This window comes from Drosophila serrata, unplaced genomic scaffold (assembly GCF_035046125.1).
Source record: "Drosophila serrata isolate PLE 108 unplaced genomic scaffold, ASM3504612v1 contig_382, whole genome shotgun sequence".
In the NCBI taxonomy this organism is placed as follows: Eukaryota; Metazoa; Arthropoda; class Insecta; order Diptera; family Drosophilidae; genus Drosophila; species Drosophila serrata.
The window spans coordinates 5,360,573-5,413,794 of NW_028257280.1; the positions used below are offsets into that span (position 1 = coordinate 5,360,573).

The window sequence follows — 53,222 nt, forward strand, 5'->3', positions numbered from 1 at the left end:
CAGTTGGCCAACTTTTAATTTGCTCACATTCTCATTTGCGAGAACAAAGTCACTTCACAACAAAAAGATGCCAATTTAATCTAGTCCCAGCTCCCATGCTGGCCACATGGGACACTTTGCTCGTAAAACCACTGGACAGGACTATAAGAAGGGAGGACAAGGACATGGCAGAGCAGCTTGTGCACAGGAAATGACTTCAGTGCCCGGACCCAGTATGTGTCTGTTTCCCTGTGTGTAAGATGTTGGCGCCAGCAGGTAACTTCCGGCATAGTCAAATTGAAAATGGCTTCGGCTGGCCACAATCCCCCCTCCCCCCAGCGTTCCCATTTCCCAACCATTTCCCCTGAGGGGATTCGGCCAGCTGCTCCACTTTTGCTGTGGCCAGAGTGTAAAGTTGTCTGCACTCGCAAAGTGTGACAAATTAAATTAAAGCCAAAAAGCCCCATTCGAGGTAGTAGCTGTAATTGCTTAATGCCCACTCCCAATTAAGGGGCAGAAAGAGTTTTCCTGCAGGAGAGGGAAAACAGAATGAAAACAAGAACAAGGAGTCCTTTAAGGTGGCTGCACTCCTTTAGAACACGTGAGTTCTTGAACTGCGACGTAGCACTTGACTTATGACATTAGAGCGCAGACACAAATCTTTATGAGTCGCGCTCTCCTGCCAGGACATAAGTAAGAAAAACTACAGTTTCCACTTAGTCCACACACACATACGCATGCCTGCTAGGACATGCTGCAAATGGCAGCTGCGAGTGGTCAGTGACAAAAACTCGAGTAATATTACACTGGGAATAGCTTGGAAAACTAAAAGAAAGAATTTTCGGGGTCCTTTAGAGCTTATCTTATAGATTTGTTCTATATTTTTTGGTTATATTTAAGGATTTTTATATTATTTTATTAAGAATATAATATATATCTCCCTTAATTTCTCCTTGTGTAAAGCTAAGGCCAGTCAAGCAGCCAGACTGACGCATTGTTGTGGCTATAAGTCAGCGGACTAGAGCAACAAAAAAAAGCTGTGCAGTGAGTTGAAAATCTTAAAGATAAATAAAGGACTTTCCAGAACCGGTAAAAGGATGTGGGAAAATCCCTGCCCGACCTTTGACCCCAAAAAAAAGAAAATAAAAGAAATGGCAGCAAACAAGCCAAAGATGAAGAAGAATCCACCGAGAAAATGATGAGCAGGACAGAGCGATTATGATGCTGCCGCAGCGTCCAGCAGAGCGCAACTGATGAAGCCCACTTAGAGGTGTCCCTGTTCCTCCACATTTTCCCCTCCATCCACTTTTCCTGCTCATTTTCTCTACCAACTCCCAGCTGCTCCTTTCTCCATGGACCGTGGTCAGCAAATGCCTGGCAACATTTGCCGTTGACAGAGTGCAGGAGGGACATGGAAGATGGAAACCGAAGAGTAGGAAAAAAAAAATGGAAACTGGGTGAGGGAACGTGTGTTGGACTACTTGGGGTCGTCTGGACAAACATTACCCATCGTCGGACACCACCGGACATGACCAAATGAAAATGTGTAAGGCTGGCCCCATGGCGGCATCCTCATCGTCGTCGTCGTCGTCGTCGCCTTCGCCGCACAATTATTACTTCAACTTTTCATTTTGGGTCTCTCCACTTTGCCTGAGGGGGTCTGAAGGTGCTGCAGGATCGCAGGCAGGATGGCAGGATGTCAGGATACTCCTGGCCATGGCTTGTAATTTCGCTTCCTGCGTCTCATTTTTCATATTTTTACCGCTTTGAGTGCCATTTTGGCAAACTGCAAGCTGGAAACGGCAACGGCAACGGCAACTGGCCAACAAGGTAAACAGACAATTTCTCAAGCGTCTAATGCCCTGACTTATTGTTGAACTTAAAAGGAAGGCCTGGTGTGAGTGAGTGTGAGGGATGTTCTGGTGCCAACAGACAAACCTCAAAGTGGACTTTGGAATGGGAAAAGTGGGGAGGAAGTAAGGAGAAAGGGTCAAGTAAAAGCTTTTTTCTTTAATGTTAAGGTACCTTGGCAATTATAAAGGTCTAAATAAAATACACTCATACAAATGTGTACCTAAAATGGGCTTATAAAAGGACACTTTTCACCTATTGATTTAAGTGTTTTATTCTTTACTTAATCCTTTTGGTAAAGCGATAGGTTTAAACTTACACAGCTAATCACAAATGAAAATAAATACATTAATTATATATATATAACATTTATTTCTTTTAATTAATTATATATTAATAAAATATTATGTTATATTAATTATGAATCTCTTGCAGTAATTTCTGAAATTGGGACATGATCATTTAAGCCCCATATCCAAGCATTCTATGCAATATACTTTATCTCCTTTAAGATATATTAAAAGAACCCTAAGAAAAGGTTAATTCAAATATGTGTTTTAAAGAAAATAAACTCATTCTTAGCAATAATATTAAATATTAAATAAATCAAGTTTATGATAATAAATGTTCCAGAAAACTCACCAAAAGGCCACGCCTCTTATACCAGATCTCTCTCATATATTGATGACATCTTGAGATATCTGTTTATGATGACCGCTTTGATTTTGATTCCACAAAGAAAGAGTTCAATAGCTGGCATAGCGATTGGAACTTTGAGTTCAATGTCAAATCGCTGACCTCTGCCAGGGGACGACATAAAGAAGAAAAAATTGGTGGCAACAGATTGCGCATACGACCTGTTGAAACAGTCGAAAGTCCGACCCCCGAGAGCAGAATAAAAACGCAGCATTATAAACAAAAACTGCCTACGAAAAACACAGAAAGAAAGCAAAAATAAAGGCAAAAAAAAAAAATATATAAAGACCCATAAAAAGCCTAGCAAAAGTACAGAATTTATGTGTATAAGTAAGCCACGAAGGTCATATTAAATTGCCATAAAGAGCTATCGATTTTATCTGCAACAATGAGCCGAAGGAAAATCGCTGCGCAGAAGAAAATGCTCCAGCATCCTAACGAGGACACTGACACCGCCAGGCCAAGTGGGAGAGAGACGCGTTGGGGGGAAAGCGAAGAAGAAAAAGAAATAAGAGGAAAATAAAGCAGCGGGCAGTCGAAAAATCCATAAAGAGGCGCGTCTGAAGAGGGAGGAAAAGTTTCTTTTTTTTCCCTCCCAGCCATACTTGTCTCCTACTATCCTACTATTTCACTATCTCCTCCTCCTCCTCCTCCTTGCAGGTTTTCCCTTTTTCGCACTGGCTAATTAGAAAAGTTTTCCCCTTCCCAAACTGAGAGCGAGAGCTGAGCGCTCATAGGTGCGAGTAGCCGAGTCGCCATTTTTTTAGCCCACGTGGCGTATGAGCGACGGAGACGGAGAGTGCTGGTGTCACACCTACTTACCTACCACACGTAGCCCAGGAGCTCGACCATTGGCTGGCATAAATCACAGTTACCCCCCCTCAGATCCCCCCTCAGATTTCCCATCCTAACCGGCAGAGCACCTAACGCACTCGGAGAGACACACCTTCCGTTCAGGAGAGCATCAGGACCTGGAGCTGGGACAGGAGCAGCAGCAGCGAGCAGGAGCGGGAGCTGGAGACGGTGCTGGGGTTGGGTTTTTAGTTAGCCCAGCGCACCTGCTCTCTCTCGACTGTGTGTCTCTCTCTCTCTCTACAGCTGTTTTCTCATTTGTATTTACCTAAGACAGCAGTGGAAATATAGTAAAAAAAAAAGGAAAAGCTGGGAAAAAACCGAGTACCTAACGAGCAAAAGCTGCGCACCTAAAACCTGCGCTACACAAAAACTCCAGACGAGCTGAGAGCACCTCACCAGCTCATACACACACACACACACACACATACAGAGATGCTCACGCACACAGGGAAAAGCAGAGGAAAAGCAGCTGGGGGTGGGGGGGAAAGGCGGCGGGAGAAAAGGTGAAAGCCGAGCCACGAGACGAGACGAGACGAAATGAGAGGAGACGACGTTGACGAGCACACGACGACTATGGAAAATGACGATGACGATGACGTTGATGGGAGGGAAATAAAGAAAATGAAATAGGCAACGGAAAATGTGGGAGGAGAATGCAAAGGAGAAAGGGGTGCGGAAAATAGGGAATAAATAGGAGCTATAAGGTAATAAAAGATGGCAATAGAAAGGGTCTATAAAAGCAGGAAAAATCTCTATTAAATAATTGTCTAAACATTTAGGAAAGAATATTAGCTTCATGTGTTTTATGTTTAAAATTTGTAGGGTTTTAGGGAAATATATATCGGGAAAATCTTGATTGGTATTAGCTCAGTATTAAAGTAAAGTATTCACAATTTTTGGTTTATTTTAAAGCCTCTTGATATTCTCTTTTCTTAAATTTTCTAGCTATTTAAAAAACGAATCCAGATTTGTGGAATAAATTTCAGAGAATCAGTTAAAAACTACCATCTAAAACTAAAAAAATATTTAATTTATTATTTTAAAGCAATATTATATGTATTTAATTTAAAGATGATCCAAAATACTTTCCTTTTCTTATTTTTAAACCATTTTTAATCTCAACTAACACATAAAATCCAATTTATGTAAAATTTAAGCAAAAAAACCTTCATAACAAGCTTGTAAAATTATAAAGAAATAATTTTACAGCTTTAATATGATATTTCTTTCCCTACAACTTGATTTGTCTTAGTTTTATAGCCTTTTTTAATGAATAAATCACTGAAAACCAACATTTTAGAGAGGAAAATCACTGCCTTAGCCGTCGGGAAAACCCATAGCTGGCCATAAAGACACCCCTCCTTCGATGTGCCCGTGGAAAACCCCCTCGAAGGTGCTTGGCTTTGGTTGGCTGCCAACATTTTCGTGCTCACCTTAAAAAGCGTAGGTAGGTCTCCACCATAAGCCAAAGTGAGAGCGAGCGAGACAGCAGGACAGGCAACAACCTGGCTGTGATTGTGTGTGTGTATGGAAGTATCTTAGTATGTGTGAGAGCGAAGCAAACGAACGAAAAACGCACGACGAATAACAACTGTTACTTGCGGTTGAGGTTGCAGCTGATACCGTTAGGGGGAGCAGGGGGTGGGGTTGCCAAAGGGGGTGAGTGAGCGAGGTAGGTGCCTCCCCCATTGAACAGGTGAAAGAGAGAGAGAGAGGTAGCAGCGCAGCTGGCACCTACAGCATGCCGCTCTCTCTTTCCCCCAAACACGACGACGACGACGGAGAACGAAGAACGAAGACGATGAGCCAACACCTAAAGCAGGTACATACAGACTTATATGTATATATATATATATATATATATAGAACATGTACCCACTGGGTGGGGGGCTCTGACGCAGGTAGATTGGTGGATGCGTAAGGTACATTATATATATCAGACTCAGACTAACGGAGCTTCCAAGCACGTGTCGAGAATGCCGCCTTGCTGCTTACTCAGGAGGTGTTTTACGGGGGGGCGGCACATGCGCATTTCAGTTATATTCTCGCGAGAGTAACGGTTCTTTTACTGTTAAGTCGAAGCTGTTGGTTAACAGCAGGGGAAATGCAGCTGGGGAAAAGTTAACAGAGCACTCTGGTATGGTCGAGAAAATTCATAAATAATGTTAATTTATTTTAGCCATTGCAGCTGCTGCTGCCGCTGCTGTCTTCGCCTAGCAAAGAGTGCTGACAGTTTTCCCAAGATATAGCCATAAAATACAACTCACAGGCACACACAGTTAAGGGTTCTCTATGCGAGTGTGTGTGTGTGGGTGTGTTGTGGAGAGACATTGACCCACAAAGGAAATTAACATAATTGTTGATTCTTGCGTTTTATTGTCGAGTGCGTTCTCTGGCCTTGTCCTCGGACTGAATCGATATTGTGGAAATTATACAAAGGACTGAAAATCTGAAACTGATGATGCAGGGAAAGAGCCGGGATCGGGGAAAACTCAAAGGGTCATCTGGAGCCCTGAAAAGTAGGCAATATACAAAATTAAGCTAGGAGAACTTACTTTAAGAAGGCCCGGTGACTGTTCACTTGTCTTGTCTTGTCTAAATATTTTAAATAACTTATCCTATAATAAAAACTATATTTTTCTTTACTTAAACTTAATAAATTTTAGTATATTCCTGTACGTTCAATAACCATATTTATTCCCTTTTAGGGCGTTCTAATTTTAGTTATAAGCTTAAAACTCAGTGAAATAATCATTTCCGATTGTATAAACCATATATATTCTTGATCAGCATCAACAGCCGAATCGATTTAGCTATGTCCGGGTAAAATTTAATTTTTTCAAAGTTTTTAAAAATTTTTTAAGGGTTTACATAGTTAGAATTGTTAAAAAATTGATTAAAATTTTAATTTAATTTAAATTTTAAACTGAGTATGCAGATTTATTAGTCTAATAAAAACTAACACAAAACATCTTTCCGGATTGGAATTAATGAATTTTTGGCTTAGTTATGAGCTAAAAAAAAACCGTCATAATACTACTTCAAGGGTTTACAAACATTGGCTTTTCGGGTTTTAAATTATTTAAAAACTTATTGAAATAAAATTCTAATATTATATATATCTAGCATCTTCAGGGTTCACCTTAATTGAATTTTAATTTCCATTGATTGCACTTTTCGACCTTTTGCTGTGTAAACAAAAAAAGTTGCGCATACGCCATGTTGGCCCCAGAAAACAAGCCAACAAAATTTGCATTGTTTTCCCTTTTCTTTTTGGAGGTGGAGAAACCAAATGAACAGTTTCCCGCTGTCGGGAAACTTTCCTTGCACTTTTCACACTTCTTTGGGAGCCAGCAACAGGACAGGATAGCAAGGACTTTCCTTGTTGCTCTTTTGGCTGCTACAAATAACCGGCATCAACTTTAATCACCTGCTTAATTAAATCAGTTTCGTCCCGGCGCAGGTTGCCAACTCCAGTTCCTCTTCTCTCCCTTCCTCAGAGTTGGTCATTGTTCTGTTGTCCTGAGTCCTGGCTGCCTGCATAAATTATGTGCTGTATAATCACCTACAAGCGTTCATTTTAAGCTCCTGGCAAGTGTCCTTTGGCCTTCATCCTCTCTGTTCTGTGTTTTCTGACCAGTTTTTATTATTTTATTTTTTTGTTCTGGTCGCTGATGTCCGATAAAGTTCTTAAATCATTTACGTTTTCCTTGCCTTTTCCTTTTGTTTTTCCCTCGATGTGGTTTTCATTTGCTTAATGTTTGCGAAGAGTTTTTATATTATCATGAGATTTAGATTTGGATTTATGTTTTTTAATTTCATTAAGAAGATTCTAAGATATTCAAGCCAAGTTGGAAAGCTTAACGAGATGTAAAAGGTTTAAATAAAGATGTGGAAGGAATATCAAAAAAGGTATTTACAAAAAGAGTATAAGAATTTCTTGGTTAAACATTCCCTATATATTTATTTTTTAACCAATTTCCCTTTTATTTTCTCCCATATAAATTATCCTTCAATTGTTTGTTCAATTCAGAACTGAACAACAAAAGCAATTAGCAGAGACACGAGGTTAATTGGTAAACCCCTCGAAAAAATGCTTTCCCCCTATTTCAGAGCTCCTTTTTCTCCTGGTTAATGTAATGGACCGCAATTTACGTCAACTTAATACTCATTTCTGAGCAGGAGTTTGTTGCCTGCTCCAAGGATGCTTCTCCAAAGGATATGTGTCTGAGAATGGGTGGTCCAAGGAGGTTGATTTGCTGCTCCATTTCTCGCACCACTCGCCCACGCCTAGGTAAGATTTATTGGGGGAGTGGGTCAGAACAGGACTCGACTCGCAGGACCTCAAGTGAGCAACGCAATTTGGTGAAAGTATCGAGTTTCGCCCGCAAAACACTTTCACCACATGTGTGTGCAGTCCTTTTTGATTTTTTCCCTGCTGCGGCTGCTGGACGTAGAAAAGTAAACAGAAGGTTAATGGATTTGACACACGGTACCAAGGAAGCCACGGCACTTGGGCGTGAAATGGATATGCTTTCAGGCAACGCACAAAAACACACACACACACATACACACACAAGGACGAGAACATGAGGGGGCGAGTGCCATGAAATTGGTTGGAAGACATTGTTTTGTTTATTCCCAGCACAAGTGAACTGTGCACGTAAAAATCCATAACAATTTCCACAGTCTTGGCTTTAAGTCATAAAGTTTATATAAGATTTAAATGCAAAGCAAGGCATTTATTCTGGATATGCTTAGGTATATTTATTTTCTATTAAATTGTAGCTTATATTTGTCCGCTTCTATTCTTCGGCTGCATTTTAGGTTACTTGAGAGAAATACAAATTTAAATTAAAGCGACATCCTTAAGGAGAGCAGCTTCTATACTCCATAAACCTTGATAAGTTTTAAATTTAAAATTTAAATTCTTCTAAGTATATACAAACTCACCTCTTTGTCTTGTATAATTTTAAAAGTGTACAAATTTTATAAGCTTAGATGCTTAAATTAAGGACTTTCCCCTGGCGTGCTTGGGGTCCTGCTACGTGGTGCTTTCAGTATCAGTTTTCCGGTGTCATCACAACTCATATCAAAGGCTTCTAGCACCGATCGTGTTTGCTTAGTAATCTCCTCCTGGCTCAACTCCGGCTTCCAATAGTCCAATCCAAAGGGTAATATAAGGATTATGGTGGCCATAGATATGGCAGTTTGCTTCCAGAGTGCCATCGGAACCAAATACAAGACCAAGGATATGGCAAAGACCACGATGGCTATGAGCTTGTGATGGCTGAACCTTGATGGGCGACGCCCTGCCACCACCTCTTGAAGGCGTTGCTCAAAGGCCTTCAGATCGTCATAAGGCAGAGATTCCATTGTAGAAAATTTTCCTAGATTTTTACAAATGCTAGAAGAAAATGTATAGATCTTATGTGAAATTTCCTAGATCTGAAATGGAGTAACTCTCAAGGCCTTCTCAAGGGAATACTTTTACAAAATTTGTTCTTTTAAGTAAAATCTAATGCTATATTTTAAATTTAACATGTATATAATGAGGCATATTTAATCTTTTTTACTTCTTCTGATAGCTCTTCTTAAACTTAAGCTTACTTGACTCTTTTAAGCAACTTAAATTTTGTATTTTCGCCGCCCTATTCCGATTCCCATTGCAGGTCGTGTTTATTTAAACTTTCGCTGCACGTCCGCTCAGCCAGAAGCTGCAGGCTCAAAGTTCCAATCAGTCGGCCGCTGTCTGGCTGACAATTGGCCAGGATCCACCGCAAGGACCTCTTGCTCCAAGCTCACTCCCCTCCCCCCCATTTGGCACGTGCTCGCCGAGGGGTTTTTGAAATAAGACGCAACAAAAACTGCAACTGTTTACGATGAATTTTCCGCAGTTCTTTTTTTCTTTTGCGCCAATTTCACTTTCCGCCCCCTCGACCAAAACGTTCGAATGGAGCAAATAAATGCAGCCAGGGAATAAATCATGTGTGAAGGTGTCCTTAGCCACCGCAGGCAATCTGCGCCACTGACAGTTTTAATGCCGAATGAAGTCCTGGCTGCTGCGTCCCCACCCCATCCACCTCTCGCACTTGTGGCATATGTGTGACGTTTCAATATCCTGTTGCGTGATTTTTATTTTCATCATATTTTGCTTTTTTTCGTATATGGAGATTTTCACCCCGATGCGTGTGTGTGTATTTTCCGGAGGCTGGGAAAAAGCGAGTATGCTACGTGAAAAGTCGCAAGTCACAAATCAAAATGCTCGGCATTGTGTGTGTTTCTGGCTCCACCCTTGCCTTGTTTTTGTTTTCGCATGTTTCCCTCCGTTTAGGCCTTTGAGCTGTCTACTTAGCTGGGTGTGAGTTTATGATAGGGAGAGGTTATACCTTCTATTAGGGGACAGAGAAAGTGCGAGGGGAGGGAGAAAGTCACGCCAGCAGCCAATAAATCAAAATCTGTATTGCCAGGGAAACCCACCCATAACTCGATTTTTATATCGCTTGGCTTTAGTTGTTGATTTTGTGATTTATGTCACGGTGCTAGCAGGATTTTTTCCGATTATCAATGGAGATATGTATTTAGTATGTATGTAGTCCATAGAGAAAGTTAATAGAGGGGGAAAGTCGCCTTAAAAGGATGTACTTAAAATTACAAGTTAATTCTTTAGATACTTGAACTTTGAATGAAAGGATAGAATCTATAACGTTTTCCTCAATGACTTAGGCGTTTAGAATTCAAAAATATTATTAATATTGTAATTCTAAATCTCGCTTTACCGAACTTAAGATTTACTTGTTTCAAGTCCGTTTTAAAAAGGTCTTTAATCCAATTTTCCCATACATATTCAACACCCAAAATCCTCCACACAACTTCCGCAATTTTCCAGCTACTCTTTGACCATTTTCCCTGGCATTTTCCTAGAATTTCCCTGGCAGTTCCCTCCCTCTCCCTTCCTTAGTTGAGCTGAATTGTAATATCCATTTACTGCGAAAAGCTGGCAAAGTTTTCCAATACCATTTGCCATAATTCTGCTTTGCACATTGACACCTAACCGAAAGGCGTTCAATAAGAGCCAAGAGACAGGAAGCCAAAGCAGGAGCCGAGAGGGTTGGGCACTAAAAAATTGTGAAAAGCACTCGAAATCTTGAACAAGACTTTTCCGACTTGGACATGGACACTTAACTGACAATGTCTGACCTTTTCGACGAAAAGTAAAAGCTGAATTTAAGCAAAAATCATACAAAGACATAACAAGATTTTTTCTGATGTACATATGTATGTATTTATGTAAGAGAGAAAGAAGGGATGCCATGAAAAATGCTTACGTGATGTTTAAGTTTTGTGTGAAGGTCGCTGGTAGGTTAGAGAAAAAGGAGTTGGATAGGAAAAGTCAGAGAACGCATTGTTGCATCTTATGCTGCGGGAAAAGCGACTGTGGAAAATCGAGCCAAAGGAAAAGGGGTCTTGAAGACGGCGCCTTCACACACACACTCAGACTTCGGGGAAGAGTTTGCCGTCAAACTTAAAACTGTCAAAAAGTTGCTTCCATCCATCCCTCTTATGTATTTTAACTCGCAATCTCTCTCTTTTTTGGCCACTCTACCCATCTCTCTCTTGGCCACTCTACCCATCTCTGTCTCTACGTGAGTCTTCCACATTTTGGCTGGCTGTCAACAGCTGCTCCTCGGCACGCAGGCCGTTGTTCAATATTGATTCAACTTTTCTGGCCAGCGACTACAGCGATTAAAAGTGCATTTAAAGGCGAAAAAGCTGATGGTTTTTCAGGGGGTTAAAGAGAAGGGAGTTAAGGCAGGGGATTCCCCATAACTTCCAGCAAAAGAAGCGCCAATGCTGCACCATCATCAAGTGGTTAAACCACACTGTTGCCTCAGGGGGAAGCCCACCTAAAGGGATTAACCCTAAAGGACCTGGCGTTATTTTATTCAAAATATTTATTTTAAAGCTTTTAAAATTGCATATATTTTTTGTGTTTCATTGATTGATTTAAATAATTTATAAATAAATAGAAAGATGTAAAATAATAATAATTTGTAGGTAACTTTCACAAAATTCCTTCGAAAATAAATGTCTCTAAGACATATACTCGACCGATTTTATTAGGAACTTGTATATATCTTCCTTACACTAATTCATATTTATCCTTTCCCGTATTCCCATATCATATTACATTTCAACCTTAAACCAAAAGGGTTAAGGTAGCATCCCCTTTCCCCTTAAATCACCCCTAATCACCTTCACCTGCCCCACATCCTTTCGCAGGATTGCCCCCAAGGACAAGCAAACAACAGCTGCCTGCAAGTGTGCTACAATAAACTGCACTGCAATTCGAGTACAGTAAAGCCTACTAAAAAGAGCTGCTATGAAAGCACATCCCTGAAAAAGGACCTACTAACCAGGATGCACTGTTTGAAGGAAAGGAGGAGGATGCTTCTGGGGGTGAGTTCCGTCCGCCGGTTGTTGCGTGTTTACGCAACGTAACCAAAGTCAAAACCTCGATTAGGATTCAATCTGCTGCTGTGTGGGGGCCAGCAACACTGGCAATGTTGTTTGTCCTTGTTGTCCCTGCCCCTGAGCCACCAGATCCTGTTCCATGCATTCTAACCCCACCACCAAAACCCACTTCATTTAACCCCCACGCAGGTCAGGCAAAGTCAAACCGATTAAAACACACGCACAGGGACCGAGACAGACAGCAGAGTTAGGATGTTATTTAACTGAAATAAAGACTAGAAGATGACCATTAAAATATATTAAAATTTTAATAAGTTAATAAACTAAAATATGCTAAATAAAGAGGATATTTAACTTAATTTCAGCCTAGGAAATTAATTATTTATATATAAAACAACCTATAAGTTGATAACCTAACCATCATACCCTTGATTTCCTTTCAAAATGACTAACAGGACACAACAAGGACCTGGCTGGGACCACAGCTTCATTGTCCTGCCATGGCTTTGTGTGTGTCCACCTAGGTAGCCACTGTGTAGTCCTGGACCAGTTTAGAGCCCTGAAACTCCGTGGCGGTATTCTTCAAGGGGCAATTAACTGTTAAGCTTCCCAACACAACGGGCAGCAAAAAAAGTGGAAAATCAGCCTCGAAAAAAAATAGTTGTCTCATCTGATGGCCAGAGGAGGGAGGAGTACGATATCGGTGGGATATATATAGTATGCAGAGCTTGCATAGATTAGATTTCCACCCGGCCACGCCTTCTCTTTGCCAGGATGCGGAATATTTGCAGCTGCCGCAGCAATGGGGACCGCACAGTGGCGGCCATAAAAGAGCCATTAACGCCAGGAGCCAGGACCTGCCTCCCTCTCTCCCCTCCACCCTGCCTGCATCCTCCATATCCTGATGGATATAATTTAAAGCGCTTTAATTCGGGGCGTAGCAAAAATGCTCGAGTGGAAACTGTCAGACACATCAGCAAGGCATCCAATTGCCAATTAGCCAAGGTGCAAGAAATTAAATTAAAAACTGAAGAAAACTAAGGGGAAACCATAAGAATTGAAGGAGGGTATTGTTCTTTTTTTACTTAAATGGGTGTCCTTTTACCTTGTGAGTGACATATATTTTTTTGAACAGAACTTTGGAAGGAAAAAAATGCGAAGGAGCAACAAAAACCACAGGCGAACACGAAACCAATTTGAAATCTTGAGAACACAAAAAAAGGGAATTAATAAAGGAAGTCTAGGTTTAAGTATTACAGAATTAAATACTCTGCAAAAATTAAACTCAATTAATTAGAATTATAAATAATTTTAAGTTAAATTATTCCCATTTGTCGAACAGTTTAAAATTAATTTAATTTAAGTCTTAAAAGTCTTTAGTAATAATTATTTGAAATAGCAAAAGTCTTTATATATATTTATTTTAAGTTCCTTCTGAAAAAGAATATGACTAAATAAAGAACTGGAAAATCTTAGCCACAACGAAGGACACTCATCAAGGAGCAAGGACATAACCACGCCCACAGTCTCGAGCAAATTAATTTGCCGAGTGTCGACTGCAGTCCAAGTATCCTTGAAACGAAGGCCACTCCAAAGAAGGTGCATCAATGCCTTGGCTCGATAGGAAAGTGTTTTTCTCCGTATTTTCCTACACCATTTCACCCCCTTTTTTCTCCCTCTCCCTCCTCTGTAAATCTTTTCGCGGAAATCTCAATCTGCGCTCGAGCAAATTGTTGTTTAAATAAAAATTTAAAGCAAATTGCTACGCGGAAGTAAATCGTTTTGTGGTAATGGCGGATAAAAAATGTAAGCCACAGCATATCAAATTACCCCCCGAGAAGGAGAGATGAAACCAGATGACAAAGTGCGTCCTGGCTTCCGCAGAGTGAGGGCAGGGGGAGAGTGTAACAAGGTGTAGCCCAAAGTAAGTCAGCTCCTTGATAAGTGCCTGCCAAGTGCTGGGGGTGGATTTATCCCCTGGATGCGGTTGACAGTCGCGTAGCATTTTGATGCTATGCTGAAAAATTGTTGCTAATTTTTTAACAGTCAACGGAGACAGAGTTCCGGAGTTTTGGAGTTCCGGCAAAGAGATTGGAGCCGGGCATATCGCATTTCACTGGAGAAGACGACGACGGAGTGCAAATGGTTTGGCATTTTAATTTTATTAGAACAGGAGCAACAAGCGGAAGGCGGATGAAAGGAAAGGAAAGGTCCTTTAAAGCGATTGCTGCCAGAGATTATGGGATGTAGATCTATCCCACAGATAGCGAAAGCTTTGACTGAAAAGGTTTTATTGACTTTACACAATCAAAAATTAATTGCAAAGTAAGCATATATGTATAGCATAATTCTTTAACTCTTCAAAAGGTATGTAGAAAAGAGTTTATGCATTAAATTAATGCATATTCATGAGCAAAATGTTGACAGAAAAAAGATTTTAACAAATCAAAGTTGTTAAAAAGTTATTTTGAGGTGGAAAAATTTGCTAAAAGAAAGCTATTAATCAATTAGTATTTTTAGAAAATATTTAAATATCGTTTGGAGAAATCTTTTAAGATGGCTAGACTTTTGGTTCATTTAAGGAACAATTTCTGTAGGAGTAATTAATATTTGATATATAATCAATTAGTAAATAAACCATTTAGTAAGAAAATTTGGATTCCTTCTAAAGTAAAGGTTCGATAAATTAATCAACGATATTAAAGAGATTGAATAAGCAAGGACTTTAAAGACTTCTGTAGACATTTAGAAGACTTAAGATTTTAATTAAATGAAATACATCAATTCTTACAATAGGAAATATCAAAATAATACATTTTAAATATAACAAAAACCTCTATTTAAATTAAGAAACCCCCTTGAATTGACTAAACCCCATTCAAACCCCTTTAACCTTAAAACTTCAACTTCAAAATGAACCAAAATCATATGCAGAAACTTCCTGGTATGTAAGAAATGCACCTTTCACCACCGCAAAGCACACATTGTCTCATTGTCTTTTTATTCAGCGCATCCCCAAACGATTTCCCAATGCAATTTAAGCAGCCGCAGAAAAATGTTGCCAACATATTTTGCACAATGTTTTTCTCTAGGCAGAAACACACACGAAAGATATAGATACAGATGCGAACGTATATAGATACTCTGGTGAGCAGACAAGGCCAGACGAACGACTTGAGGGATTTTACTGAAATGACATTTGGCTCCGCATGTGACAGCTTGTGCAGGAGGAGGTTGAAGGATCAGGAGCAGGAGCAGGACCTGGACGAGCAGGAGATACTACAAGTACCACAGGCAGCCGTTGGCATTGAAAAAAGCAATTTAAGTCAAGCACAGAGCAAAGGAAAGATGGGAAACACAGCCTAGAAATTAGTGAAGAAAAGCAGAGCTAAGATGTAATTTTTAAGAGGTATTTCCCTATTAAAAATATGGATAAAAATGCTAAGTTTAAAGTGTTATTTAGCTATTTAAATTAGAGAAAAAAAATCAATGTTAAAATTGAGAAAGAAGAAATAATTATAAAGAGCCAAGCCAAGGAGTTTTCAAATGAAATAAATTAAAGCAGAAGTTTGGTAAGGAATTAAAGGTTCCTTTTCTATTTTTTACCTTTAGATTTTTGTAATATTTTATAACCCAAAATAAATACATAATTTCCCCCAGTGTATGTTAACAAAGTACCATCGCACAACACGCACACAGATAAATGCAATCAGGCTGAGGAGCAAACGCATGCCAATTGTTGCCATCTTCCTGCTGCCACCCCTCCTTGCCATCACTCATCCGCAGTGTGGGACGAGTCTCTGTGTGTGTGTGTGGAAATTTTGATAAATTGCCGCCACTACCTTTTGGCCCACAATAGGACACCAACCAAGTAGGAAAAGCTTACGTGGTGCCTGGTACATATGTTGTCTGGCAGATGAAAGAACTCAATCCGGGAAGGTGGAAATCAAGACAAATGCATTTGCTCCGCCACAAAACCAAGACTTTTCCTGCTTCAAGAGCTGTGAGAATGCATGCCGCCATCAATCTTAATTGAAAGCCAAGTCGGAAAAGTCGCACTGGAATTGGAAAAGTTTCCTGGCAAAAGGAGAACGAACACAAACAGGAAACGCGAACAAACAATAAATCTGGCAAATTATTAGCAGCGCCAATCGAAATCGAAGTGCAAAACTTCCGGAGAAGTCTCTTCGGGATGAGAGGATGAGAGGCTGAGAGGTCTCCAGCCAGGCGTGATAAATGGGAAAGCTGCGAGGTGGGAGCACTGCGGCTAATTGAATTTAATTGCTCAATTAATGGTGCAATGAGCTGCGGACCACTGCCAGGCAGAGAAACAGGAATCGCATTGCGAATCGAAGTTCAAGGTATGGAAAGCCAGGCAAAAACTATCAAAAGATGGGGGAAAATTCAATAAATAAAGATGAGTAAGCTGCAGCAATAATAAAGAAGTTAATTAGTACGACAGAAAAGTTAAAGCTTAAATATTCGCATTCTTGAAATCGATATTATTTTAAATTTTTATATGACAATTTTTTTGATAAATCAAGTTTTAAAAAACTCATAGCTCAGAAAAAACTTAATTAATTTTATTTCGGAAATCATTCCTATGTTAGTTTTCATTAGGTTAATAAATCTGCATAATCAATTTAAAATTTAAGAAAATTGAAATTTTTGAAAATTTTTGGCAATTTTTATAAAAATTTCAAAATTTAAATAAAATTAAATTTTGTCTTGACATAGTTAGATCTTTTCCCCTGTTGATTCTGATCAAGAATATACAGTCGAATCCCGATAATTCGTACCCCGCTAAATCGAAAATCGCGATAATTCGTAAAAAATTCTGTCCCCTTGAAAAAAACTCGTTAATTCGTAAAAATTCCATACATTTTGGTCCCCTCGTTAATTCGTAGTATTTGGCGCAACGCAAAGAATATTGAACCTCTTAAAAATCGTAATTTTGTTTCGAAACCTCTTATAAATCGTAATGCGATGCGAAATATTTTGTAGTTAAAGCGACGTTAGATTTTGCAGAAAAGATAAAGCTAAATACATACATATGTAAACATGATGTGAAATGTAAAAACCCCCTTTATTCGACTCTTTCATTTTTGAGCCCCTTTAAATAGAAATCTCGATAAATCGAATTCCCGTCTAATTCGTAAAAAATGTGATCCCCTTGCCATTTCGAATTATCGGGACTCGACTGTATATAGCTGACATAGGAGCTATCGGACGATTTGTAGAACTATGATCAGTAATTAACAATGATCATTAAGTAACTATGAGCAGTAAGTAACTCTGAACAGTAAGTATCTATGACCATTAAGTAACTCTCAACAGTAAGTAGCTATGACCAGTAAGAATGTAAAGAGGAACATGGCAATAAGGAATAAAATTGGGAAGTTGGAATTGATCGCACCAATATCTTATTTATATGTAATATAAATGTCATGGTTAAGACTTACCGCAGTAGAGGACACGTCATTGTTTACTTCCTTCCAGTGTTGTGACCAAAAATGCTGATTCCATCCAAAGGGAGCTTCTTCCTAGTCATCCAGATGTATTGCATTGGCCACGTCATATTTTTAGGCCGAAGGCTGATCACTTGCACTATCACTTGAGATGTTAACACTAGGTACCCCTAGGACAGACTGAGGCGCGCGGGCCCTCAGCGCCTCTATTTATAGTCCGCGAGCAGAGCAGAGCAGAGCAGAGCAGAGCAGAGCAGAGCAGAGCAGAGCAGAGCAGAGCAGAGAAGAGAAGAGCAGAGCAGAGCAGAGCAGAGCAGAGCAGAGCAGAGCAGAGCAGAGCAGAGAATAGCAGAGAAGAGAATGTGAGTGCGTGGGAGAGAAGCTGTTGCCTTTAGAGATTAACATAGAGCGATTAACATAGCGAGAGTGGGGGAGAGGCAGAGAGCAGCAGCGAGCTGATATTTAATTTAACTTTAATCAGCAAGTAACTTTAAGCAGTAAGTAACTCTGATCAGTAAGTATCAATGAACACTAAGTAACTCTGAGCAGTAAGTAACTCTAAACAGTAAGTATCTATGACCAGTAAGTAACTCTGATCAGTAAGTATGTATGTTCACTTACTAACTTTGAACACTAATAAACAATGACTTGCAACTTTTGTAACACAACACATTTCTGAAACTTGGCCGGCAGCACTCACTTAGTTCCGGGGATGTTAGAACTTGTTGGGAATCATATGCACAGTTGTGCGAGATTTGTTTTAGAACAAATTTAATCTATTTCAATGATCTATGGAGTTATTCTTGTATATAATTTTACTGGTATATAAGTCGGAGCATGACGTATCGGTGGACTATATACAGTCGAATCCCGATAATTCGTACCCCGCTAAATCGAAAATCGCGATAATTCGTAAAAAATTCTGTCCCCTTGAAAAAAAACTCGTTATTTCGTAGTATTTGGCGCAACGCAAAAGAATATTGAACGTCTTATAAATCGTAATTTTGTTTCGAAACCTCTTATAAATCGTAATGCGATGCGAAATATTTTGTAGTTAAAGCGACGTTAGATTTTGCAGACATCAGAACGGAGAAGAAATTTTATAGAATTTACAAACCAGAGCATTAATTCCTCAACTTAAACATTATTTTTCGACTCATGATGTGCCAAATAGTGTGTTTGACAACCTAATAGGTTTAGAAAACGCGATGGAAAAAATAAAAGAAAAAAAACACGAAGCAATCAAAAATTACCAATTATTTTAAAGCATAAATTTTCGTTTTTAATAATTTAATGTTTCTGCTTAATTTTGTTTGTTAATTTTTTGTTTAATTTTCCTTTAATTTGAAAAACGTACAAATGAATGTACATATTTGTTATGTTTGTTTAATTTTAATAAAGCTAAATACATATGTAAACATGATGTGAAATGTAAAGACCCCGTTTATTCGACTCTTTCATTTTTGAGCCCCTTTAAATAGAAATCTCGATAAATCGAATTCCCGTCTAATTCGTAAAAAAAGTGATCCCCTTGCCATTTCGAATTATCGGGACTCGACTGTATATGATTTATGGGGTCGGAAATGACTCCTTCACTTTGTTTTAAAGCTCTGACTAAAATTAGGGTACACAAAAATACAAAAACATATAAAAAATACTTTATAAAACATAAAAATTGTATATTCAAAAAAGTTTTATTTTTAAACATCAAAGAAAAATTTACGATTTCCCTTGCGGTAAGTTGGTTTGATAAACATCTGATTAAACTCGCGTATCCAAACAGTCATGACTGCAAAATCAAGATAAAAATAATTAAAAAAATTAATGAAATCTTTAATTTACTCACCAAATTTGAAACCCTGATATACAGGACATGCAGAATGAATGGTGTGTAAATCAAGATCATAAGTTTCACCCTTTAGATTATGCCAAAACAAAACCTTTCCCCGCTCAGCCGGAACTTTTATATTTATGTCCGTAAAGGCAGTGGCCCCACCATGGGGTGCATCATTAAGCTAAGGATTTAAAAAAAAAGAAAAATATTAAAAAAAATATCAGAAATATATCTTAACAAGAAAGGAAGCTAACTTCGGCACGCCGAAGTTTATATACCCTTGCAGATAGAACTTCTATGACTTGGAATCCCAACAATATAAATTATATTTATTTGTGTTAAAAAACAATGAAGTAATACCTGCTTTCATTTCATTCACCTTTACATATTATATTTGCAGTTTTACAGTCACAGATGTGCATTTTTCTCCACATCTAACGATCGTTTGTATGGCACCTATATAATATAGTAGTCCGATTTTCATAAAATTTTACACAAAATTTAAGATTGATATAAAATGGTTATACTTCAAATTTGATGAAAATCTGTTGAAAACTGAAAATGTTATAATTTTTAATTGTCTTAATTTCTCGATTGTTCCTATGGGAGCTATATGATATAGTTGTCCGATTTTCATTAAATTTTATACAAAATTGTAGAGTATAGTAAAATGGCTATATCTTAAATTTGATCAAATTCTGTTGAAAACTGAAGTTGTTATAATTTTTTTTTTTTAAATTATCCGATCATTCCTATGGCAGCTATATGATATAGTCGTCCGATCCGGCCCGTTCCGACATATATACGAGTGAGAGTATATAGAAGGTTAACTGCAAAGTTTCATTCAGATAGCTTCATAACTGAGAGACTAGTTTGCGTAGAAACGGACAGACGGACAGACGGACAGAAGGACAGATGGACAGACGGACAGACGGACAGACGGACAGACGGACATGGCTAGATCGACTCGGCTGTTGATCCTGATCATATATACTTATATATGGTCGGAGGTGCCTCCTTCACTGCGTTGCAAACTTCTGACTGAAATTATAATACCCTGCAAGGGTATAAAAAACTCACATAAAAAAGGACAGTGGCAATGCGATCCCCCTCACTGCTGATATCTGGAGCAGATCCATTGAAGAAGTCAGGATGTGGACCGTAATGAGCCCCGAATCCGTACTTAAGAAGCTGAATCTCAATGCTGTCATCGATATTTAATCCAGTGATATCCCGAATTACATCAAATAAATTATGGAAAGGTGAATCTGGTAAGTCGAAATCTTCGGAATAAACCCAGGATCCCACAGCGGTTCGTCCTTTATGCTTAATTGCACCTAACTTGGGTGTGAAAATGTATGTTGGCTCCATTTTTGGCTCTCCAAAGCGTATTATCTTTTCATTTTGTTTTACTGACAAGATGTCGTGGTAAACCACAATATAAGGATCAAGCGAGATTTCCTCCATTTTCAGAGGAGCCAGAATCAGAAAGGGTGAAGTGGTGCTATTGTAGCGACAATGGAGTCTCGAAGGACTTGGAACTTGCGAAGATTGGCACAACTTTGAGTAGGATACCGAAAGATAGGGTAAGTCATCTGTGGGATCATTCAAATTGGCTTTATAAAAGTTCAGCAATGAAGTATGGTTCTCGGCTAGATCTGGCTGTTTTTCTAGGACATTGAGAGCTTTATCATCCTCACCTGTAATTAAAATTTTCTTGAGAAGAGTTTATAATAAATATACGATAATAAATCATACCCATCTCTGTAAGACTACGAGCCAGTAGCAAAACCAAGTCCTTTTGATGCAAGCCCATTACCTCAACATCCTTCCTGGCTTCCAAATCAAAGTTCAAAGTAATATTAAACCATTGAGTAGCTTCTTCAGGAAAGTCCCATTTAAAGTAAAGTTTTCCCAACTCAAAGCAATCCAAAGCTGTTAGAGTGTTTCTATAAAATAATTATACTGATAATATCATATAGAGGGAAGAACTTGTAAGACTATTACCTGTACTGTATGCCATCAATGAGACCATGAGTCATTTCCAAAGGTGTGGCATTGTAGGTCCTGGCCATCCGATACATGGCCTCAGTGGCTTCATCGCGGTCTGACTTTAGAGGTAATTCTGGTAATTTCTCTTGGAGGAAATTGATTTGTTCTGCAATGTGTTATGCATGAATTATAAATATTTTATATTATTTTATTTCCCAGTTGCTCACCTTCTCCCACTGGCCTCTGCATAAACTCCTCCAGGTTTTTCCAATCCTGATACATGTGTCGTATGAGAGGAAAGCTATGCAAAGGATTGGACAAATAGTCCTCTTCCACTCCCTCAGCTGCCTTCAGAGGCTGTCGCAGCTCCTCCGCAATTCTTGAATATAAAGAAATAGCTTAATTAAAGTCTCTTCAATTTTAGAGTAGTTTAAGTTTAATAAATACCTGCGAAGTTTATTGATTTTCTCTTCCAGCTTGTGTAAATATTCCTTAAGATTGTCTATCAGATCTTTGTCCAATTTCATGGCATCCATTTTGGCATCTTCCGAAATTAGAAACTCCTTTTGAGCTTCAACAAACCAAAATAACAGCAAAAGAAAGTGTATTTTTGTGAGTAAGAACATTTTGAGACTGAGAAAATCATACTTTAAATGCTGTTAAGAAGCTTACTTAACTAGATTTAATTAAGAAAACGAATTCAATTTGTTCCAGAGAAAAATTATTTACCAAGTGGAGCAAGAGCTATAGAAAATATTAACAGCTTTATATTCTTGGAAACAGCAGAAGATTCATTGTATTTAAGTAGAATTTAAAATATAGTAGAATCATAAGGAATTAAACACTATACAAAACTTTAAATTTGTTGCAAAATTTAAAAGAAATGATGTCGAATTCCTTGCCGATATGTGGGTTGAATAAACATCTGATCCCATTCGTCTATCCAAGCGGTCAGGACTGTAATTTATTTCATATATTAACTGAAAAATTAAAACCTTTTTCCCTTACTCACCATATTTAAAGCCTTTAATGATGGGACAGGCCCCATGCATCGTTTTCTCATCCAGATCATGGGTTTCTCCTTTCAAATTATACCAGAACAGGACTTTTCCTCGCTCAGCATTCACTTTAAGTTTTAATTCGGGGAAAACAGTAGCTCCACCATGTGGTGCATCATTTAGCTGTGGATATTTCAATTTAAAAGAATTCAAAATTAAATAATAAGTTTCATAAAATCCAAAGATAAACTCACATAAAAGAGAGCGGTGGCTATTCGATCGCCGGTCAACTTTACGCCACGGTTTGATGAGTTAAAATAGTCCGTATGTGGACCATAATGTGCCCCAAATCCATACTTGATCAGCTGTAGCGAAAATAGATCCATGACCTTAAGTCCGGTTAAATATCGAATCTTTTGAGACATATATCTCAATAGATTCCAATTGGAGGGAGGCAAGGTATTGCGAGAAATCCAAGTACCCAAGGCTGTGCGTTCATTGTTCCTTATATCGCCCAATTCCCTATGAAGGACATAAGTGGGCTCCACTCTGGGATCCCCCCAACGAATTATCTCCTCGATTTTGTTTGTCGACAGGACATCGTGGTAGACAACGATGTAAGGATCGAGTGAGATTTCCTCCATTTTAAGGGGAGCCAGGATCAAAAAAGGTGAAGTGGAGCTATTGTAGCGACAATGGAGTCTCGAAGGACTTGGAACATGAGAGGATCGGCACAAATCTGTGTACTGTAATGGATGTATGGGCTCATAGTTGCGTTGATATACGGAGTGAGTATCGTAAAGTTCTATTAATTTAGACATATTTGCTGCCGTATAAGATTGTTCCCTTAATACATCCTCAGCTTCATTTTTACGGCCTGAGAAAGGAATTAGGATAAGGATAACTTTAGTTATAATTGCAATATAAAACACATACCCAACTCCACCAGACAGCGAGCAATCATCAAAGCCACGTCATTCTTTCGAAAACCCAAAACCTTATGAGCTGGTTCATATTCCTCAAAGATTGGAGTGCTTGTGAACCAAAGTAAAGCCGCATGAGTGTGTTCCCACTGAAAGCAAAGTTTTCCAATCTCAAAGAAATCCAAAGGTGTCAAATGTGTCTGTGAGATTCTGCAAAATGAATATGATAAGTACTGAATATCATAGGTAACTCATTCTGTAAGCTCAACCCAAGTTGTATGCCATCGATGAGACCATTGGACAATTCCCAGGGCGTTACATTATAGGTCCTAGCTAATCGATACATTGCTTTAGAGGCATCTTTGCTATCCTCCGAAGCAGGTAATTCCGGTAATTTATTTTGAAGGAAATTAATTTCATCTGAAATCGATACACTCCTTGAACTGTATAGTTTTTTAATTAATTGTTCAACTCTTACCTTGGCCCACTGGCATCTTCATAAACTTTTCTATATGAGGCCAATCCTGATGCATGTGCCGGATGAGGGGAAAACTGTGCAAAGGATTGGAAAGATACTCCTCTTCCATACCCTTGGCAGCATCCAGGGGCTCTCTGATCTCCCGAGCTATCCTTTAATTATAAAATATGAAATTTATTAACTAAATTTCATTAAAAGTAAAGATAGGTTACTTAATTAAATAGTTAAAATGTTACAGATTTTTGTGTGCTTACTCTGCATCTTCTATTTGTCTTACATCTGTAATTGTGTAATTTTCTTCTTTAGTTTGTCGGAATATTCCATTAAATTGGTTATTAGATCCTTGTCCAGTTTCATGAGATCCTTTTTTGCTGTTTCTGAGATTAGATACTCCTTTGGTTTCTGCGATTCCATAAAGCTTTCAGCTCCTGAAAGGAGCATCAGCAGCAGGTGGATACTTGCGAGTACAAGCATTTTGAAACTAATAAAAATTTGCTGGTAAAAAGACTTGAGATATATAACTAATGTCATTAAACTGTAAAATTAACTTCGATAAGGTGTAAATACTAAAATTATTATAATAGAGATTGATGTATGAAGTTTATACAAATATATTAAACTTCTCATAAAATAGATATATACAGCATCGATTTATTAGTATAACCAATAACACAATAAACACAATACATTGTTATTGGTATTGGTGGGAAATATTTTAATAACTTCTTTTTGAATACAATTTATATATTAAATGTTGTATAAGGTCTTTCTACTGATCCTCAAGAACGAACTGGATCATAACTGGAAATAAAAATGAAAATGAAATTAAAAAGTTACTAAAAGATCCTTTCCATAACCCACCTAATCCACTTCCCATGACATTTGGACAAAAAATGGTCTCCAGCTGCATCTCTTCGACGGTAAGCAAAACATTTCCTCTTTTGGGTTGCACAAATACTCCATGATTAGGAATGGTTATGGCACCGCCCTCAGGAACATCTCTCAACTGTAATTTAAAACATTAATTAATAAATTTACAACCCAAAGATTGCCTCTTAAAACCACTTACAAATATAGCTGCTGTGGCCACCACATTCAATTCCTCGAGGAGTTTACGTTCGGCTAACTTAAAAGTACAAAACAATTAATAAAAGCATCTTCGGCAAGAAAATTTAAAGAATAACATAGTCACCTCTGTTGCATTCCTAAAAACCTGAGCTATATCCAGTGGCTTCAAGCTGTCGTACTCCAAAACAAAGGATCTATGCCATGTCTTAGTCAATCCCGTCATATCCAGTACTCGGTTCTTGATTCGTCTCATAGTAGGGCTGTATCCATGGGATATGGAGCAGCCAATGACTCCCTTTGCCAACTGGAGCTGGTTGCTAAGTGGACATTGTTCGTAGGCTTTTTCCACATGCTGGAGCTCTGACTCATAGACACTGTTGGGATAAAGGACCGTGAACGGTTTAACCAGCATCTCATAACCAAGTGGAGCAAGTTTTAGGAAATCCGAGCCCGAATTGTTGATATCACAAAACAAATTTGGCTTTGGGACAACATGACCACGACATTGATTCTCTAACAAGGTGGAATTCGGTAAGGGATCGGGAATGGGATCCATGGGATCCCTTAAACTGGTCAACTCCCACAGACCAACCTCATCCATCAAATGGACATTGAAGGGACTATGATTAGAAGCTTGTACATAAGCCTCTATGAAAGAAGGACGATCTGTAAGGTATCAGTAAGGGTCAGTAAGGTTTTATCTATGATAAACTTAAACTCACTGAGCTTCAAAAGGACTCTGGCCTGATCTCTGTACACTTGCCAGTGTGGAGCTCCCAGCTGAGCATAAAGATCTGAGTACTCCGACATGGTATAGTTATCGGCAGCCACACTAAGCCACTTGACAGCTCCCAGGTAATCCTTCTCCTCATAACGCTCTAATCCCAGGCTATAGCAATCCAGGGGAGAGAGATGCATGTAACTGAAAAGAAGAAAAGTAGTAGAAAAGCATATAGTAAAATTCGTTTTAAGGATTTATAGCCCACCTTTTCCTCTCATTTTTAGCCACCAAATCACTTGGTTTATAGTCATAAAACTGTGTCAGATCATGCACATCCTTGGCCACCCGCTTATAGACCTTCTTTGGTGGTAATTGCGACAAAAGACGCTCTAGATTCTCCACTGCCTCGGGGGCCACCGGCTTTTCCATGTACACCTGCCAGCTCACCCAATCCTGGTGCATTTGACGAATCAATCGAAAGGAATTCAAAGGATTCGATATATAAAGCTCCGGATCCTGATTGGCCTCCTTAATTTCTTCGGTATATTCAGCAATGGATCTAGGGCGGAAAAAGGTAATTTAAAATTAAAAATGAAAGATTTTAAGGTTAAAAAACTTACTCTTCTATGAGGTTAATTTTATCTTCCAGCTTAATAGCATATTTTCGCAGATTTTGAAGGAGTTCTTGCTGTATGTTCTTCATTTCTTGTACTTGCTTCTTGTTCAAGGCCTCGAAACAAGGACATCCTAGAATGAGGAAGAAAATAAGCAACTTAAGTCCCACAGCCATGATGCCGAGAGGGTTCTAGCCAAACTGATATCTGAGAAGTGGAACACCTGCCTTTTAATATATTATTATCTCTTGGTTTAATAGGCATAAATAATGAATTTTTTGCGCTTTAATTTTTGAAAATTTGTCAGGCCAAGCAGGTCAAATACTTTTCGTTGAAAGCAGTGTTTGGCAAGCAGCGTAGCAAGCAGTTTAGTTCTGCCGGACCTGATTCCAAGCTAAGTGGCAAAAAAAAAGCTTAATTTAAAAAATATGTTAAGCTGTTGACAAACTTAATTTAATTTATAAATACTTTTAAATATTTAGAAAATAAAATTCATTAAACTTTACCAACATAATATTGTTTTAATTACCAAAACAAGAAACCAATTTGAAATTTCAACCTGACAATGCCACCAGATCGTTAAATTCTTAAGAGCTTTTTCCAGTATTTAAATCCCACTTCTTGAGGTTATTCAGCCGCCGTGGTCTGGTCTGCCTAAAGCAGAACATATGTTTTTTTCTAATTTTGCAACTAGCAAAAATCTAATAAATTGAGAGGATTTCCAAACGTTTCGCCGCAGTTTTCGGACGTGTTTCAATCGAAAAAGAGTAAATTGCGAAATTATTACTAGCTTTTAGCAAGTGTATGTGTGTGTGTGCTTTCTTCCTCTCTCTATCTCTCACTTGAACTCTTTCTGTGAGCGTTTCTCTGCCGGTTCCACCGCTTTGAGAGAAACAGTTAACAAAAAAAAGGATATAGAAAAGGTGTTAATTTCGAAATAAATCAATAAACGCCAAAGAAATACAGTGAAATCCATCGACAAACTGAATACATCATGCTGCTGCAGCGGAACAAGTAAAATAAAACAAATAAAAGCGGCTAATTTTTCGCTATTTTTCATCTTATATTTCTATGTTTTTTATATGTATAATTTAATTAGTGTCTTGTGAGTGTGTGTGTGTGTGTGTTTGTCGCTGTGTACGCTTGTTCCTTTTTCCCCATTTTATCCCTATGTTCATCACCCACTTTTCCCCTTTTTTTACATTTTTCCAGTGCCCACGAAGATTTTAGCCAGGTTGAGAGATTAAATGTTCAATTACACGTTCTGTTTGTCTAACCAATTTGTGTTGTTCAATTGCGTGCTAACGTTGAAAAAAGTAAAGCAAACGGAGGCCCCCGCACACCTACTTCCCCCTCCCCCTTTTGCTGGAATTTGTGTTTGCATTTTATTTTTAGCCTCAATGCCTTTGTTGTTGTTTTTCGCCGTTCTCGTTTTGTTACTTCATCGCGCCGCTTGTCTCGCACTTTGTTTTGTTCTCCATTTTCTAGTGCAGCCTCTCTCTCACTCACTTTTTGGGCTTTTGCAGCTTTTTGAGAAAGGTGCTCAAAGAGCGGGAGGCAAAAAGGGGGAGTGATTGTGATTGCATATAAATTACTCAATTAAATAAAGAATTTCAAGTTGGATATTTTAACCATTATTTAAAGAACATTTTGTAGTATTTTCTACTTTAATTTAAAACCATTAAACAATATCTAAAATATGTTTTTAAAAGTTTATTGCATATACTAAATCAAAAAAGTAAATAACAATTTAATCAAATAATTAATTTTTTTAATTTAAGTGTAATTAACTTTTTTTATTGGTTATTACGTGTTCTACTTTTTTGCTAATGGCTTTCCTATTTATTTTTTTAACCCTTAATTCTCACTCAAAAACAGCAACAGCTGTTTGCTCACTCCGGCCATCTGGCAACGCCTGCCAAGTTATCGCCTTGTTGCTTTTACGCCTTCTGTCTGTTTTGTGCTCCTCCCTACACCCAACCATTCGCTTTTATTTATACGAAGAAAAAAGTAAAGTGAGCAAGTGCCGTCGCCGTGGCTCTATATTGATTCCGTGTTAATTGAAAGCGTTAATCAGTCCAGAAGCTCGCTTTTTCGGTCAGTCGCTCGCGAGTTCCACTCTTATCACAACTTTTTGCGCGTGTTTTCCTCCTGGAGCGTTGGTGGAGTGAGTTTTGTGAGTGGGAAAAACAAGCAGACGTATATATAGTATGTATAAAGCCACTAAATACAGCTGATGGACGACGGGTGCATTGTGGAGGTTATAGTTTACACATATCGTGGTTGATAAGATAAAATTGTCCCCGCAAATGCCGTTAATTACGCTGTAATCTCACGTGGCGAGCTGCCAGTCAGTGGTGTCATTAACGATATTTTACCGTCAAATTTGGCTTCTTCTTTTGGCGGGATTCACTCATTGCGCCAATTTTTAAAAAGCGCTCAAAAGACAGACTTTTTCGGAATTGAGTGAGAATTTGACTCGCCTTAATTTCGAGATTATGTTAATGATCATTTTAATGCTTTGCCATGGAAATTGACAGGCCTCAGTCTGTACCCACCCTTTGCAGGGTATTATAATTTTAGTCAAAAGTCTTTAACACAGTGAACGAGTCATTTCCGACCGTATAAATCATATTTGTTCTTGATCAGCATCAACAGGCAAATATTTTTAGCTATGCAGGAAAGGAACAAAATTTTTGTAATTTTTTTTTTTTCGAAATTTGATAAAATTAAAAAATTAATAAAAATTTTAATTTTTCTACATTTAAAATAGAGTACTCTGATATGTTAACCTAATAAAAACTAACATAGCAAAGCTTTCCGAATTAAAATTAGTTCCTTTTTATGAGTTTTTTAAACTTTGATTTGTTGAAAAATTTTCATCTAAAAAAGTTGTCGGTTAAAAAACGTGAATATTTTAGGCTTAGTTATGATCGATAATTAAATTGCAAACTGCCAGGGTATATAAACTTCGGCTTCCCAAGCAAAAAGCACCAAATATACAGCGAGGTTATTATCCTCTAATTAGGATACACAACGGGGAAACCTTGCGTTCTAATTAGGAGCTTATTTCTGGGTATAACTTTTTTATTAGAAAACAAGCAAGAAGCATAGAAAAGATTAGATAACATCACTCTTAATGGGCGCCTTATGGAACGGCAACTATCCTATCTCCGATCTGTGGCATCGAAGCTATTGGACTTTAGTTTCAGACTTCCTCTGGTCAGTTGATTCAGGTCAATGATGGAGAGATATGGCTTGGGAGGAACATTCACCGGCAAAGGGACCTCTATGGTGACCTGGGCAGCTGATTTCTTGCTTCTACCTCCACCATGAACACAAGGTATTCCTCCTCCATGATCACTGCCCGTTTTTGCACCCAAAGCAAATGGTGAATACTGATCGTGAGCGGGATTCATGCAGGAGCCAGCTGTGGCTGCTCTCCTGTAGTTACGATATCCACTGAAGCAACTGCTTCCCGGCGCCAGAGGACGAGTGGGTGAGAATCCTCCCTCATCCGAGGAGTTTCCTCCACCCGAATCATAGCATATACTGAGATTCGTATAGGCAATGGGAGCATGGCATCGCGGCGTCTTGGGTCGCGGTTTGACCTCGTAGCGGGTTTTGGAGCGGGATCGGGAGTGATGGGCATGACGGTTACGACCACGTCTCTTACCCCTTACTTCACTCACAATCGGCATGGGCAGGATATTGATGAAGCGGTAGTACTGCAGCAGAGTTCTGGCCAGGTTCCTGCCAACGCGGTAATCTGTCCGGAAAAGGGGTATTGATTGGGAATTCTAAACGAATCAAACGAATCATACTCACATCCATCTTCGTTGTACAAGGATATAGTCTTGCCGTCCTTGAGGTAGTGTCCCGCCATGGAAACCTCCAGAGTGTAGGCATTAACAGTGTCACTCAATCTTTCGCAACTGAATCTTCGGATGCTGCCTGCCTTCCGCTCATCCGCATTGAACATGGTGTGATCCGCCACATAATCCGGAGCATTGCTGGCAAAGAGTCGAGGGAAAACTAGATGCCGCTCATATCTATAGACATCCTCATAGGTATTCCCATAGATAAAACAGCCATGCATGCTGCTATTGGCATGCAGATCGATCACAAAATCTATTTGATAGGTCTGAAAAAGTAGAATTGTTAATCAAAACTGTGGAGAGATTTATCATACAAGTATCTTGATAAAATATAAATCTTAATCGAGAACTTTGTAAATATCAACGGAAACTTAGGGAAAACGGGACTTATACCCTTCCAGTTTTAAATCGAGTTATAGATTCCTTTCGGAAATCAATCATAACTAAGCTTAAAATATTCAAATTCTTAAATCGATAATTTTATGGCAATTTTTGGCAACAGATCAAAGTTTAAAAAACTATAACTCAGCCAAGAATGCATAAATTTTAAATCGGAAAGCTTTCCGATGTTAGTTTTCATTAGGTTAATATATCTGCATACTCAATTTAAAATGATTTTTTTTTTTTTTTTCAATTTTTGAAAATTTTCACGATTTTCAAAATTTTGAAAAAACTAAATTTTCTCAAGACATAGCTAGATCGACTCAGATGTCGATTCTGATCAAGAATAAATATGATTTATAGGGTCGGAAATGACTTCTTCACATAGTTACAACCTTCTGACTATAAATATTTGTATTACCCCGCAAGGGTATAAATATACTACATGTTACCTTTATAAATCACCTGTCTGTTTGATAATAAATTCTATCTATCTGTTGCTACAATTATCTATTTTGGTAATTCAATACAGTAGAAATAAAGAGTGCTATCAAAAATTCAATGATTATGTAGTAAATCTGAACAAAAAAGGTGTCTAATTGTTGACTAATTAATATTTTTATATTAATATTAATATTAGCTGTATAGTTTGATTAAGTTGTTTCCTTAAAACCGTTCTATACTCACATCTGAATTATCCAATTCCTTTAACATTCCCTTCACTGCATGCAATTCCGGTTGTGTAAACTCCGAGCCAATGTGCCAATTACGATTCATATCCTGACCCATCAGATTACAGCGATTATTCCCCAGGAAGACACCATCCGGGTTCACCATGGGCACTATTTTAAAGACGAAATTATCCCTTAGGACACCAGCAATAGGATGATTTCCGACCAGGAACTCTATCAGACCCTGGCAGACATGAGAGGCTGGAGCTTCGCTAGAATGTGATCGGCAAAGGATAACAATTACGCGAATGAAGCTACGATCCAAGCGATTCGTAGACCGTTGCTTATGGGTCACATGATCAATGGTCAGCAGATCCACATTGCGGTTTTGCTGGAATAATAGAGAAAATCAGCTTAGTTAAAGGATTTAAGTGGGTTAATATCAAGACTAACCAGGGACTTGATGAGCACACAACGAGTAAACCTTTTATCCGCTCCCTGTCTGGCATCAATCACATTTAAATACGACTGCAGGCGGGAGTAACTATATGGCCAGGCCAAGCAAAACTGATAAACATCCTCCTCCTTGTCAAAAATAAAGGCGAAACTCAGTACATAGTGACCCTGATGCATGGCCGATCTGTAGAAGAACACCTGTCTCTTGGGCAAACGCTGCCATTTGGGCCGGCTGGAACTCTTTACCAGAGGAGTCAGTCCCGAGGCAAAAAGGTTCCTGCTCTTGCTGATGTTCACTATATTGAAGAGCACTCGTTGATCCTGTTTAACATTATCCACAGTAAAGTTGAACCAGAAACGAAAGCGAGGATTGCAGGTATCGGGTCTTAGGAAGAGATCGTACTCAAATTCCCCAACTAGTTCAGCCTTGCCCAGATTTCCTGTCTCAAAGGCGGCATCGAAGCAAAGGTGACCTCTCTTGGCCTTGCCGCTTTGACCCGGCGGCCGGATGATAACCCTGGAGACATTGCCCAGGCCACCTTCTCCATCGCTGTCTTCGCTATCTAAAAACAGATAGATTTAAAAATAGCTTCAAAAGATTAAGATATATCTTTACTTTGTACATAGATAGAAAGCTTTTAAGTTGATAAAAGGGTTCTTAAATGAATTCTTCCTTTGGTAAAACAAATAGAGTTACCTTTTGTAAGCTCTGCTTTCGATTTCTCCCATAGAAAACCAAACTAAAATAATCAACAAACTATTAGAAAATATATATAAACAAAATTGATAAGAACTGAAAGCGAAATTAAGCGATAGCAATATATAAGATTATTTAATTTCGCAATAGTTTCCCTGTTCTTGACCTTAGCAATTGTAATCTACATTGACTATTAGCTTTTAAAGTTCACTACACTTATTTTTAATCTTGTACAGATCTTTTCAGATCACTTTGTAGTACCATCTGAGCCTCGCTCATACATGCTCGTATGCTGGAGCGGATCAACGGCTATTCCCAACATCTTTCTGACTTTTCCGATGGTGCGTCTTTCTCGGGCAAAATTATACTTTCTTCTAATGCAACTCACCAGGCTGGAGTGGCTCTAATCCATCGAGGTTTTCAATTCCAGCTCAGCCTGTCATAACTTTCTTAGCCTGAGGTTAGGCGTAACCCGTGCTCCTCATTCCACCTCAAGAAGCTATCTTTAAATCAGGGCCTCATTCTCCTCATCCTGATTGTTTGTTCCCCTTCATGTGGCACATATGCGTGCCGCAAGTTTCTAATGCATTCTGCTGCAACTGCTAACGCCTTAAGGGAAGGTTTCAAGCAACTCGGGACGTCAAATGTCTAAAATTGAATAGTCGCCTCGCGGTTGCGTCGGCCCCTTCAGACCCAGCCCCAAGTTGAAAAGCCGGAGGCGAATGTCTTGAGGCTTGAAGGGTCTTGAAATAGCTTCATCAAATACCCTTACTGGGTGAGGTATTAAACTTGCTTGGAGAAGGAGGAATAGACATCTTTTGGTGGCTATTTTCTTACGCTTATAGGATTTCATTGATAATTAGGCAGAGATGTCTCTGTGAACTCTGAGATAGCTCTTTAAAGTTAAAGAAAGGACTTATTGCTTAAATTTTACCGCACCAAACTTAAAGAGTATTTAATATTGTACTGTATTCTCGGTAATTTCCCTGCAATTTCTTATCGCGCTTATTCACATTTATGCCCATTTCACTCACCTGAGTCGCCCATGGCTTGACTGAAGTGTTGACTGCCTCAATCCATGCACTTTTTTTGCGGCTTTGAGGCTGCTTCTCCTTCGAGTGCTGACGGCTTCGGCTCAGTGACCCGGAGCAGGATCAAAAATAGAAATTCAATTAGCCAGGATACACCTCCTCCTGCCCGGCCGTCCGTCTTGGCCTTTCACTTTTCTCAAGGAAGTCGCGTGCGAGAGTGGAGCCCGATCTGTATCTGCTGCTAATCCTGGGCAGCAGCGGTCGCTCTTCGCCGCTTCCTCCGCGCCGACAGACTGCTGACTGCCTTGGAATCCGGGCTGCGGATTCCGGAACTATGATTCTTCGCATGTTGGCACTTTGACGTTGCCACGCCACTCACGTGTGTCGCCCTGTCTATGTTTGGTCGATATTTCGCAGAAGTTTCCTTCGCGTTCAGTTCGGTTCGACTGTGGTTTTTCCTTCCATTCGCGGCGAGCACACACAGTTTCCACAAGCTGGGCAGCAACCGAGACGACGAAGGGCAGGACAACTAATTGCGTTCGCCGTGGGGCTATTTGGTTCACTGGGGCTAATCGATACGTAACGTGGGAACCGTAACGACTGCGTGTGTGTGACTTTAATGGTTATGGCAAGCGAATGAACCCGGCAACACCCCAAATATCGCTTAACCCTTAACCCAAAACCCCTTTAGGCTTAAAGCATGTCCAAACGCAGGTATTTAGCTTGCTAAAAAAAACCTTCCTTGCAAATGTTTTCGTTATGGTTTTGGTTTTCTTTCAAATTTCTTTAATAATCTAAATTTTAACTAATTCTGGCTATATTTCCTTACAGACTAGGCAGCGTACGGCCACCAAAGCGTTGCAGGAGCGACATGGATAACATCTCCACCTCGGACATTGTCATCATCAATGGCAACTCGCACCCGGATCTGGCCAATATGGTGGCCGAGCGTATGGGCCTCAAGAATGGTGGCTGCTCCGTTTTCCACAAGTCCAATCGGGAGACCATTGTCGAGATCAGTGATTCCGTAAGAGGCAAGGACATATACATCATCCAAACGGGCACTAAGTAAGAGAAACTATTGAAAACATTCTTTAAATATATGTTAAAATAAATATTTCTGCTTTCAGGGATGCTAATAACAATATTATGGAGCTACTAATCATGGCCTATGCCTGCAAGACCTCCTCGGCTCGTTCAATTGTTGGCGTTATTCCCTACTTGCCGTATTCCAAACAGTGCAAGATGCGCAAGCGTGGCTGCATTGTGTCCAAGCTGCTGGCCAAGATGATGTGCACTTCAGGCCTGACGCACATTATCACCATGGATCTGCATCAGAAGGAAATCCAAGGATTCTTTGACATACCGGTGGATAATCTAAGGGCATCGCCTTTTCTGCTTCAATATATTCAGGAGAGCGTGAGTTTCAAGCGGTACTTCCTATAGAAGCAGAGAACTGAAGTCCTTTCTCTTTCTTAGATTCCCGACTATCGCAACTCGGTAATTGTGGCCCGCAATCCTGGTGTGGCTAAGAAAGCCAACTCGTATGCAGAACGTTTGCGTCTTGGCCTGGCTGTTATCCATGGTGAACAGAAGGAGGCAGAGAGCGACGAGGTCGATGGTCGCTACTCTCCACCGCCGACCAGGTGAGTTGCTATCCTAGACTTTTTTAATTCCCACAGCAGGCCAACGCTGATGATCCTCTTCCCTTTGAGTTTTTTAAGTCGTGAGGATTCTATTTTGATTTCTAAGTTGTGTTTTTATATATAATTTGCTGTCAGCTTCGTTGTATTAGTTATACTGTGCGTTCCTCCAGGCTTCCTTTATGACTGAAGCTGGTACTCTGCACTTAATTGAATTGATTTTTAGTATGCACTTTGATTTGGTTTTATTTCTTGACATAATATCATTCATTTCTTGTTTGCTGAAGATTTAAAGATCATCCCTAACCTTGTCAAATAAGAAGTACCGACCACTCTCCTTATTTATCCACTTATTAAATAGTTTTAACCATTTTTCATCTGCAAAACATAGTAGTTCTCTTAAATTACAAAGTTTGTCTTAAAGAACCGCACTGCCTCATTAAAGCTTGCTCATTGTTTTGTCATTTTTATATCAGCTTCTGTCCGGTGTGGCTTTTTGTTTGTACTTCACAGCCACGGCAGCAAGACAATTTTGTAGATTTCCAAACTTTATTCGCTTGATTTAATATTTTCGCTTCCATGTTCTTTGAAAATGTTTTTGTATTTATTTTTGTACGCTCCACAAAAGTTGCCATAAGAAAAAACTCGACACTTGTTCGTGGTAATGTCAAAATTTCAAATCAAGAATAGAAAAAGACAAAAACAATCGAAATTTCTCTTTATTTTTGTGTTATATGCAGTGCGTATAGCAATTTATTAGGAAATTCAGTTGAAATGTGCTTACCAGCGATGCCTAGGTTTGTATTTTTTTATAAACTATTGTTTCAATTTGAGTTTAATTTATGATTTTTAATCGAAAATGTCATTTGTATCTCTCTCCTCCGCCACCCCACAACCATCTCCCGAAAAACCCACCCACACGATTCTTTTCTTTTTTGGTTTTACAATTACGATCCGAAATATACGAAATGCACCACCACTATGCACCACATTGCACCACTTGAACCACACGATCCACGTGAAACTCTGCTGCCACACTAACCACTAGAAACTCTACTCCACAACATGCCCCGATCAGCAGCAGCAGCAGGCAGCGCACCACCTCGGTGTCGGTGGGTGTGCCGGAGCACATTTGCAAGGTTAAGCCACCGCTGACCATAGTGGGAGATGTCAATGGACGCATAGCCATCATGGTGGTGGGTATTACCTGAGCTTAAAAGAGATTTGTCTTTAAACTAATCAGAAAACTATATATTTAGGATGATTTAATTGATGATGTCCAGGCCTTTGTGGCCGCCGCCGAGATGCTGAAGGAGAATGGAGCCTGCAAGATCTACGTGCTGGCCACGCACGGTCTGCTTAGCTCGGATGCACCGCGTCTGCTGGATGAGTCGCCCATCGATGAGGTGCGTCTTGAGAGTTTCTGATGTATTTGATATATAACTAATTTCTCTCTCCAAAGATCGTTGTAACCAATACCATTCCACATGAGATCCAGAAGCTGCAGTGCCACAAGATCAAGACAATCGACATCTCCATACTGATTGCCGAGGCCATTCGCCGCATTCACAACAAGGAGTCCATGTCCTATCTCTTCCGCAATGTCACGCTGGAGGATTGAGGATTAATCCATACGATCCACATACACTCACTACACAGCCTCCCAGTTCATAGCTATTGAAGAAGTCACAAAAAATAGTTGTTTATTTTGTTTGTTTTTCCCTTTGGAAACCATTTTTGCTCAAATAAACGAATGATATCACACACACTGTAGCATACTTTTAGGCCACATCACACTACCCAACATGTTTGTTCATTGGTAAACCTAAAACCACTTCTAGTTCGTAAGTCATAAGATATTCTACAACTTTGTTTAAAATAAAAGCTGTATGTACTCTAGAGAGTGGAAATTTTCGGTGCATTGTAAAGGTGCCATTGTACAATTTATGGTACCTTTTGAATTTATGGCAGCCTCTTAGCTAAAGTGTTAATAAATCATCATAAAACTGGCACAATAATGCAGGGCATTTGCACCCTGAAAAATATTTGCCATATTTGCATTCTGCATTAGTCTGACAGATGTCTCGCGTCGTAGCCTTTTTTATTTGACAAATATTTTTGTTACGGAAATTAGTGCAGCCAAAGAGAGATAAGATAGTGGCTGCATCTCCGTGTCATTCCTCGTGACAAACTAAAGAAAAACTGGAGAATCCCTCTCATACATAAATCATGATCCATTAATCAAGCAGCGAAGTTGTGTCATTACCTTATCTCCGCCCAAAGAGAGCCAATGACAGTAAATTTACATTGCTAAATACCAGAGGGATGACTGAAGAATGCGGTTCTTGGCAGTTCTACTCGGCAGTGACGAGTCTCGAGAGGATGTATCTTTTGGATCATTAAACCAATATTTGGGCTGGAGCCCCAATGCCGTATATTTGTGAGGTCTCTGCCTAGGCCAAGTGCGATAAACCAGCTCGGTGTTTGCTCCCTGAAATCCAAACAGAATTCGTGCTCCAATCTTTTGCGTGACACTTACTGCCGTTGCTGCTGCCGTTGCTGTTGCTTTATTATCGCCACTCGTCGGCGGCAAACAATAGTAACAACAGATTATAAAGCCCAGCTAATCCCACAAATCTCAGGGGGGAGTATGTAGTGGCAGCGACATAAACATGCAAATCAGGCCCTAGCTTAGCTCAGATCGAACGGGTATCTAGTTCCCATTACCATTACCAGACTACCGACGACGACGAGTCACGTGAAGCTGGCGCATTGCGCATACGCCATGTTAGCCCTGCTTTTGCTTTGGCGTGCATTGAACCGGCTTCCGTCAGGCGTTTATAGTAAGTTGTTGCCGCCTATTAACAGTCCATCACTTTTGAGTTTTAATGGAGTCTGTCTGTCGGCTCGATTGTTTTATCATTCCCAAAGCACACCGATTGCAATGCCAATTGTTTGTGTCTGATAAGTATTTGCTGTTGGTTTTTTTTTGTTCCGCTTGTTTGACTTTTTGTTTATCACTCCGAAAATTGATTTGTTAATTTACCCCCAGCTTGTTGGCAACTCATTAGCACGACACTTTTGGTTCGACCATAAATTGATTGGCCTGAACAGCCGCAGTTTAGCACCTTTCCTCTTATTGTCTAAATTATAATGGGAAATAATCTGGATTGCACGCTTCCGTGGCTTCTGTTTATGGATGTGTGTGGGTGTAATTGCTATAATAATTATTAGCTGCCCCGAGGGGAGGAATGATAAATACATATATAAAAAAAACATGTATATAATAAATCTGTTGAATGTTCCGAATGATCTGGCAGAACGAATCACATTAGCTTCGGGGCGGCACAAATCAAACTAGTCACACGACCGGGCCACTTGGCTTGTTGGTCATTTGAAAATTACCATTTTGTTGATTTTGGAATATGTTTTACATTTAAAAAAGCGACGTTAGGGGTACTCAGGAGAGAAGCGTATTAGTAATTTTTTGAAAATACTTCTAAACTTATTATATATACATTTTGTTCTTATCTCTTGTTGAACTTTTTACATGGAATATTAAATAAATAAATTGAAATAGAAAGAACAGAGAAATATTTCTTGAAAAAGAAAGAAAGAAAAGAAAGAAATATATTTCCTGATAATGTGTGTTGTTGATTTTTTTACTTTTAAAATTAAATATAAATTCTTTATAAATGTCTGTTTTTTTTTTTGTAGCTTTGCAGGGTAATATTATTTCAGTCAGAAGCTTAAAACGATGTGAAGACGTCATTTCCGACCCTATAAATCATATATATTCTTGATCAGAATCGACAGCTGAATTGAAATAGTTATGTCTGGATAAAATTTAATTTTTTTCAAAATTTTGAAAATTCTATAAGGGGTTACATCATTAAAATTGTCAAAAATTTACAAGAACTTGAATTTTTAAAATTTTAAATTTAGTATGCAGGTTTATTAGCATAACAAAAACTAACATAGGAAAGCTTTCCGAAATGAAATTAATGAATTATTGGCTGAGTTATGAGTTTTTTAAACTTTGATTTGTTCGAAAATTTTTTTTATATAAATATAGATATATTAAGAATGATAACAAAATATTTTTTGATACATAAAAAAGTATTCCCATCTCATTGTCACTAATTTATTTACTTTTATATATAGGTTTTCGGCTTTAGATTGTTAGATTCAAACCAAAATAAGCAAGGAAATCCCTATAATTTTTAAATAGAGCACAAGATCCTATTGAGATCAATAAATTTATTAATTTTTTTTAATAAACTACATATGATTTCCCACAACTTTCGCCAAAGCTAATGAGTACCCCTGATGTGTGTGTGGGTAAAATATAATATACGATTGTCAGATGCTCATGTGCTTTTGTTATTCCATTTTTTTCTTTTGAATATATATCTTAACATTTTGTTTTCTTCTGGCTCGGTCATGTGACCAAATTAATTCAGTTTCGTTGCCATTTCTGCGGTTATTGCCGTGATAAAAACAATAACAAAAAACAAGCTCACCAACTCACTGGATCAAAGCGGTTTGAATCACGTGAGTATGAAAGTTTGGGTAAATGATGTCTCATTACCATGGGGGATTTTTTGGGATGAGTTCCTCCTCTTTTCTTTCCTTGGGATATGTGCCATTGAACTTGGTCCCTGACACGGATTCACGCCCAGCTTCCTCCTCAAGCCTGCACAGGCTGACCTCAGACGGGGCTCGTACATATATTCATTTCGATCATGAATTTGGATACTCGATCGACGGGTTTGAGTCACGTGAAGCCTTACGTTGGGTACTTTACACACCTGAATGCAGTTCCCCCTCCGCTTCTAGAGGGGGGATCAAAGCGAGTCGCCGGACTGAATGTCTTGCGTAATGTTTGAGATCTTATACAATTAACTGAATGCACAATTAACAGTTTTTATTTGAGCGACGATTGTCATTCATTGCAATTGTTTAAGCTTAACTTTAACTTTTGTTTACATGCCTGCCTGTCAATGCAGTTTCAGATGTGTAAAGATACCAGAGGCAGTGAGAGAAATGCGCTGTAAGATATTATAGATATTAATAAAAAAAGGTTTTAGGAACGTACTTTTAAATATCATTATTTTATATTTTCTCTAGGGATAAATAATGAAAAATAGTATAAGTCCATGATTTGTATTTCCCAGTGTATTTAAACACAGTTACCTACCTTTACGTGCTGTCCATATTTGATCATGAGGAGAACTGAGCCCAGTGCATACAAATGGACAAGCCTTCCCGACATGTGACCCTCATGGGGAAGATGGAGGAGCTTCCCCCTTATCACACGCACCTTGAGAGATAACTACCGAAATCTGGCCATGTCTCAAGGGCCACAAAAAAATTGCTAATCCCATCTAAAGTAGGCCGCCCACGCGCCCCAAAGAGATTTATGAGATCCAGAGAACCCAAAAGAAGGCATCATAATGATGGATTTGAAAATAACAACCGCAGACAGAGAGAGAGAGGGAAAAAGCAGAAAAACAGGCAATTATCCGCACGCCAACGAAATTAAAAGCAAATTAAATTTGCTCAAAAATTATAATTGACTCGCTATGTACATTTAATTGTTGTCTAATGTGCTGCTTACCCTTCACTCTCCCCGCCGGGGATTTACGCTGCGTATGAGTAATGAAAATTGACCGCACAAGTGTTACATATATTCCAGCAAAAGCAAACGACAGTGATTATGTCTTGCCCAATCACCTGAACAAGTCAGCGACCTATAAATATTCATAACAAATGCCACGAAAGTATCCCAGCAATGTGAGTGGATCGGTGCGGGATCAGAGATCAAACAGATCAATTGTTACCGGGGATCGATCTGATCTACAATTGTGGTCAAAATAATATAGCTATGAAGAATGGTGTCATAAATAACTATATATTATATTTTGTGTTATATGTAATACCTATTTCTACAAGTTTTTAGTATTCCATAAACGTCTGGAAAGGGGTAATTCAATATTTGAACCTTTTAGAATTATATCATAGCTTTTATTTTGTGTATATTAATTAGGGAATTTACTAACAATATGACTATGCTAACAGTGAAGAAAATTTCTGGCTAAAAGTGTATTCTCTAATTGAATAACAATTATTTAATAACAATAATTTATGATTTCAAGCTTTGGTTCTTAACCTCAGTTGTTGTATAAAAAATTGCCAGGGAGAAGGGAGCTGGAAGATCTAATCTAAGAAAAGAAAGTAGAAAGTTGTAGGATTTTACAGTAAAATCCCAACTAGAGAAGGGCAAACAATCTTCGGTTAAATTGCTAAAGATTGTTTGATTTTCATTAGCCTGTTTGGATCGTAGTTCGTAACCTATTCTGCGCCATCGATCAGCCACTTGAAGCGTGTTTCCCATTTGGGGAGTGAGAGACTTGAACTTGGATGTGGACTTGGTGGTGTGATTAATAGCCGGGCAGCTTTGGAGCTGCGATTTTGGAACGTGCCGTTGAGGAAAATCCCAATACCGCAAACACAAAAAAAAATCCCCAGCCAGTTTGGGATTCTGCAGAAAAAAGACTGGACATGCAAATGGGTCGATGTGGAGGGAATAAACCAGAACCAGAAGAAGTCTGATCCCATCAAAACAAATCCGGAAACGCGGCTCATTTCAGAGGACTCTCTCTCTATAAGTCAAGGGGGAATTAAATATTTAAAACTAAACACGTAATTGTTAACTGACAGACAGATATGGACAGGCTAAGCGGTTAATAAACTGGTTAGAGGTGAGATGCCAAAATGGCAAATATCTGCAACTACTCAGGGGCGGAGTGACGATCTCAAGTCCCGGCAAATTCCGGGCTTTATCACGACCGTATACTTGATTTATTGGTACCATTCTTCCAACTGATTTATATGTGTTCCTATACGGCTGATTGATTTCCCGTCGATAGAAACAGCACTCGGTGAGGGCTGTAAAGATAATCAATGGGCTTCCAAAAATTGGGTTCTTGGTAGAAATTTTCACCATAGTCATAATAAATATTAATTATATTCCGCCTTATTGATCAGTGATAAAAAACCTGAGAAATGTGCAAATCTCTTGGGAAGATCGATTCAGTCCGAAAAACATTAATAATAACCTGTTGACGATTGGCCTCCAAAGCTTAACAAGAAATCCAGGGTGTAAAAATCCGATTCGATTAGCATGCAATAAAATATATATATTTCTTGATTCGCATTGTTTTTCAATTATATAGCGGCTGTTCCCATGCTTGGTGCCAGCACGTGCGGAAAAATCACCGCACAGCATTTGTTGATTTTCCAAAGCAAAATAGCAGCTGAGCTTGGAAAGCGACTCTGGAAATACCCTGTACCTACCTGGATTGCCTCCGAAATGAAAACATAAAATCTTTAATTGATGGCATTTTTTATTTGTAAATATTTAGAGGATAACAGTAACTATAATGGATACTTAAATAAACATTTATTTTAACTTAAGTACATACTATTTAGACAAAGAATAAATTATTACAAATATTATATTTTTCCTCATAAATCTTTCAACGAAGAATCACTTGTAGCTTAGCAATCATTAAAAATATTGAAAAACTGCCTAATGTAACTTGTTTTTATTGAATACAAGTAAGAAATAATATTCTTAAGGACTCTATTAAAGATTAATTTATGTGAATTACCCAAAAGCATTGAATTGGGGGATTCCTTGTTAATTGATTAATTAAAAAAAATAGTGTATGCATGAAAGATTTATTTATTTATTTACATAATGTTTGCATAAAGTTACAAACTAAAGCTACACGTGGGGACAACCAGTGTTAGTTAGGCTTAAGGCAATATATTATTAAAAAGTGTTTATTTCAATTGCTAATTGGTAATTTACAATTCCTAAAAATATACTTATAAATTATATATAAAAGTGTGAACATTTACAACTAAAATTTATATTATATGTTAACTTAAAACAAGCTATTTTAATTAAGGGCTTGGTGATTGCTCTATATCTGAATGTTAATGACAATGAACTTTTAGCTTGTCACTTACAAGATTTATAGCCATCTGGAGTCTCACATGAATAATGTATATATTACATCATGGTAAATTCATTATAAATGCCTTAAATAATAAAATGTTAAAGGGCAAAATACTGTTAAAATACGTACAAGCAAACAATAAAAACTAATTGAATTTCATTTGTAAAATTAACAAAATAAATATGTACCTATATAAAACCTAATTCACTTAAAAGTGTAATAATGTTACTCCTTATATTTTAATTTGATCAGTTTATGGAGTTTGATAGGTGTTTCCCATACTCATTTACCGGTTAAACATATTGAAATCTCAGTTTCTTTTATGCCTTAAAAAGCCTCCCACAAGATGTTGTATTACATGCCTGGTGGGCCTGTCCCCATGTTCATCCCACTTGGTAGGAGTCTGCGTCATTTCCATTTCTTTTGGGCGTTTACACGACATGCCCATTGCCAAGATGAAAAGCCCCGATCCCAGCCGAGGTGATGTACATTGAGAGCCGGTTTGGAACACACCAGAGAGAAATACACTTCAATTAAATATTAAATATAAAATATACATCTTTACTTGTAATAATTGAATATAAAATAATATAAAGTGTAACTAGGTGTTGCTACTGTTTAAAATCAAAATTATATGGTGAGGAAGATTTTGATCTTTTCAGTTAGGCTTCCAGCTTCTGTTTTTTCCCTGTGTACCCAGAGAAGTGTCTGCCCAAGATGTCTCAGATATCAAAGACTCGAGAGTAGAGAGATTGGAGAAGTGAGAGAAAGAGTCTCTGAGATAACGTAACGAAAGCCGGCGGATAGTCTCGAATGCGCTGCGATTCGCGATCTGCGACCCACGACGCTGACTATTTATAATCGGTTCCCCAGCTGGAAGGCGGTGTTAGTGCTGCTCTTTCCGCAGTTCCAAATCATTCCCAGAGTGGATGGCCACGCGATCGGTTCGGTTTCGGTATCGGTTTCCCCTCCAGAGACAGTCAGTGTCAGTGTTGTTCCAGTGAGAGTGCCATGAAGCCTTAGAGGCGACTGCAAAGAAATAATATATAAAGAAATAAAAAATAAACCAGAAAATATGCATCAACGCGTGGATAATGGTCACACAAATAGTGGCTTTAATGGCGGCTCTGAGGTATCCTTGGACATACCCACCAATACGCTGTATCACACCTCCCGGGATTGCATTGTCCAGGAGGATCAGGGCTCCAAGGAGAGCTGCCTGGAGGGCACTCAGAGCTGCTGCTCGAATCTCTGGTCGAATATCTTCCGTAAGAAGACGCTGTATAAACGCTTCCCCATTTTGGTTTGGCTGCCGCAGTACAAAAAGGATTATATATTCGGAGATATAGTTGCGGGCATATCGGTGGCCTTGACTGTGATTCCCCAGGCATTGGCCTATGCCGGCATAGCGGGTTTAGATCTGCAATATGGCTTGTATGCCTGCTTCCTGGGCTGCTTCATTTACATTTTTATTGGTTCGAGCAAGGATGTGCCCATTGGACCTACGGCCATTTCGGCTTTGTTATCCTTTCAAATTGCCGGAGGCAGCTGGCAAATGGCCACGTTGCTTACATTCCTAACAGGACTCATTGAGATCCTGATGGGTGTCTTTCGGCTGGGATTCCTGATTGATTTCGTCTCGGGTCCTGTGGGAGCGGGATTCACCAGTGCCGTGTCCTTGATCATCTTTAGTTCCCAGATGAAGGACTTTCTGGGCATCAAGACGAGCGGCAATACCTTCCTGCAGGTGTGGATCAGCATTGTGAATGATATACACAACATCAGTTGGCCGGACTTTATCCTGGGCCTCATCTGCATCACTCTGCTACTGAGTCTACGAGCCCTGGCCAGCTGCAGTCTGGGTCCCAAAGAGGGAAAGACCACGTCCCAGAAAATGCTAACAGGAATTTTCTGGACAGTTGGAACTGCAAGGAATGCTCTGCTAGTTTGTGGCACTGCTGGTCTGGGTTACTGGCTAGCCATGAGCGGCAAGGAGAATCTGGTGAGGACTGTGGGTTTTGTACCCAAAGGAATGCCTTCCTTCCAGCCGCCACCCTTCCATATGGATGCTGTGGTCAATGAGACAACCGGAGAGATCCTGCAGGATGCTCAAAGCTTCTGGGATATGGTCAGCACTTTGGGTTCCGGATTGATTGTTGTGCCGCTTATTGCTCTCCTCGAAACTATGGCTGTGGTTCAAGCTTTCGGTGAGTTTTCGGGGAATTTATTTATGTTCTTTGGAGCATGCAAAAGTTAATTTGTTTTAATTACAAATTAAAATTAGGGGGTTTTTATTTAAAATGTGACTGGAAAATGATTCATGGCTTGGCATAAAAATTCAGCTTAAAATAACGTGTTGATGATGTAGGAGACTTTGAGTGCTTGTAGTTCAAGTTTTATCTTATTTTTATGACTCCTACCCCTAGTTCTAGCCAAATAAATAGTTGTAAATCTTTGTTTTAATCTTAAATTCAACAACGATTTAGCATATCAGTTTTGGTTAGACTAAATGTTTTTACTTCCTTGATTAAGTAAAGTTAAATAAACTTCCTCCTTTTTTTAATATGTTCTTGAAATTTCTTGCCGACCAACGGCAGTCATACTTTTGGATGATGTGTCTTAATTAATTGAATAATTGGGATTCGGATCATTAGAGCGAATTGGATGTGTCTTTTCTATATATGTACATAGATATACATATGTATATATTTATTTTAAACGTTTGCAAACAAAGTGAAGGAGTCATTTCCGACCCTATAAATCATATATATTTTTGATAAGAATCGACAGCTGAATCGATCTAGCCATGTCCCGCAGAAAAATAAATTTTGTTAAATTTTTCAAAATTTGAAAATTGTATAAGGGGTTACATCATTAAAATTGTCAAAATTTGACAAAAAATCGAATATCTTAAAATTTAAATCTCAGTATGCAGATTTATTAACCTTATAAAAACTAGCACAGAACAGCTTTCCGAATTAAAATCAATGCATTTTTGGCTTAGTTATGATAGTTTAAAAACTTGAATTTACCCTAAAAATGGCAATTTTATGTTGTTACAAACTGCTAATAAATATTTACTTGTTGCTTATTATTTTTTAAATGAATTTAAGCCTTCCTTATTTAGTTGTTACTAAATTTATTGATATTCCTTCTTTTAGCTGATGGCAAACCCACAGATGCCACTCAGGAGCTAATTGCCTCGGGCGTTTGCAATGTGGCCAACTCCTTCGTCCAGGGTCTTCGTAGCAATGGAGGCGTGGCCAGAGGAGCCATCCTCAATGCCAGTGGTGTGAGGACACAGCTCTCCAATTTGTACACCAGTGTGATTGTGATCATAGCTCTGCTCTACCTTACACCCTGCTTTTACTATATTCCCAAGGCAGCGCTGGCCTCCATCATCATTGCGGCAGTGATCTTTATGGTTCAATATCGAGTGATTAAGCCCATGTGGCATAGTAAAAGTGAGTTTGAGAAGGGTTTATTATTGTAAACAAAGGTACTAAAACTGTTTATTCCTTTCACTAGAAACCGATCTCATACCTGGTTTGGGTGCCTTCTTCGCCTGCTTGGTCCTGCCCCTGCAATTGGGCATCCTGGTGGGAATTGGCATCAATGTGGTCTTTATTCTCTATCAGGCTGCCAGGCCCAAGCTGCGTATAGAAACCCTAGCGGTGAGTTATTTTGAAAAATATATATTCTAACTTGAATTCTTGACTATATATGTCTAAAAGTAGGCTATATAAGATCAGAAACCAGAAGACTCGCATATAGTATAAAGTTTACAGTTTCTTGTCTTGAATATTCTAACTAAAGACCTTAACTAAACCTTACTCATATGATGTTTTTTAATTGAATTTCTTACAGACCACCACTGGCCTCAAGTACCTGATGCTCACCCCTGATCGTTGTCTGATCTTCCCTTCGATGGAGTTTGTGCGCAAGGTGATCAATAAACAAGGTCAAAAGTCCACTCTGCCCGTGGTCATTGATTGCACCCACATTTATGGAGCCGATTTCACCGCTGCCAAGGTGATCTCCACCATGGTCATGGACTTTGAGCAGCGACAGCAGCCACTGTTCTTTTACAACTTGCAACCGCGAGTGGCACAGGTCTTTGAGGGATTGAACAAGGATCTGGTGGTCATCTATGACATTACCACGCTGCATGCCAAACTGGCTGAGAAGTCGTGAATCTGATAAGAGATCCAAAATGTGGAAATGAAAGAAATCAACGCTGCAACCTCGTCATCAAGCGATAGTCTTAGTCTTAGCCTCAGCTTTAGTCTCGCCCTAAGTCTCTGTGTTTAGTTTCTGTCGCTCTGTTTAGTAGGTGTCTTAGTATTGATTTTGTTAGCCGAGGCCAGCGACTAACTTTCTGATGAGCCTGCGCCCACGCTCATTGCCTTAGTTGAAGGTACCATTCCATTGGGCTATCGCTCACCTTAATTAGCATTTAAGTTAAGGCAATCTTCCGTCAAACTATCCACCTTGTCCGCAGGTACAACACATATCTGCACATATTTATTTTGGCCTCTGTCGAAACGTGAATTTCGCTGAGCGAAATATCAGAGCAAGAGACCCCTTCCCACCTGCGATTTAGCCGCTGTGCTTATAGTATTATTTACGATTAGCCAACGAAGAGTATTTAACATAAGTACTTGAATAAATCATGTAAATATTAAGAAGTAACTGGCACAAAGTAACTTTTTATTGGCTCGCGAAAGGGTGAGTAATAGTTTTACTTGAGTGTATCTCTTTATGAATAAACTATTCGTTAACTAAACTATTTATCCATAATTAATAATACCAAATTTATGACAAGAAAATAATTATTTTATACAATTAAAAATCTGATAATAATCAAGAAAATAATTATGAAATATTTTCAGGATACTATATCTTCTCTTGTCTTGGGGATTAGGGATTACTTCTTTGATGACTTTATGGCAGGGCTATTTTTTGAATCCCTGATTGCCTACTTCTGTTTGATTAAATATCTAATCAATTTTTGCCATGATTTCGGACTAACTTTGAACTTAAGACGTGTTGTGATTTAATCTGGCGCTTCGTGTGGGCAGTAAATCTTTAAGCTCCAAAAAGGAATCAAAACTAGACAAATCACTCTGAAGATAAGATTGTTTAAACAAAATCTGAGAGGTTAAGCTTAATAAATAGCCCCAAAGAAAATAATGATGATGAAATTGGATTCGGGAATATATTTAAATTATAAATTACCTTTTATGAGTACTAATATTTTTTATACGATGTTCTAGGATACCCGAATTGGGTTAAGTAAATTGTAAATATATATACACTTCTTTTTAACTAGAATAAGATAATTAAATAGATAATGGTCTATTTAAGTACAGACTACAGAAAATAAATAAATTTATTTAAACTGTGCCTGTTGTTTTTATTCTGTTAGTTCTATTACCTATAGATACATATATCGAAATTGCTTTGTTATATATCTTAAATTTTATCTTAAAGCAGCTTATGGAAATTAAAATGTATTTTAAATTACGATTCCCTTAATTTCTTTCATTTATTTTGCATTTAGAATATTTATAATAATAATACTGAATTGAAAGTAATTATACCGATAGTGTCCATCATTATTATCGAAAATAACAATATTGCAGCTTATCTACTATCGTTAATTTTTATATAAAAACAAGTTGGCAGTCACTTTAAAAGCTTTCCGACTTTATCAACACTGGCGAACAAAAACTCTCATATCATCCCAAAAAGCTCAGTAGGCCAGCCCGCTTCAGTTCGATTGAAAATTAAACCAAAATTAAAAGAACAAAACTGAAACTGGAAAAGGTAAGTAAATAGACAAGCAAATTCTTCTTGAACTTATTTACCTAAAATTAAACTCTAGATGAATATCGATGTGGGCGTAAATGGTGGGGCTGGTGATGGCGGATTCAATTCTTACTTCACACAAAAGATATCTGAACTTCAGTACATAGTGTCGGAACGCCAGAAGAATCTGCTCCGTTTGCAGGCTCAGAGGAATGAACTCAACGCGAAGGGTAAGGATAATCCTTAGCTAAGTATAAGCCCCTAAAATTAACCCCCATTTCCCCACAGTTCGCTCTCTTCGCGAGGAGCTGATGCTGCTCCAAGAGCAAGGCAGCTATATTGGTGAGGTCGTCAAGCCCATGGACAAGAACAAAGTCCTGGTAAAGGTGCATCCCGAAGGGAAGTACGTAGTAGATGTGGACAAGAACATCAATATCAAGGATGTGACCACGAGCAGCCGTGTGGCTCTAAGGAATGAGAGCTACACTCTCCACAAGATACTGCCCAACAAGGTGGATCCTCTGGTTTCCTTGATGTTGGTGGAAAAGGTTCCTGACTCCACCTACGAAATGGTCGGCGGCCTGGACAAACAGATCCAGGAGATCAAGGAGGTTATAGAGCTGCCAGTGAAGCACCCGGAACTTTTCGATGCCTTGGGCATAGCCCAGCCAAAAGGAGTGCTCCTCTATGGACCTCCTGGAACTGGGAAAACTCTCTTGGCCCGTGCCGTGGCTCATCACACCGAGTGCACCTTCATCCGTGTCTCAGGATCAGAGTTGGTCCAGAAGTTCATTGGCGAGGGATCACGCCTGGTGCGGGAACTGTTTGTGATGGCCCGAGAACATGCTCCCTCGATAATATTTATGGATGAAATTGATTCAATTGGTTCGTCCCGCTTGGAGACGGGCACAGGTGACTCCGAAGTGCAGCGCACCATGCTGGAGCTACTCAACCAATTGGATGGCTTCGAGGCCACCAAGAACATCAAGGTTATCATGGCCACAAATCGCATCGATGTCTTGGATAAGGCTTTGTTGCGTCCTGGTCGCATAGATCGGAAGATTGAGTTTCCACCACCAAATGACGAGGCAAGATTGGACATTTTGCATATTCACTCGCGAAAGATGAACCTCACCCGTGGCATAAATATGCGCAAGATTGCCGAACTCATGCCGGGAGCATCTGGTGCTGAGGTCAAAGGGGTCTGCACTGAGGCCGGAATGTATGCTCTACGGGAGCGACGTGTCCATGTCACCCAGGAGGACTTTGAGATGGCCGTCTCCAAGGTGATGATGAAGGACTCTGAGAAGAATATGTCCATGAAGAAATTCTGGAAGTAATTCTACAACAAATGTGATAATTATAATTTGTCAAATTAATAAAGTACGACAGCGCAAATTAAATGTTTTTATATTTTTAAATTTTCAGGGTATTATAACTTCAGTCAAAAGCTTAAAACTCAGTAAAGGAATCATTTCCGACCCTATAATTCATATATATTCTTGATCAGAATGAACAGTTGAATCGATCTAGCCATGTCTGGATAAATTTTAATTTTTTACAAATTTTGAAAAGTTTATAAGGGGTTACATCATTAAAATTGTAAAAATTTGGCAAAAAATTGAATTTTTTAAATTCTAAAACTGAGTATGCAGATTTGTTGGCGCTATAAAAATTAGCATAGAACCTCTTTTCGAATTGAAATAAACACATTTTTGGCTTAATTATGATGTGTGAAAAACACTGATAATTTAAAATAATTGCCTGTTTTTATACAATTTTTCAGATTATTATTATTTTAGTCAGAATCTTTTAACAGCATCAGGAAACGCAGTACGCAGATTTGTTAGTGCCTTAAAAGCTAGCACAGAACAGCTCTCCGAATTGAAATTTATGCATTTTTGTCTTAATGATGAAGTTTAAAAAACACTGATTATTTTTAAAAATTGCCCGTTTTTATACCTTTTTTAGGGTTTAAGTATTTTTCAGAAGCTTATAACACAATGAAGGAATCAATTCCGACCCTATAAATTATATACATTCTTGATCACAATGAACAGTTGAATCGATCTAGCTATTTCTGGATAAAATTTAATTTTTTACAAATTTTGAAAATTTTATAAGGGGTTACATCGTTAAAATTGTACAAATTTGGCAAAAAATTGAATTTTTTAAATTCTAAAACTGAGTATGCAGATTTGTTGGCGCTATAAAAATTAGCACAGAACCTCTTTTCAAATTGAAATAAACACATTTTTGGCTTAATTATGATATGTGAAAAACACTGATTATTTAAAATAATTGCCTGTTTTTATACCATTTTTCAGATTATTATTATTTTAGTCAGAATCTTTTCACAGCATCAGGAAACGCAGTACGCAGATTTGTTAGTGCCTTAAAAACAAGCACAGAACAGCTCTCCGAATTGAAATTTATGCATTTTTGGCTTAATGATGAAGTTTAAAAAACACTGATTATTTTTAAAAATTGCCCGTTTTTATACCTTTTTTAGGGTTTAAGTATTTTTCAGAAGCTTATAACACAATGAAGGAATCAATTCCGACCCTATAAATTATATACATTCTTGATCACAATGAACAGTTGAATCGATCTAGCTATTTCTGGATAAAATTTAATTTTTTACAAATTTTGAAAATTTTATAAGGGGTTACATCGTTAAAATTGTACAAATTTGGCAAAAAATTGAATTTTTTAAATTCTAAAACTGAGTATGCAGATTTGTTGGCGCTATAAAAGTTAGCACAGAACCTCTTTTCAAATTGAAATAAACACATTTTTGGCTTAATTTGTTAGTGCCTTAAAAACTAGCACAGAACAGCTCTCCGAATTGAAATTTATGCATTTTTGTCTTAATGATGAAGTTTAAAAAACACTGATTATTTTTAAAAATTGCCCGTTTTTATACCTTTTTTAGGGTTTAACTATTTTTCAGAAGCTTATAACACAATGAAGGAATCATTTCCGACCCTATAAATCATATATATTCTTGATCAGAATGAACAGCTGACTCGATCTAGCCATGTGTGGATAAAATTTAATTTTTTACAAATTTTGAAAATTTTATAAGGGGTTACATCGTTAAAATTGTAAAAATTTGGCAAAAAATTGAATTTTTTAAATTCTAAAACTGAGTATGCAGATTTGTTGGCGCTATAAAAATTAGCACAGAACCTCTTTTCGAATGGAAATAAACACATTTTTGGCTTAATTATGATGTGTGAAAAACACTGATTATTTAAAATAATTGCCTGTTTTTATACAATTTTTCAGATTATTATTATTTTAGTCAGAATCTTTTAACAGCATCAGGAGACGCAGTACGCAGATTTGTTAGTGCCTTAAAAACTAGCACAGAACAGCTCTCCGAATTGAAATTTATGCATTTTTGGCTTAATGATGAAGTTTAAAAAACACTGATTATTTTTAAAAATTGCCCGTTTTTATACCTTTTTTAGGGTTTAAGTATTTTTCAGAAGCTTATAACACAATGAAGGAATCATTTCCGACCCTATAAATCATATATATTCTTGATCAGAATGAACAGCTGACTCGATCTAGCCATGTGTGGATAAAATTTAATTTTTTACAAATTTTGAAAATTTTATAAGGGGTTACATCGTTAAAATTGTAAAAATTTGGCAAAAAATTGAATTTTTTAAATTCTAAAACTGAGTATGCAGATTTGTTGGCGCTATAAAAATTAGCACAGAACCTCTTTTCAAATTGAAATAAACACATTTTTGGCTTAATTATGATGTGTGAAAAACACTGATTATTTAAAATAATTGCCTGTTTTTATACCATTTTTTAGATTATTATTATTTTAGTCAGAATCTTTTAACAGCATCAGGAAACGCAGTACGCAGATTTGTTAGTGCCTTAAAAACTAGCACAGAACAGCTCTCCGAATTGAAATTTATGCATTTTTGGCTTAATGATGAAGTTTAAAAAACACTGATTATTTTTAAAAATTGCCCGTTTTTATACCTTTTTTAGGGTTTAAGTATTTTTCAGAAGCTTATAACACAATGAAGGAATCAATTCCGACCCTATAAATTATATACATTCTTGATCACAATGAACAGTTGAATCGATCTAGCTATTTCTGGATAAAATTTAATTTTTTACAAATTTTGAAAATTTTATAAGGGGTTACATCGTTAAAATTGTACAAATTTGGCAAAAAATTGAATTTTTTAAATTCTAAAACTGGGTATGCAGATTTGTTGGCGCTATTAAAATTAGCACAGAACCTCTTTTCGAATTGAAATAAACACATTTTTGGCTTAATTATGATGTGTGAAAAACACTGATTATTTAAAATAATTGCCTGTTTTTATACCATTTTTCAGATTATTATTATTTTAGTCAGAATCTTTTAACAGCATCAGGAAACGCAGTACGCAGATTTGTTAGTGCCTTAAAAACAAGTACAGAACAGCTCTCCGAATTGAAATTTATGCATTTTTGGCTTAATGATGAAGTTTAAAAAACACTGATTATTTTTAAAAATTGCCCGTTTTTATACCTTTTTTAGGGTTTAACTATTTTTCAGAAGCTTATAACACAATGAAGGAATCATTTCCGACCCTATAAATCATATATATTCTTGATCAGAATGAACAGCTGAATCGATCTAGCCATGTCTGGA

The 53,222-nt window shown here is 38.2% G+C and overlaps 8 protein-coding genes and 1 pseudogene across 33 annotated transcripts; 4 read left to right on the forward strand and 5 right to left on the reverse strand.

Annotated features, from left to right (window-relative positions):
* The first annotated feature begins 1,675 nt into the window (after nucleotides 1-1,675).
* On the forward strand, nucleotides 1,676-2,362 carry LOC110186285 (uncharacterized). The gene is given in 4 exon segments (XM_020955398.2): nucleotides 1,676-1,735; nucleotides 1,737-1,831; nucleotides 1,870-1,955; nucleotides 2,343-2,362. Coding segments are annotated over 4 exon segments (261 nt in total).
* Nucleotides 2,363-8,122: 5,760 nt separating this feature from the next.
* On the reverse strand, nucleotides 8,123-8,874 carry LOC110186631 (nuclear envelope phosphatase-regulatory subunit 1 homolog pseudogene; annotated as a pseudogene). The gene is made up of 2 exons (XR_015273234.1): nucleotides 8,335-8,874; nucleotides 8,123-8,280 (listed from the first exon to the last, which is right to left on the reverse strand). The product of XR_015273234.1 is annotated as a nuclear envelope phosphatase-regulatory subunit 1 homolog pseudogene (transcript).
* A 10,105-nt stretch (nucleotides 8,875-18,979) lies between these two features.
* Nucleotides 18,980-21,776, reverse strand: LOC110186626 (prolyl 4-hydroxylase subunit alpha-2-like). Its single transcript, XM_020955877.2, has 7 exons — nucleotides 21,598-21,776; nucleotides 21,378-21,529; nucleotides 21,166-21,316; nucleotides 20,917-21,107; nucleotides 20,239-20,858; nucleotides 19,171-19,339; nucleotides 18,980-19,113 (listed from the first exon to the last, which is right to left on the reverse strand). Exons 1-7 carry the CDS (start codon nucleotides 21,774-21,776, stop codon nucleotides 19,025-19,027), a joined length of 1,551 nt encoding a protein of 516 aa, XP_020811536.2. The 3' UTR covers nucleotides 18,980-19,024.
* Nucleotides 21,777-21,923: 147 nt separating this feature from the next.
* On the reverse strand, nucleotides 21,924-24,023 carry LOC110186284 (prolyl 4-hydroxylase subunit alpha-2-like). Its single transcript, XM_020955397.2, has 7 exons — nucleotides 23,827-24,023; nucleotides 23,550-23,701; nucleotides 23,341-23,491; nucleotides 23,085-23,281; nucleotides 22,403-23,025; nucleotides 22,163-22,331; nucleotides 21,924-22,107 (listed from the first exon to the last, which is right to left on the reverse strand). The coding sequence occupies exons 1-7, from the start codon at nucleotides 24,021-24,023 to the stop codon at nucleotides 22,025-22,027; spliced, it is 1,572 nt and encodes a 523-aa protein (XP_020811056.2). The 3' UTR covers nucleotides 21,924-22,024.
* Nucleotides 24,024-24,171: 148 nt separating this feature from the next.
* Nucleotides 24,172-26,154, reverse strand: LOC110186627 (prolyl 4-hydroxylase subunit alpha-2). The gene is made up of 7 exons (XM_020955878.2): nucleotides 25,959-26,154; nucleotides 25,604-25,897; nucleotides 25,340-25,539; nucleotides 24,742-25,283; nucleotides 24,619-24,675; nucleotides 24,411-24,555; nucleotides 24,172-24,350 (listed from the first exon to the last, which is right to left on the reverse strand). The coding sequence occupies exons 1-7, from the start codon at nucleotides 26,126-26,128 to the stop codon at nucleotides 24,319-24,321; spliced, it is 1,440 nt and encodes a 479-aa protein (XP_020811537.2). The 5' UTR covers nucleotides 26,129-26,154; the 3' UTR covers nucleotides 24,172-24,318.
* Nucleotides 26,155-26,554: 400 nt separating this feature from the next.
* LOC110186629 (phosphoribosyl pyrophosphate synthase-associated protein 2) lies at nucleotides 26,555-36,608 on the forward strand. Of its 24 annotated transcripts, none has more exons than XM_086840645.1 (8): nucleotides 26,555-26,966; nucleotides 33,898-34,134; nucleotides 34,197-34,485; nucleotides 34,546-34,712; nucleotides 35,450-35,506; nucleotides 35,758-35,905; nucleotides 35,969-36,115; nucleotides 36,172-36,608. In XM_086840645.1, exons 1-8 carry the CDS (start codon nucleotides 26,947-26,949, stop codon nucleotides 36,328-36,330), a joined length of 1,224 nt encoding a protein of 407 aa, XP_086696771.1. In that variant the 5' UTR covers nucleotides 26,555-26,946; the 3' UTR covers nucleotides 36,331-36,608. The 24 variants fall into 24 exon arrangements, with proteins under 24 accessions (XP_086696771.1, XP_086696752.1, XP_086696753.1 ...); XM_086840626.1 differs by having other exon boundaries at nucleotides 35,788-35,905; XM_086840627.1 differs by having other exon boundaries at nucleotides 35,791-35,905.
* LOC110186619 (cytosolic carboxypeptidase 6) lies at nucleotides 29,022-33,363 on the reverse strand. 2 transcript variants are annotated; one of them, XM_086840625.1, is made up of 5 exons: nucleotides 33,070-33,363; nucleotides 31,336-31,901; nucleotides 30,899-31,273; nucleotides 29,781-30,096; nucleotides 29,022-29,721 (listed from the first exon to the last, which is right to left on the reverse strand). In XM_086840625.1, exons 1-5 carry the CDS (start codon nucleotides 33,080-33,082, stop codon nucleotides 29,120-29,122), a joined length of 1,872 nt encoding a protein of 623 aa, XP_086696751.1. In that variant the 5' UTR covers nucleotides 33,083-33,363; the 3' UTR covers nucleotides 29,022-29,119. The 2 variants fall into 2 exon arrangements, with proteins under 2 accessions (XP_086696751.1, XP_020811513.2); XM_020955854.2 differs by having other exon boundaries at nucleotides 32,297-33,345.
* A 6,885-nt stretch (nucleotides 36,609-43,493) lies between the features above and the next one.
* On the forward strand, nucleotides 43,494-47,431 carry LOC110186618 (sodium-independent sulfate anion transporter). The gene is made up of 4 exons (XM_020955853.2): nucleotides 43,494-44,946; nucleotides 45,901-46,203; nucleotides 46,268-46,413; nucleotides 46,607-47,431. The coding sequence occupies exons 1-4, from the start codon at nucleotides 43,815-43,817 to the stop codon at nucleotides 46,931-46,933; spliced, it is 1,908 nt and encodes a 635-aa protein (XP_020811512.2). The 5' UTR covers nucleotides 43,494-43,814; the 3' UTR covers nucleotides 46,934-47,431.
* A 997-nt stretch (nucleotides 47,432-48,428) lies between these two features.
* Rpt6R (Regulatory particle triple-A ATPase 6-related) lies at nucleotides 48,429-49,953 on the forward strand. Its single transcript, XM_020955881.2, has 3 exons — nucleotides 48,429-48,568; nucleotides 48,627-48,780; nucleotides 48,839-49,953. The coding sequence occupies exons 2-3, from the start codon at nucleotides 48,627-48,629 to the stop codon at nucleotides 49,888-49,890; spliced, it is 1,206 nt and encodes a 401-aa protein (XP_020811540.1). The 5' UTR covers nucleotides 48,429-48,568; the 3' UTR covers nucleotides 49,891-49,953.
* Nucleotides 49,954-53,222: the final 3,269 nt, after the last annotated feature.

Coding starts and splice junctions, on each gene's coding strand:
- LOC110186619 (XM_020955854.2), bottom strand. CDS start 32,357: ATGTTGGGAATAGCCGTTGATCCGCTCCAGCATACGAGCATGTATGAG. Junction 31,902..32,296: donor GTATGAGCGAGGCTCAGATG/GTACTACAAAGT, acceptor ATCTGTTTTTAG/ATAGCGAAGACAGCGATGGA. Junction 29,722..29,780: donor CTTGTACAACGAAGATGGAT/GTGAGTATGATT, acceptor TTTTCCGGACAG/ATTACCGCGTTGGCAGGAAC.
- LOC110186629 (XM_086840645.1), top strand. CDS start 26,947: ATGCTGCTGCAGCGGAACAA. Junction 34,486..34,545: donor TTCAATATATTCAGGAGAGC/GTGAGTTTCAAG, acceptor TCTCTTTCTTAG/ATTCCCGACTATCGCAACTC. Junction 35,507..35,757: donor TGCTTACCAGCGATGCCTAG/GTTTGTATTTTT, acceptor ACTAACCACTAG/AAACTCTACTCCACAACATG.
- LOC110186284 (XM_020955397.2), bottom strand. CDS start 24,023: ATGCTTGTACTCGCAAGTATCCACCTGCTGCTGATGCTCCTTTCAGGA. Junction 23,492..23,549: donor GAAGATGCCAGTGGGCCAAG/GTAAGAGTTGAA, acceptor TATCGATTTCAG/ATGAAATTAATTTCCTTCAA. Junction 23,026..23,084: donor TCGCTGTCTGGTGGAGTTGG/GTATGTGTTTTA, acceptor TTCCTTTCTCAG/GCCGTAAAAATGAAGCTGAG.
- LOC110186626 (XM_020955877.2), bottom strand. CDS start 21,776: ATGTTCTTACTCACAAAAATACACTTTCTTTTGCTGTTATTTTGGTTT. Junction 20,859..20,916: donor TCGTAGTCTTACAGAGATGG/GTATGATTTATT, acceptor TTTTAATTACAG/GTGAGGATGATAAAGCTCTC. Junction 19,114..19,170: donor ATATCAGGGTTTCAAATTTG/GTGAGTAAATTA, acceptor TTGATTTTGCAG/TCATGACTGTTTGGATACGC.
- LOC110186618 (XM_020955853.2), top strand. CDS start 43,815: ATGCATCAACGCGTGGATAATGGTCACACAAATAGTGGCTTTAATGGC. Junction 44,947..45,900: donor GGCTGTGGTTCAAGCTTTCG/GTGAGTTTTCGG, acceptor TCCTTCTTTTAG/CTGATGGCAAACCCACAGAT. Junction 46,414..46,606: donor TGCGTATAGAAACCCTAGCG/GTGAGTTATTTT, acceptor AATTTCTTACAG/ACCACCACTGGCCTCAAGTA.
- Rpt6R (XM_020955881.2), top strand. CDS start 48,627: ATGAATATCGATGTGGGCGTAAATGGTGGGGCTGGTGATGGCGGATTC. Junction 48,781..48,838: donor GAATGAACTCAACGCGAAGG/GTAAGGATAATC, acceptor ATTTCCCCACAG/TTCGCTCTCTTCGCGAGGAG.
- LOC110186627 (XM_020955878.2), bottom strand. CDS start 26,128: ATGGCTGTGGGACTTAAGTTGCTTATTTTCTTCCTCATTCTAGGATGT. Junction 25,540..25,603: donor GCTAAAAATGAGAGGAAAAG/GTGGGCTATAAA, acceptor TCTTCTTTTCAG/TTACATGCATCTCTCTCCCC. Junction 25,284..25,339: donor CAGAGTCCTTTTGAAGCTCA/GTGAGTTTAAGT, acceptor GATACCTTACAG/ATCGTCCTTCTTTCATAGAG.